A 72,089-nucleotide genomic window follows, 5' to 3' on the forward strand; every position below is an offset into this window, starting at 1 on the left:
TATGGATTGTTATTGTTTTCATCCAATAAGAAAACATACATACAATTATGGAAATAAGACATGGATGTTGGGATAAAACTTTATTATTATTGGTGAGAAATTGGACTTCCATTTAGAGAAAATGGAAGAATACAACAAGGATATACAAAAGCACAGCCACCAAAATCAATTAGATCAACTATACAAAAGTGGCTTTCAATTCATTGAGATAGAGTTGTAGTAGGATTTTTAGGAAATGTCTTCAAATATATAAAATGTAGTCATCCATCCAACTCTTCAAGTCTTCTATCTAGCGATCTTCTAGACATAATTTCTTAGCATTTGTACAGTTGGAAGTTTGTCTCCTTTTCAACTCAAAGGTACCCCATTTTGGATTACTTTTTGTTGTTTAATGGTTCATTCATTCTTCCTTGGACCCTCTTGAAATCCTCTCTCGTAAAAAAATTGTAGCCTAGAAAGTTTCCCTAATTTACATTGAGCTTTATCTAATAGATGAAATTTTGATTTTTGAATATATTAAGATATTATCCGTAACCAAACTACAAGATAAAGTGATAAACCAAACCATGTAATTTGAGGTACTTTGACCATTTTAATCTTAAGAGCATTCCCAAGCTGTAAAACACTCACCAAAATATTGGTTATCTTCCTTTTTATGCTTGTCTCTATTTATAACTGAACTTCATAACCAACTCCCTTAACTAATTACTAATACACTATACCCTTAATATTCCTCTAATATCGTATTCCTATAAGTATGGTTGTTGGATTATGGTCGAAAGGTTCAGTGGCAAAGGAGTTTAGAGCTTGTCTTTGCGAGTGAGTGACCTGAGCAGGCAAGCTTGTAATGACACAAGTTGATGAAATTAGACACGAGAATATTGTAGAAGATGTGGAAGGAATTTTTTAATTTTAAATTTCATTGTTGCTCGTAATATGTGGTTCCTAATAGTCAAAACAAGAAAGTTTGAAGACTGGTCCAATGAATTGATTTTTAACAACAAATCTAAAACAAAATTTGAAAAAGATAACACTAAAAGAGTTGAATAAAGTACAAACTTTTTAATATTGATATTCTATCTTTTCAAAAGCATTACAAACCATTTTATAGGTTAAATAGTCATGCATGGGATGAAAGCCCAGTAGTCATACAATTGAATGCTAATAAAAGAAAATACATGCATGGAGTGCAAGCCTAATAGCCATTCAAATAGGCAAATTTGAATAAATATTGTAGTTTTTGAAAATAATTATTGATATATTGCCGTTGTGAAAATATTTAGAAGAATGTGGTAGTTTTAGTTTCTCTCTCTTGAACCCAAGACATTCTCTCTCCAATGTGTTGGGTTGAATCCAAGACATTGCTAATACTTTTTTTTAATTTAAATTTCATGTCTCCATTTGTATTCATTTTAATAGTTTTGTAAAAAAAATTAAATTATGTTATTTTTTTCAATATTAAAATTTATTTGGATATTTCTAAGTAATTAAATAATTAGATGAATCGTTTTTAATAATGATGCATAATTGAAAAATTAAATGTAAATTAAAATAATTTTTAATAACCAAATTACATTTATTTAATTGATAAAAGAAAATCAATATGTTCCATAACCCGAATGTCGTTGATTTCGAGTTGGTTGTCGACGTCGACTCTGAACTCTATGTTGTTCTCGGTTCTCTGGTTCTTGTTGGTACTCTTGTCGATTTGATACCTCTGTAGGTGCTTCATCATACAAATATCCGTGTCCATGCATGTAAGAAGTTAATGGACCAACATCCATGTATGAAGACGATGGACTGACCCCTAAATCATAATACCCTGTACCGACCTCAAAATCACAATATCTGCTCCAAATATTGGCATCATCATCATCGGACTACCATAACTAGTTTGGCTCTGTGTTTGTGTCATAGGAGGCACTTCTTCCACATTATGGTAAACTTCATTGAGTTCATCTTCTTCCACTCGAACACGTCCCCTATGAATTGGTGGAGATACAATAGGTAGATCGTACATATTATGTATCTCCTCTATGTACCTCTCATAAATTGTAAAAAAAAATAGAAATGTTTAATTGAATAAATAATTTAAGTAATTATACAACATTTAAATATGTACCAGATGACCCACGGCTGCTCCTGGTCGAGTGATGTGTAGAGCCTTGTAATATTATTATACCAATGGATGTATTCTTGAGTCACATTCATATCAAATTGCTAAATCGAAACTCCTATTGCCATAAATCTTCTACGAGATCGCATCGCACTACTACATGTGCAACCCTGTTAGACCAATTTGTAACTCTCAAGTCAATGTTATGTAGAAGTGGCTCAATATTGCATACTGATGGGATATTTTGTTTAAGGCCGAACTGTCTGAGCACCTTATCGAGATGATGTCACTTACCAATATGTAAACATACGAGAGGATTGATGGTCCACCATATATCTTGATCGTTCTTACAAAAATTTAGCAAATTATCAATCACATTTTTATAAGGCTCCCAAATAATCTGAAACATCACACATTACATTAAAAATAAATAAATATATGTTTACTAATGATAAATAAATTAAAATTTCAGTATCGTCATACATGATCACGCTGAAGAAGGTCAAACATGTACCTATACTGACTAACTACATGAGTAGCTGATCTAATTACACAAAATTGGTCTCTCCAACTGTATCAATAAAGTAAATTTTAGATTTTTATTTAATTATACCACTCATCTAGTATTAAACTATTGTTTGTTAAAATAAAATAGCATACTGTGAACCAAGTGCTCGTCTAGGTAGTAGATGATCATTTCCATGTGTAAGCTGTAAAGCTATTATGGGAAATTGTTCCCAAGCCCGTATTTAAAGAAGTATCAACGGACCAGCAATGTCACAAACACCTCGCTTTGATGCTTCACATAGTTGTCTATACAATCATGCCAAGCACACTCCACCCCACGAGTATCGATCCATCTTATGTAAATCACCCAATAGTGCTAGGAACATCAGATGTACAAAACTACCTGATTTATCAGAAAATATACTTCCACCCATTAATTGTAAAACGTATGCCCTTGCATATCTTATCACGATTTCCTCTTCTGCATCATCAACAAGTTCTGGAAATTGTGACGCTAACCATGTGAGATTTAATCTTGATCCCTTTATTTTATTAGCAAGTGGGACCACACCAAGTAACATCTGACATAAATTTATCCAGTCTTCATGCACTTGACTGATAACAGGTTCTCCAACAACAGGTATCTTTAACAATACTTCTAAGTCCTGTAAGGTGATAGTGCACTCTCCAGTAGGCATATGAAATGTATGTGTCTCCGATTTCCATCTCACAACGAGTGTAGTAATAAGGTGTCAATCTAATTGGATGTAACCGAATCTAGCCACCTCATAAGATTCAAATACTTGGAGTAGAGGCAATATGTTACGGTGAAGTGGGATATTGCGTTGGACTACTGTCTCTCTACGTATACAACCTAACTCACCTATCATTCTATCGTTCTACATAATTGAAGATCAATAAAAAGATTGATCATACAGAACATTAGAATCAATCGGTCATGGGTTTAAAGTCATAATCTACACAGAAAATATTAATTAAAAAGTAAATAAGTATGTATAACAAAAAATGCTGCATAGTGGATTATATAAAATAAGTTTATCGAACCAGTTGGTACACATAGAAAAAAAATTAAGTACACAATTTCTTAATTATTAGGTGCTCGTCTCTGTAGCAAATGATATTTCCTTCGATTATGACCTTGTTGACCACAAAATCCACATTGTACTTGAGAACTTTGTTTACTCCAATCCACCTTATTATGATATCGTGAACTCTTCGGTCGACCGAGTTTTCTCAACAATTATGGGTCAAGATGTAAGACAGGCATAATAGGTGTGATCCAAGAATCTTTATGTGGTACAGGCTGAAGCTGAGAATAGTAACATGAAGCATACGTTGAAAGTTTGTAGTAGCCCTCAATGAAATCTTCGTAGTTCATGTTAAATCGCGAACAAACCGCCATAAAATGCGAATATGGTATGTCAAAAGCTTGCCATTTGTTACATGAACAGTATCATTCTGAAGCATTCAACCTTAATATTTGAATATTTTCTCCTTTTATATTAAGGTTATGGCATTCGGTTTTCACATGAAACACGCCTAATGTCAATCATATGATTGCACCTCATGTTTACTAGATCTTGCAGCCCATTTCAAGATTTTATCAAGTGCGTACCTACTAAATGACTTCACTTAGTATCGTAGACTTATTTAAAACTAATTACATGTTATAAATTATTATCGGGTGTATTTATCTCGATGTTTCAATGAAACTCTAATTTCTTCTCTTCTTTTCTCAAAATAATTGACGCATTTATAGAATGTTGCTTGAGCAAAAGCATTTATCGGCAACATTTGAGCTCCTTTTAAGACTCCAATCATGCACTTTGATAAATTTGTCGTCATCCATCCATACCTAAATTCGCCACCATGTGCTTGAGTTCATTGCTCAATATCAATATCGTCGAAAAAGCTCAAACAGTTTCTATTAATTTGTCTGATGTCTTCAATTGCTTTATTAAATTTTCAAATTTGAAATTGACATCCGACACGATATACATAATTTTTCAATGTATTAAACTTAAACTTTTTATTAAAGTTGCTAACAATATGACGAGAACAAAACCTATGGTGACACTAAGGTTCTGTCCATCCGTTTGTTGGATAACACAGTCGATATAATGCCAGCATGTCGATCTAAAACGAAACGTACATCATCATGGAATATAACTTTTTTGAGGTGCTGCAAAAATCACCCCAAAAAATTTGCAGACTCCTCATTTACAATGGCAAACACAAGTGGAAGAAGATATCCGTTTGAGTCGACGGATGTGGCTATTAGCAACTTGCCTCGATATTTACCATATAAGTGAGTGTTATCTATCTAAATTATGTTTAACAAAATTATGCTTAGTAATTAAACATAAATTTAAATCCCTTAAATTTAACGAAATCTAACAAAAATTAAAACAATCATAACAAAATTATGTTTAATTGAACATAAATCTAGAACACTTCCATTTAACAAAATCTAACAATAATTAAAATAATAATGATAATAAAATTAAAGAAAAACATACTCTATCATCGATCAGGGAGATCTACTTCGCTGGAAAGAAGAAAAAGAATAAATTTTGTAAAAAAGAAGAAGAAAATATGTGGGAAAGAAGAAGATTGGAAGGAGATTTAAAGAGAGGAAAAAATGTTCACAGGGAGTTATTTTTTATGGAATGGTCGTGAAAGACCATTCATGCAAGGTAGAGGAAGCATTCACGCAAGACATATGCGTCAAATTCGAATTCTTTATATGTTTGGTCTCCAGATCTTTATTTTATTTTATTTTGTCTTTTTAAATATAAGTAGGTCTAGTCTTCAAGACCCGACCTTTGTTTTCTTTTTTTTTTAAATAAAGGTCGGGTGTTCAACACCCGATCTATTAAAAACTACAATGATCTAATAAATATTTTCAAAACTACCATATATATCAAAATATTTTTCTCATTTATTATATTTAAATAAAAGGTCAATTTAAATACACTTAAATGCCTTTTGAAAAAACAAGGCCTACGAACTTAAAACAAGATTGAAAAAAAAAAGTATATAAAGTCTTTACAATATCTTAAATAACTTTTCTAAAACTTTTTCCATACCATCTTTGATCTCATCTTAACTCATTGAACTAACATTGTACATAATTTTTTGCTCAAAATTATTTGTTGCTTTATTTGAATCTGCTAGCTTTTGAAGGTCTAGGGTAAAAATCTTTTGAACCTTCTTTGCTTTGCTTTTTGTAATTGGTATCTGGCACATGCAAATATTCTATTTTAAATTCACATTAGATGGTTTTGTAACGACAAAAAAATTAATTTTTTAAAAGAATGGATGAAATTTAGAAAGCTAAAATAATTTTGGAATTAAAAAGAATAAAGTGTAATTAATATCTATAAGGAAAGAACATACGGTGGTAATTTGTTAATTTGTAATTAACATTTAGATATTAATTTTTAACTAGTTTAACCAATCATGTGACTTTACAATTTTTTTTTTTTTTTGAATTTCTATTTGCTAAGTATTAAAATTGAAAAAATTATCACTAATGTTACATTTAGAATTACAAAAATAAAATTGGCAAAATGAAGAGAAAAAGTTTCTCCTTATAGGCCTTTTTACATATAGTATGTATAGCATATATGTAGTATATATCGTGTATATATATGGATATAAATATAGATATAAATATAGGTAGATATAATTATTGATAGATTAAAGACTATAAATTAAAATTGAGTCAAAGGATAAATTCATTCTTTGAGTGTCCTTTTAGCAAAATCATCCAGGGAGATGCGTTTACGTAGAAGGTGCTCCTATAGGATATCAAATTGAAATGCGAAGCTCCATTAGATGCTGTTATTTTTGTGTAGGTGGTTGAGTTGCTTAATATACTCTTATTTTCATATTTAGTGCAAGGGTAAGTTACGTGTCCATGACACTACTTTACGTCTTCCATAATTGATAAGTTTAATTCTTCAAATTGAGCTTTTTCTTTATTGTTATAACTGACTTGGAGCTTCTATTGAGAGAATATAAAGATGTGTTCTTTGTGAAACTTTTGTTCGAGTTGTATTTGCTTTATTTTTCTGTGTATGACATATTTTTATTATTGCTCATTTTTTTTCATGGTACTTTTTTCCTACATTGACATCTATCTACGAAGTCAATTTATTCTTATAACAATACAACATCTTCAAGTACACTAAAAAAGGAAAAATAAACAAAGAATAAAAATTAGACTAGTGAGATGAGTTAGGTCAATTAGGTCGAGTGGGTGGACAACTAAATGGGCATCGATGTAAAACTTTACGTTACATTTGCCAACTCATTTAAAGCATCATATCGTTTGGTATGGGACAACGATAATAATAATATAACCCAATCGATTAAAGATTCTTTTCTTCTTCTCTATCTCTCTCATCTTTCACACGTTCCATTTACCCTACTCGCTCAAAAACCCTAGCTAACACCTCCCACTTTTCGAACAATTCTCAAACAATCTTTTTCTTGGTTTTTCCGCCTGTTGTTTTGCTCAATTTCGCTCCATCCTTCGATTCTTTCGAGGTTTTATCATTACCTTTTTCCACTTTCTGCTTTTTATTTTGCTCTCATTTTCATCTCTGTCATGATTCTTTGCCAAAAATCATTTTAAGTCATTGGATTCAGTTAACTTTAGCCGCTTTACTCGTTTACGTTTTCTTTAGTGACCACCAATCTCAAGGTAAGGAATTTCCTACTACTGAACTCAATCGAGGTAAGGGATTTTCTACTACTAGACTCAATTTGAGATTATAAACTTAGTGACTGATATAAAAGTTATATTATAGTGACTGTAATGGATTGATTGTTATGTGTTTATATAGAAAGCATTACTTGTATACACTTTTGACTAATTACATACGTTCTGACTGTTATGTATAGTTTATTTTTTAATGAGTTGTGTTGTTGAAGAATTATGGGTTGTTGTATTAATAGTATGTATGACAATATGGTTATACTGTGGTGTTGGCTGAACTTAGATGATGTGACTGTTAGGTGTAGTTATGGTTTACGCGTTTGATTGGATCTTAGGTAGCGTGACTGTAACGTGTGGACTAGATATAAGTATAGTGATGGAGATACTATTTACTGAACTTAGGTTGTCTGACTGACTATGCATAGAGATTGAACTAATAGTTGGGATGTATTTTATATGTCTGTCGTGGAATGTTTAGAATGGACTGCGGGGTAACTGTCAGCTTTATCTATAGGGTAGCGTACCTTGCAGGCACAGTGTCCTACGGGATCACCACATGTTATATATCCTTCAGGATCACTAGACTGATATGTATATCCGATGAGATCACTATATTGATATGTGTATCCGATGGGATCACTAGATTGATACGTGTATCCGACGGGATCACTAGACTGATTGATGTGTGCGTCCTACGAGATCACTAGACTATATCTTGCAAGGTACCCCTTAATAGGAAGTTAACCATTATTACCCCTTACGGTACCAATAGTGGTCTCTTACTAGGTATATCTTATACTCACCCTTTTATGTTTAACTTCTTCAGGTAAAGGTAACGTGCGAGGTAGACCGACGAGGGGCGAGAAGGATTCGTAAATACCATATGGGGACGCCTTTTTCTTTATGCTTTAGCTAAACCTATTGAATTTTAATTGTTTTTAAGGATAGAAAATGAGTCATGTTTAAGATATTTATTCATTTGTTTTGTTTTTGATAATTTCCTAGACGATGTTATGAATGTCTGAATTTATTTTGAAATAGAGCCTGAAGACGATTTTGATATATTTTTTGATGTTTAATGATTTTTAAACAGGTTTTATAAATTTTATGTTTGAATGAAGTGTCTTAGTAGTAAAGTAATGATTTCAGCTTAGTTTGAAAAATTGGAGCTGAAATCATTACAGTTGTTATCAGAACCTAATCAGAACCTAAGTTTTAGGTTCTGCAGATTGACTTATGATGTAAGTCTATGTTTTTGTGTCCTTATGGCTAGAACGATCCTTGGCCACTCGTCAAGTACGTTTTCATGAATTATATATAACGGCCCAAAAATTTAAGGTAATTTATATTGATTATCTTAAGTTAAAATTTTTGAAATCTTTGGCGTTATTTAATTTCTGATATTTAATTGAAATTTATTAGGTATTTTGGAAAAATATCTTATTCCTTGTATTTGAGAGAATGTGATTAATTATATTTGATTGTATAATTAATTGTTAATTGAAGTTAGAATAATTATGAGGTAGATATTATGGTTATGTAAGGATAATTGTTTTAGAGAAAGATATTTTGTGGAGAGAGAGAGAAAGAAATTTAAAATAATTATATAATAGAAAATATAATTATTATTTAGTAAAAGATAATTATGATATTTTATTTGAAGAAAGGTTGATGTGATTGGTGGAATTTTTTGTTTAAAATGAAGATTTTGTCGGTTTTAAATGAAGAGGGAGAAAATTTGTTTCTTTTGGAAAAAAAAAATAAGGAATAGGAAAAGAGGGATATTTGGAAAAGGAAAAGAAAGATGAATAATAATATCTTTTTCATTAAATAGCCTTGGAAAACATGGAAACCCTATTCACCTATCTTCTTCCTCAAGCAACACCAAAGAAAACCCTAATTTTCTTTCACAAACTAAATTCGCCGCTGCCATTCTTTCCACCCGTCGGCTGCTGCAACTCGCAACCCTAGCCGTCATTCAGCTCCGCCGCGTTGTCGCCTTGGTCAGCCGGTTGTCCGAAGCAACCAAGCCAAAGCCTAGTCGCGGATCATTCCTCCTCCGCCGCTCGCGAAGCACCGTCGCTGCCCTCGGTTTGTCCATCGATCGTCGAACAACAGTTGAGCCATGCAAGCCACCGCGTCTGTCAGTCGCGGCGCTTCACCATCCATTCGTCGCCGCCATCAGCCACAAACCAGAGTCAATCCGACAGTAAGCCGTCTTCCAACCACCCGAGCCGCACCCCCAGTCGTCAAGCCGTATGTGCGCAAGCTGCGTCTTCCAACTACCCGAGCCGCCTTTCCCTTCGCATCGAGTTGCCCTCCTGTGTCTGAGCTGCACGCACGTGCTAGTGCCCCAGCCGAGCCGCCTAGCTGTTTCCCTTGTTTTTCAAGCTGTTTGCGCCACCAAGACAATTTTTAGTCCTTTTCACCTGCTTTTGGTAAGTTTTGATTGGGTTTTTGGCATACCCAACAAAGATGTAATTTTAGACCTTAAATAATTTAATTTTTAATTAAATTAAATTATTTTTTTAAAGGGCCGTTTTGCTCGTTTCGAGGTGGAACTAAGGAATTCTCCCAGTTAAGGCTAAGTTGATCTCAACCTTGATCTTGGGTAAGTTACCTCGAAGGGATTTTTGGACCTTTAATTCTTTGAAGGTTAAGTTATTAAATTTGATGTTTTCTAACTATTTAGAACTTCGCTGCTTGGAAAGCGTGATTTTTGCTGTTAGAATTCGATTAAGCTAGTCTCCAGATAAAAGACTCCACTACTAGACTTTCGACTGAAATTAAGAGATCGCATGTGTATATGCATAGACGATAGCTAAATTGCATAACTCGATGTTACTGATAGTGACTGACATTGTAATGATGATTGACGCTGATGACTGATGTTATGATATGACTAGTATGTTGATGAGGACGACTGTGTTATGTTTATGATTAGGGTATCTCGGATGAGTATGTTATGATTGTTATGTTATACCTTGTTTATGATAATATTATGACACTTACATGCTATGATAGGGTTATTGTTAGCTTATTCTATTAGAGTTGTACCTACATGGGTGTCTCTCGGGATCACCACCTTTTTATGACTGCATAGTCTGACGGGATCACCAGTCCAGTATGACATTGACATAGACATGATTATGAGTGATCCGACGGGGTCACTCACAGCCCAATTGTCTTAGTGTTTTCTTCAGGTACACTACAGACCAGTTTGTCCTAGGTGTTCCTTTGGGTCACTGAAGATTAGAGATATCCCTACGGAATCACAGATTGCACGTGTTTGAGAACGTGCCAGTTCAGGGGTACCACTTTACAGGAGTCTAATAGGAAGTTAACAGGCACCCAGCAGGACTAGTAGTGGGTCCCTTATTGAGTATATTTTTATACTCACTCTTTCTTGTTTAATTTTTCTGGCAGAGGTAGAGGTAAAGGCAAAGGCAAGTTGGCGACTGACAAGAAGTGACTGTGGCGAGCCATAGGGATCATTTTTCTTCCGCTTTATGTCATTGTTCGGATTCCAGTATTTGCATTTTTATTTTTTCTTTTATTTTTATTTTATTTCTTTAAAACTAGATAGGGCCCGAGTTAGGATTTTATTTTTAGACTTATTTCTAAATACATTTGTTTATGCTTTTAATGAGAAATTCGAGGTTTTGGTTTATTTTTCTATTTTAAATTTACAAATTTTATTTATTTTTTAAATTAGTAATGACTTCGGCTTAGTATAAGGAGTTGGGTCGTTACATTATATGTATAACTTTACATGTATAACGTTACCTAAGTTAAACTGCGAAGTGACTTATTGTTTAAAACTAAAGGAGTTACTGGTGGTTATTAGGAAAATGCCGCTAAGAAAAGGTGCACGTAGAGATGGTCGAGGAGGTCGAGGAAGAGGAGTAGGACGTGTCCAACCTGAAGGTCAGCCTATAGTTCCAGCTGCCAACCCTGCTGCACCGGTCACTCATGTAGACCTCGGTGCAATGGAGCAAAGGTTCAAAGACTTGTTGATACAGACATGAGCACTATAGCAGCCTGCCCTACTAGCTCTTGTTCAGGGTTCAAATTGAACCTTAGAATGTGCCAGATCAGCTGTTTATAAAGGCTAAACACTTGAGAGACTTTAGGAAGTATAACCCTAAGACATTTGACGGATCCCTAGAAGACCCCACCAAGGCTCAGATGTGGTTAAGTTCTGTAGAGACTATTTTTCAGTATATGAAGTATCCTAACAACTAGAAGGTTTAGTGCACTGTATTCTTTTTTACAGACAGAGGCACCGCCTGGTGGGAGACTACTGAGAGGATGCTAGGTGGCGACGTTAATAAGATAATCCGGGAGCAGTTCAAGGAGAATGTCTATACAAAGTTCTTTACTGCCAGCCTGAGAGATGCTAAACAGCAAAAGTTTCTAAACCTATAGTAAGGTGATGGTCAAACTAAGCGTTTGAACCAAGTTTTAGAGGATATGTTGCGAGTTTGTGCATTAGAGTTTCTAGGTAGTTGGGATTCTCACTTGCATTTGATGGAGTTTGCATATAACAATAGTTTTCAGGCTACCATTGGCATGACATCGTTTAAGGCCCTCTATGGTAGATGTTATAGATCCTCTGTATTGTTGGGATGGGGTAGGTGAACAGAGATTGATGGGTCCTGAGGTAGTTCAATCTACTAATGAGGCGATACAGAAAATTAGAGCATATATGCAAACAGCACATAGTAAACAGAAAAGTTATGTTGATGTGAGACGGAAAAATCTTGAGTTTGATGTTGAAGATAAAGTGTTCTTGAAAGTAGCACCTATGAAAGGTGTTTCACAATTTGAAAAGAAAGGGAAGTTGATTCCTCATTTTGTTTGACCGTTTGGGATTTTGGAGCAAATTGGCCTTGGGGCGTATCGTTTGACATTGCCATCATCACTCTCTGCTGTCCATGATGTAACGAAAGTTCTTTAAGGGGGGAAGAATGTAACGCCTAAGATTTCGAGGTAATGCTCTCAACATAATCATCTTATGTTATTAAGGGGCTGTTTGGGGTTAGGGTTAAGGCTGTGGGCTTAGGTTAGCCTAACCCTAACCCCCGTTTGGGCCCAATGTTAAGGAAACCCTAGTAGGGTTTCCTTAACACGTTTTTCGTCTTCCCCTTCCAACGGCGATACACGTGTTCCCCGTTTTCGTGAATCCGGTTTCGTCCTTCCCCGCAATCCGTGTTCCATTTCTTCCTTCAAACCGATTTCAATCTTTTCCTCAACCCTTCTTCATCGAAATTTTTACCAATTTTCTCTTCTTTCTGTCATCTCCCTCAACGAATCGATGTTTCGTTTCGTCTTCTCCCTCAAAGAATGGATGTTTCGTTTCGTCTTCTCCCTAAACTTTTCTAGGGTTTGTGTTGGTTCTGTATTGTCCGATCGATTTGGTTTTTTTCGTCTTCATCCTTTAATCCATTCCTTCCTTTTCTATCGTTTTGTCCATTTGTTTCATCTCCCTCAACGAATCGAGAGATAGTTGTTTTCTTTCGTCTTCTTCCTCAACGAATCTAGGGTTTGTGTTGGTTCTGTGTTGTCCGGTCGATTTGGTTTTTTTCATCTTCATCCTTTAATCCATTCCTTCCTTTCGTATCGTTTTGTCCATTTGTTTCATCTCCCTCAACGAATCGAGAGATAGTTGTTTTCTTTCGTCTTCTCCCTCAACGAATGTAGGGTTTCGTCTTCATCCTTTAATCCATTCTGCCCTTGCGTTTTCGCGATGAAACCGGATTTCGTTACGCCGAATCTCTCTCTACATCTCTCTCATCCGTCTCTCTCACTCCCGAAAGGAGTTCTGTGTTCGTTGAAGCTGGCGATTTCGTTGGCTCCGAACACGATTTCCTTTTTGGAATTGTGGGTTTTGGCTCCTTCAAACCTCCTTGCCGCCGTGGTTCGATTATGTTGTCCGGTCTTTCGCTTGGCAATAAGATAGATACTTCACTCTGCCATTGAAGCTTGGTAGGGAGGTATTGGAGTTTTCAATCCACTTTTTTTTTTTAAAGCCGATGATGAGTTCGAATTTGTGTAATACTGAATTCTTTTGTAATGTATGTAGCTGTGTTCTGTATTCTTTACCTATGTGTTCTGTGTTCTGTATTCTTTACCTATGTGTTCTTTTGTAATGAATGTATGTAGTTCCGGCCATGTCGTTGCTTTACCTATGTGGTCTGTGTTATTGGTTATATTTATCCGGCCATGTCTTCTGTATTCTTCCACCTATGTGTTCTGTGTTATTGGTTAAATATATCCGGCCATGTCTTCTGTATTCTTGCACCTATTTGTTCTCTGTTATTGGTTCAATTTCTCCGGCCATGTTACAATTCTGTTAGAATTGTGTTATGTCTTCTCTGTATTCTTACCAATTTTCTTACAATTGTTGTATTTTTTACAATTGTTCTATTCTTAGCTCTCTGTATTCTTTTGTTACATATTATTTCCTTAAAAAATTTGTTACATTTTTTTACAATTCTTGTATTCTTCTCTGTATTCTTTTGTCATGTCTTTATTGCTTTAACCTTCCAGTGTTGTCTCTTCCATGTCTTTTTAGTGTATGGTTTTGACTTCACATTTGCTTACAAAATTTATTACAATCCTTCTATTCTGTATTGTTACATTGTTCATTTACTTTCAATTGGTCTTGGTTTCTGTCCAGTGTTGTCTCTTCTTCCTTTCTGTCCAGTGTTGTCTCTTCTTCCTTTCTGTCCAGTGTTGTCTCTTCCATGTTTTTGTAGTATATGGTTTTGGTATAGGTTTCAGTATATAGCCTTTGACTCTTTGAACTTTGCTATGCTTTATGTCAGTTGTAGCAGAGAGATAGGGCCTGTCTTTTATTGATAGATATGTTGCAGTTGGCTGTACTTTGGTCTTTATATTTTGGTTTACCTCCCTCCAAGTCCTCTCAACTTGCCCCATCTTTCCCCTATATATTACCACATTTCCTCTTTTGATTCACTGCATTCTTCTCCCTCTTTTTGTATCCTCTCTGTGGTTCTAACTTATATTTTGTAAGTCCTCTTCTTCTTTACTGTTACCATGTATCTTTTGTACCCTCTCTGTGCCTGTAACTTATCTTTTGTATTCATTACCGTTACCATGTATGTTGTCTCTTCCATGTCTTTTTAGTGTGTGGTTTTTGTGATATGTTTTGTATACCTTTCTGTCATTTTTTTTTTCTATAACCATGATGGAATTCTATTCATTATTTTGAATGGAATCAAAACTCTGAGGCTACTAAATTAAAATTAATCTTATTCTTTCGGTTTCCCGATTCAATCTTCATTTGGAGTAACATTTTTCGTCATAAAAGGTATGTATATTTATTTTTTTTTCATACGTTTTTTATTGTGTTTTAATTACAAATAATAATCATCTTCTTGTCTTATGTAGGACGTTGCGACGAACGAGTTCGAAAATATTTGAAAAGGTACTCTTGTAATAGCCGTTTGTAGGCTTTCGATAATGTATTTTATTTTTATTTATTTTTTTTCGGTTTTGTATAATTTTATAATTAACATTTTGTTTCGTTTATAATATGTATATAGAACATTCGGTTTAATTTTGTTACATATTGTATCCTATTAATTTTCTGTTTTTTAACAATTTTTTTCTATATAGTAATATTTTTTTTTTCTATTCGGTTTAATTTTTTTCTATGTAGTAAGAACATTTTTTTTTTCTATTAGGTTTAATTTTTTTCAACACACAATCCAAATACAAATTATATTTTAACCACAAACTTATTAAGATGTTTTAGCCAACCATAGATAACAATAATTTTTTTAAAAAAAGTTTCTTAAAGAAAAATGTATATCGGAAGAGAAAGAGTATTGATATTAATTTTCTGTTTTGTAACAATTTTTTTTCTATATACTAAGAACAAATTTTTTTCTATTGGGTTTAGGGTTTAGTTCTATATAGTAATAACAATTTTTTTTATATTAGGTTTAATTTTTTTCAACATACAATTCAAATACAAATTATATTTTACCCAAAAATTTATTAAGATGTTTTAGTCAACCATAGATAACAATAATTTTTTTAAAAAAGTGAATTAAAAAAATTAAATTGCGGAAGAGAAAGAGGATAGATAATTAATTAGTTGCATATATTTCTTTGAACACCGCTCAATTATATATTATTAAATGAAAATGATATCAATTTATCAAAAATATTGAAAAAAAATAAATTTATTTCCATTATAAATTTTCTTTGGTTTTTTAAAAAAAGAAACTTCTTCAAACGTCTTCTATAAATATTTGTTCAAACTTATTCAAAGTTCTTCATAAACTTCTTCATAAACTTTATTTTCCTTTTTTCTTATATTTTTCTTTTCTTTTAACCTTTTTTATGTTTTGTTTAAATTCTTTTTTCTATTTTCAACCAATTTTATTTCTATTTTTAAAATACTTATTTTAGAACTAAAATACATTGTAAAATTTGTTGAAAATAAAATAAAATTATAAGTCATAATTCCAAATTACAAATTCCAAACTATTGTTCGATTTTCAAAAAAATTAGGCTTAAAAATTAGGGGTGTTTTAAGAAAAACAAAACACAAAGGAAAATTAGTTAAAAGGAATTGAGTTGAAAAATATTAGGAAAATAGGATAAACTTCCATTTGCAACTTATTTAAATTTATGTATAATTTTCAATGTTCTCGTCACTCATAATCTATTTTTTTTGTTCTATGTTTATGGTTTTACTAAATACGGATATTACTAAGTTTACATATCTTTTCACAATATATCGATATTGTACTAATTTAATTAGTACATGTTTTTTAGGGAACTTTACATACATTGTAATGGATGAACAAACACTTATTGGAGTCCTAACTGCATTCACGTTGGCCCAACGTCAGATTTTACTAACGTTGGAGCTATGTGGATAGGCGAACATTCGCAATTCTATGCCATTTACTTAGAAATGTGGCTGGTCTTTCTTCAACTGAAATTGTCGATGTTGAGGAAATGGTAGCAATGTTCTTGCACGTCCTCGCTCATGACGTGAAGAACCGCGTCATACAACGAGAATTTGTACGATCCGGTGAGACAGTATCTCGACATTTCAACATCGTATTGTTGGCTGTTCTTCGACTGTATGAGGAGTTGATAAAGAGACCTGTTCCGGTAACAAGTAACTGCGCAGTTGGTACGCATGATGGCGGAGAAACTACCTGGATGTCAGGTACGAGCAACAACTGTAATTGATTGTAGGATCAAGACACTGAAGCGAACGTTCCAGGCCATTGCCGAAATGCGGGGCCCATCGTGCAGTGGCTTTGGGTTGAACGATGAAGAGAAATGTATCGTTGCGGAGAAGGAATTATTTGATAATTGGGTTAGGGTATGGAATATAATTTAAACGTGATACAACGTTCACAATGTACATTTAGTTAACAATTTTTCAATTAGTACTCATACGTGATTTTTTTTGTGCCCGCAGTCGCATCCTGCAGCGAAGGAACTCCTGAACAAACCATTCCCGTATTACGACGAACTTACATATGTCTTCGGTCGCGATAGGGCGACCGGTCGATTCGCTGAGACATTCGCGGACGTGGGGTCTAATGAGTCTGGTGGCGGATATGACAGATTTGATATGGGGGATGGAAACGAGGACTTTCCGCCCGTGTACAGCTAGGGAATTGACCTCTCGCAGGACGATGTACGTGCATCCCGACCTTCTCGCGCTTCAGAGGGTAGGACTGGATCGAGTGGATCGAAGAGGAAGAGGGGAAGTCAGCGAGACTTCGATGTTGAAGCGATACATCTGGCGCTCGACCAAACAAACGAGCAACTCAGGCAGATTGCGGAGTGGCCAGCACGCAACCTTGCAAATGACAATCATGTGCGCACGGAATTTTTCCGCATATTGCGTGAGATGTCAGAACTTACAAGTTTACATAGGGCGTTATTGCAAAGGCATCTTTTGTCTCGTATGGACGACCTTCGGGGTTTCGTACTCATGCCTGAGGATGAGAGTGAGGGATTTTGTAGAGTCTTCCTACGAGACATAGAGAGATAGTTTATGTTTCTATTGACCTGGGTTGCTTATTATTTCCTTACGTTTTTTTGTCTATGATGTTGACTATTTATGCATTTCCTATTGTGAAGAACTTATTTTCATCCTTCGTAATGTTTATTTTAAATTAAGGAAAATAGTCACAATTTCCCAAAAGCGTTATAACGGCTATTTATATAGATTTAAAATTGGATGACTTCGCTATTGCCGATTAGAAATATTCAATAATTTTTTTGTTTTTTTAAAAAATTAATTGTAATAAATTTCTCACAATATGTTCAGAAATAAATTTTAATTTGGACAACTGTATGTACTAATTTAATAACATTACACACACAACAAATAAAATAGGAGAATAAGACGGATTCGAGGGTTTCGTAAAAAAGTATGCAATAATTTTTTCATGATATTTACAATTTAATTTAAAAAATATTATACCACATAAAAAAAATTATTAACCCAACCCATTTAACAATTTTTCCAAATAAAATTTATCACAAAATCCACATAAACCTACCCACCTAACCCTTCCCCCAAACGCACCTAAGATTTTTTATTCGATTGAGTGTTATGTTTTTGTTTTTGGTGAGAAAGAGAAAAGAAGAAGGAAAAGATAATAATAATATTTTATTATTATTATTATTATTATTATTATATGTTTTTTTTTAAGGGAGAACCCTCACGCGTGACCCAATCTTATTCTTCTTCTTCTTCACCCTTCAGCCGCCCGCCGCCCCTACCTCTCTTCTCTCCACCGAGCTCCCCGCCGCGCCGTACTCTGTCCACGAATCCCATCACCGTCAAGTTCCTCGTCCGACCGTCCGCCCAAGCCCAGTCGCCGCCGTCTCGTTCCCGTTCGCGTGAAGGTTGTTTCGCCGCCCGCCTCATCCTCATTTTCGTCTTCCGTTCAGTTCCGCCGCCGCAGCCCTGAACCGTCGCCGTCCATCCCTCTGTCGCATTCCCATAGCCGAGCCGACGCGTCTCGGGTGGTCGACGCGCCGTTGAGCAAGTTTCCGCCGGCCAGATCTGTCTCCGTTCGCGAAGCCCGGCTGCAGCGTTCTTCGTCCACCGTCCACGAAAGCTACCCAAGTCCAGCCGGTTTCGTCTCGCGCTGTCTCTGCACTTTTTGCCTCGCTGTGAATCTTTGGTAAGAGTAAAGCGGTGGGTTTCATAGGGTTTTCCATAGCTGATTTAAGTATAAACGTTGGAATAAAATGTTTGATTAATCGGGTTCATTACTATTAAATTCTTGAAGGATTATACAACGAGTTTGGTTGGAGTTCGATTCTCCTTTTTGCTGGGTAAGTTGTAGAAATTGGAATTGGGTTTAGAAATTGGAATTGGGTTTTGTTTGGGTAACTTTACTCATTATAGTACTTGAACCCTTATAGGATTCATTGGACTTCAATTTAAGTAAGGATTTAGCTATCTCTAGGTAAGGAATTTCCTACTACGAGACTCAATCGAGGTAAGAGATTTCCTGCTACTTGACTCAATTTGAGATTAGAAACCTAGTGACTGATATGAAAGTTATGTTATAGTGACTGTACTGAATTGATTATGTGTTTATATAGAAAGCATTACTTGTATACATTTTGACTGTATTTTTTATTTTTCTTCACTATTTCTTCAGGCTCTGTTAGAAGTATCAGAAAACGAGTTTATATTATTTTTTACTCTCTGAATTTGAAATGTAGTTGTATGTTCTCATCCCCGTAGGTAGATGTCTGGTTGATAACCCATAAATGGAGATAAAGACTTGCGGGAAGCCAATTGATTCTTTGCTGGAGAAGGTTCTATGTATGAATATTCTGTCTTCTGATTACTTTAAGGAGCTATATCGTTTGAAAACATACCATGAAGTCGTTGATGAGATTTATAACCAAGTTGATCACGTGGAGCCATGGATGACTGGTAACTGCCGTGGCCCTTCAACAGCATTCTGCCTTCTGTACAAGTTTTTCACCATGAAGCTGACTGTTAAGCAAATGCATGGGCTGTTAAAGCATGAGGATTCTCCTTACATCAGAGCGGTAGGTGAAATCCTTTTTGACCTTTAATAATCATGTTTATAGTAAAGACGTATTATATTGTTATTTAGTATTTATATCATGGTTGATTTAGTTATTCATTTTTTGGAAATGTAATGTGGTGCAAACCAATGTGGAGTGGAGTCAAATTATTCTGATTTTATATTAAGAAAATATAGAGATAGTACTTGTACTTGTGTTCACGGTCAACCAACAAAGTTACTGCAGGCTACTTGAGAAACTTAACAGTAATTTTGTAAAACAGAGATCAATCTCCAATGTAAACAAAAACAAATCACATCATGATCGACATGAAGACTGGATAGCATGCAATGTATCCATTTTCTAAGAGTTAATTTTCTCCTATGTTGCATGAACTTTTACAATCTTTACTGTGCCCTGGGAAAATATTAATGTATTATCTAGTTTGAAACATGGATTAGTAACAAACAAGTTGGACCAAATATAGCTGTTGTAAATGGTATACTAGGGTAATTAATTAACTTGCAGTAATTTGGACAGCCAGCGGTAGATTTTGAAGTGTATTCTTAAGGTCTGATTCCTGTAGATTGTAGATAGTAGTTGTCTTGAGGACATTCATGAGCTTGATTAAATTCTTTATCTTTTCAACATAAACTTACATTATAATGCATTTTTTCCAGCTTTATTTATGTTGTGGTAGGTCTATTCATGGATCTTTGGAGAATCTGGATTGCTTTGTTTTTGCTTTTGTGTTGTTATTTTCTTTGCAAGTTTCCGTTTCATTTTAGGATTGCTAGTTGATTAATCAGTTTCTATCTATACTTCGAAATTTTAGTTCTCTCTCAACTTTAAGATGTTTAATGAAAAAACTTGTTCTTTTGGAGGATCTTAGTCAATGCGATCTAGAACAACTACTAATCCAAACTAGTCTGCTGGTTGAAAATATGTTGGAGACTATTCTTTCCCAGTCTTTCTTTGTTCTATCACTTCCATTATGTCCTGACTCATGTATAGTGTGGTCTGATGGTTCTGTCGTACTAGAAATAGTATCATTGGTACTGGGCATAAGCATTTCTCTTCATCCTCTCCCTTAACACAAGGGAAAAGGATTCACTTTGTGAGCAGAAAAGGTTTCTTCTGCCATTAACAATTCCTGAATTCCCTGCCAAGAAGATTACTGGAGAAGTTTTCCAACTATCCTTATTGACAATAAAACTGAATAATTGCAAGAAGATCTGGGCCGAAAAGCTCGATCCTGATGTATGAATTAGATTAGGTAGAAGTTGTCATGAGGTTTTCTACATTTTGAAACAGTTGTAGGTTTTCTTGAAGAAGTGCCACCAACTGTCTAGTAAAAAAGCTTAGTGTTGAATTTTATTGTGATGGGTCTTATTACAAAAATATTTTTCCTTCAAATCAAAGTGTTTTTTCCGTAAGCATCTAAATACAATAAAAATTTATCATTCAAAAGAACGGCATGAGTCATAAAACCTTAATTGTTTTGAAGCAATAAGAATGAAAATAGTATTCGTGGAATAACTTACTGTGATCAGAGTTAGCCGTAAGTTTGGAAAGTGATCAAGGATCACTTTTTGGAAGATCTCAAAATCACCAATGAATATGTCTTGAGAGCTGTTGGTTATTATGGATTTTAGAATGGTAAGATGCCGTGTGCAATTGCAGAACGTTTGATTTGTTTTAAATGTCCACTTGAAAAGTTTCAACTTTTTCTATGAAAATAAACAACTCCTCTTTTAGGCTTGTGATCATACTGTAGTTGGGTTCTCTTTCTCATTCAAATACCCCATTTTAACAAGTCTTCTATTAGGAGTACAGGTTTCCTCTCTCTTTATCTCTCTTGAATTTATTGTTATGAGTTGATAATGTTTGTGATTTTATTTGGATTGAAATTTTGAATGGACTTTATGTTAGAAATTCTTTTTGAGATCTTTGTTGTTTGTCTTTTGTCCTTTATGCTAGTTCCTGCATTACTCTATTTCTTTAGTTTATAAAACTGTCTGATACATGCATATGCTCGGTAACATTCTTGCCTTGCTCACCAGATGTTATGAACAAAGGATGAGCCTTGTCACTTTGGGTTGCTGTGCCCTTTCTCACACTATAAATTAATAGTGCCTTTGCTTTGCTTTGCAGTTATCTAAGGTTTGAGGTGACCTTTTTTCATTTTTATTTTTTAAAGACACTGAGATTATTTCAATCCCTTGGATTTATTTCTGTAAATTGATATTCTTTGATGAGTGCACCATGTTTTCTGTATGGAAATGGCATCCTTTTATTTTATGCTATTAATAAGGTCAGAATACATGAAAGGAATTTAATGTGGTTACTTATATTCTTGCATGCCTTTTTTCTGCATAATTTGTTTTCTTATCCGATAATTATGATGCCCTTAGCTGTCCGATGTTTAAGAAGTTATGGTTCTAACTCTATTATACACTTTGTTCTTCTACCTTTTGATGTCATCTCTTCAATTAATTTTTTCAGATTGGATTTCTCTACTTAAGATATGTTGCAGATCCAAAGACTCTCTGGAATTGGTTTGAACCGTATGTTAAAGATGATGAGGTATGTGATGCATATAGGACCTTGATTAGCATTAATATTACTATTATTTATATTGTTAATTTAATTTCGTCGATGGTACTAAGCATTATGGTTAGGATGCATGTAAGATGCTTTCTGGTTTCTGATACCTTCAATATATATACATTGATAATTGAATAAGTGGAGCTGGGAGTTTGGGAATTAGAATTACGTAATGGGGCCTTGGGCTGGAATGATTGAGGGTTTCTCTTGTAAATTGCCTTTCCACATTTTATGCTACCTTTTAATTTCTTTGCTTGGCCTGGGTTGTCAAGATATCCATAGAAGTCTAAGTTCTTTGCGTGACAATTTTGCATGGGAGAGTATACATCCAAGACCATCTCAAGAGACTTTTCGTTTGTGATGCACCCGCAATGCACATTCTCTAGAGGCGGTTCGAGGATTTTGAACGTTTCTATGAGGTTGCTAGTCTGCTTATTCCCTTAGCAGTCGATTGGGATTGGTTTTGCTTTTAGCAGAAATTGCAGATTTATGCTTGAGGAGGCTCTCTTGAACTTTTTGTTTTAGAATAAGTGTAGTGTACCGTTCTGTAACATGGATGTTTCTATTTTTGCTATATTTCACGAATTTGGCTAGCGAGAAAGAGCAGGATTTATTGAGAGGTGAATAGATCTTGGGAGGAGGTTGCTAGCCGCTAGGTTTAATGTATTTTAATGGGCATTCGTTACTTAAGCTTTTGTAATCACTACCTTGGTCTTATTCTTTCGGATAGGAGTTTCTTCTTGTAATCATTGTTTTATGCTTTTTGGGACCTGTTTTATGTTTTTTTTTTCCTTGTACTTCTTTCATTTTTATAGAATGAAAGTTTAGTTTCTTATTAAGAAAAATTCTTAGGCAGTTTTTCTCGGAATAGTTTGGGGTAAGTTTGGAAGTGCCTAAATTCTCTTGTCTCCTTTGGTCCTTTCAAGTAAACACTCATTGCCATCCTTCTATAGCTCTTATTGTCTATCATCTCTTTTGACCAATTGGAGATTTATTTTTTACTCTTTTGGTTTCAGTATCGTGCCTTTTTTAGTAAATTCTACACTAGTGAAATTTGTTTCCTATAATGAAAAAGGGGAAGCGAACGCCCTTATCAGTCTATGTTCACTTATTCCAACAATTTGGGGATTTTACTTGTAACTTCCATGTTTAAGCTTTTTTCAGAGGGTTACTGGTTCTTCAGTTGTTGTTTGTAGTCATTTTCCCTTTCCTACAAATAACAGAAAATAAAATTCTTCCTCACAAGTTTATGGCATTTTGGATGTTTTTCTTTTTAATGGATTTAATAAAAATCTTAAGCTATAAAAGGTGGAAAAGAAATGACTGACTTGATGTGTTTCAGGAATTTTCACCCGGATCCCATGGACGGATGACTACAATGGGTGTTTATGTGCGTGATTTGCTCCTTGGACAGGTCAGGTTATATACCAACATTTCCCCTTAAATATCACGTATCTTGATTATATCTTTCTCTTTTCCTTTTTTTAACTTCCTTGCGTCACAGACATGATAAATTGTGTGTATATACAGTTGCTGTTGGCATTTCTCTAGTGTTTAACCATGGGAATGCTGCATTGTCCATTCATGGTTGGAAGATATTATTAAGAGTTATATATTGACTATAATAGAGTTAGAGATTTTCACCAAGAGGAGGAGATGCAAAAAAGTTCAGGAAAAGAAGAACTACAGCATAACAGTAACCCCTTCCCTCCCAATTGAAGTTATTAGATCCTTTTCATTTCCGTTAAAACGTCTCATATTTCGTTGGCTTATCATGGTGATTCAAAGTCATGTTCTCTGACTTGAGCTGGTGAAGTTGACTTCATAATGAGCTCTTTGGTGTCTTGTCCACTTTGACCTTGTTTTCATTTTATTGTTATTTGTTTTTTCTAATGTATCCAATAGTTTCTTGACTTCTTTATATAACATTTTCTTGTAGTTCTATTTCCCACTATGCTCCTTGTAGATTGATGGAGTATGGGTGTTTTGACTTTAACCTGAGACACCTTCTAGAGCTCTGCCCTTTCATGAACTTTCATAATGGGATGTGGAAAGGAAGTTTTGGCCTTGAGATTATAACTAATTATTTTCCTCACATGTTCAGATCATGAATAAAGTGTTTTTTTTTCTTGAATGCATCAAATTATGAAAAGAGACTAACGCTAAAAATTACAATGAAACAAAAATAAAAGAAACAAATAATAGCATCGAAGCTTCCACAATCTGGTTACAAACAGAAGAAAGACCATGAAAGATAAAGGAAACCATTACAAACAAAAGACTTGAAAAGAAAAAATATGGAAGACTTGGGAAGATAACACCACATATACTTCCAAACCAAAAATCCGGCTGGAGATACTTTGACATTAACCCCACAACCGATGAAACATAGCCTTAAAGAATCTCCAAACCATGATGTTTTAAGGAATGTTATTGCTCTGTTGTAGTATGTGGTCAAAAGAGATGAATCAAGTGTATTAGATGAAAAAATAAAATATGAGTCCAAGGTTTTACTTTTTATTTTATCACATTTTGTAATTTGAAAAGTGTGGTTATTGACTTCGCTGAATTGAATAATGGAGGAGATAAATGGAGACTAAATATGGGTTTGCATTTGGCCAACTGAATGGAATGATCGTTAAGCTATTTTATTTGTCTTTCTATCTATTGAACGGAAAAATTTGTGTTTTTCTCTCTGGTGGTATTAATGATTCTATTGTGTTGGCCGACGAGCGAGCGGAATGATCATTATTTAACATGTTTGAACTGGAACATATGAACCACATATGCCTTTAGACATATTGCTATTTTTAATCTTCTGACTTTGTAGCTAAACAGGTACTCACATTTTGTTTGCCAATTGCAGTATTACTTTGACACCCTTTTCCCACGTATTCCGGTTCCTGTCTTGCGGCAAGTTGTATCTAATCTCGAAAAGTTGAAGCTTCCAAGCAAGCACTCGGGCGTGACAGGGGAAACACATCGAATAGGGTCTGAAGACACTGCACGGCGGCCCCCTTCTGTTAAAGCTTCACTTTCAGTTTCCTTTGGACAACGAGCTCCACATCGTGCCTCAACTAGGGATTCATCTCCTGTTCGTCGTACGCTGCCATCATCTGTAAATGATAGAGATATCAACGACGATCTACGAAGATCTCCAAGCAATCGCCGTAGTCAAAGTCGTGAACATCCAGATAGTAGGGAGAGGAGCAGGGATAGAGAATATGACAGGGAGAGGAGCAGGGATAGAGAATACGACAGGGAGAGGAGCAGGGATAGAGATTACGACAGGGAGAGGAGCAGGGATAGAGATTACGACAGGGAGAGGAGCAGGGATAGAGATTACGACAGGGAGAGGAGCAGGGATAGAGATTACGACAGGGAGAGGAGCAGGGATAGAGATTATGACAGGGACAGAGATAGAGGAAGGGATAGGGACCGAGATCGGGAACTTGATCGGGACAGAGAGAAGTATAGAGATCGGGAAAGGGACCGAGACAGAGAAAGAGAGAAAGCCAGGGATAGGGAAAGGGACAGAGAGCGGGACAGAGAACGAAGTTATGATTATGATCGAAGGACTCATTACAGTGACAGAGAGAGTAGAAGGGACTTTGAAAGGAGTAGCCGTGATGGTGGCACCAGGCATTATCGAAGGAGTCGTAGCCGAAGTAGGAGCCGCAGCAGAGGTCGAAGTCTACAAACACATCACGAGAGAGAGCAAAGTCCTGCAAGGGGCGGAACTACGGAGAAGGCATCTGTGATATCGAGCAATCTGGCAAAACTAAAAGATATATATGGTGATGTGAGCGAGCAGAAAGGGGATTCGAGCAAAATTAATAGAAGAGATAGTAGTGGTGAAGAAGTGATTAGATTGGGTGGTTCCTGGAAATAGTGAATGATGAATGGTCTCAAATACAAGGAACCTCCACTCCACTGTATTCAATCACATGTTATCTTCACTTAGAAAACAGATCTTAGTCTTTTATTGGAAAAGGGAAGAAAAATCAATGTATTTGCCACTTTGAGTTTATAGTATTTATTCATCATCTCACCTCTCCCGATCAAATCTATTTTATCTTATCAGTTGAATGCCTTGAAGACTTCAGGCAAAATGTAATTCATGCAACCATTGTGGCTGTGTATTAGGTTAAGTTTGACTTCATTACTGCTTCTGTGTGGACAATAATTTCTATTCTCTCAAAAGAATCATATACTTTCATCTGTAAATTATAAATTATTTTGCATTCTTTGTTTAAATTCAGTCGATGAAATGTTGTGATGTGTCAAGGAAGTCAATACGAAGTTCAGCTTTGACATAGTCTTATTAATATCTAATAATTTATTAATATCAGTATTGCCTTTTACGTTCTCTGGGTCTTTGTACTTTTAATTTGCATTTTTGAACTTCAAGAAAATTATCATTTTTCTCTCGATTATGCTCATATTTTCTAGAAAACATAGACCAAAATAAAAGTAGGGGCATTTGTAAATATAATAATCAATATTGATATGACAGGATAAAATTAAAATTTAAATCCAATTCTTAAAGGTTAAAATTAGTATTGTTAACAAGAGTATCTATAATAGACCATATAACTGATGAAAATTTATCTACCATAGAGTTAACCACTGAAATAGGTTTGCAGACTAAAAAAATCTGTGTAGCAATTAATTTTTCCATTTTGTAGGTAAAAAACAGAAAAAAAAAGGAGTTTAAGGTGTGTGAAATAGATAGAAATGAAAAGTATGAGAACGTAAGCAAAGGGTGCATGAACATATAAAGAAATAATATAAACCTGAGAAAAAGATAAAAGAGAAGAAAAGAACAAATATTCCTGAGTTGGGTTGTGGAATATTGTCCTGAAAAAAGAAACTAGCACCTTCAAGAACCTTCTACCATTCCTATAAAATCCATCATCTTCCTAAAACAAAACACTCTAAAAACATAATCAAAATACAACAGATAACATGGAGAATAGTGAAAATAGAAGAGTTGGGGTAGCCATGGATTATTCTTCAACAAGCAAATCAGCTTTGAAATGGACTGCTAATAATCTTCTTAAGGATGGAGATCACTTAGTTTTAATACATGTTCAGCCTCCTAATTCTGATACTCCCACAAAGCTCCTTTTCCAAGACACTGGCTCACGTATACCCCTTTTTTCTTTTCTTTTCTTTTTCTGTTTCACTCAAATTTCCTTCTTTTACATGCTTGTTTTTACAATGACTCATTTGGTTGGATTTATTTAATTTCTTAGCTTTGATTCCTCTCGAGGAATTTGGAGAGATTAAGTTGGAGAAGCAGTATGGATTGAGTAATGATGCTGAGGTCCTTGATATTCTTCACAATTTGGCTACAACTAAAGGGGTTTGTTTCTCTTTCTCTCTGTTATTTTATTTTATTTAGTTTTTTTTTATTTATTATTTATTTATTTTTTTGTTATTTTGTTGATGAAATAAACAATGAGAGATTTGAGTTATATGATTACAGGTAAAAGTCATGGCTAAGGTTTATTGGGGTGATCCAAGAGAGAAGTTATGTGAGGCTGTTGATGATCTTAATCTGCACTCACTTGTTCTTGGAAGCAGAGGTTTAGGCTCTATTAAAAAGTAATCATCCGTTTCTTCTTTTTCTATCCAATCAAATATATATATAATTGCCTAGTGATTTGATCTTATGGAACTTGCAACCAAGTGTTAAATGCAACTCTATGAAAGTGATTTCTTCTTTAATGGCAGGGTATTGCTTGGGAGTGTGAGCAACTATGTGGTGAAAAATGCTTCATGTCCAGTAACAGTGGTGAAAGGGAAGCCATTGGCATTGTCAAACTCCAAAGCCTAATTGTTAAATCCTCTATTTTCCCTTTTCTTTTTCATTTGTTCAAAGTTTACTGTACATAGCCAGAGCAATCATCGGGTGTTCTTTTTGTTCTTTTCGGTTGAATGGACAATGAATTTGTGTTCTTTTAGCATTTGTTGTGAATTAAATTAAATAAAATATATTGTGATTGTGAGTTGTAATTAGTGGCTCCCTGGCTTTTCATAGCAAATGCATCACATGTAAATCATTCAACCAAAAAAAAAAAAAAGGAAAAGAAAGATTAAACATAGATTCGTAAATGGTTTAGCAGGTTGATAGTAGCGATAGTAGAAAGAGAATTCCAATGAACCAAAAAGTTCAAGATCCCAACCTTAAAATGTCAAAGGTCCCTCGAGATCTATTTAGAAGATCGGAATGTAATTCGATACAATAAAAATATTAAAACTGGTGTTAATTGTGTGAAAAACTGAAATGAGGGTTGAGTTGGAAATGAAGGAAAAAAATATAATGGAGGTTCAAAGTTTTCGATTTGTCATGATAACTAATTGCAAGACTTATGCACAAATAGGAGATAAAAGACATATAATACTAACTGAATAAGTATCAAATGAAGATAAAGATGAAATCCCAGGCCAAAAAACCAAGTTAACTAAAATCAAACATTAACAACTATGATGTAATTTAGTAGAGAAGGCATAAATTACAGTGTTACCATCCTAAATGTAAACTATTTAATCTTTTGGAGAAAAGAAAAGAAAGGAAAAGTTTTGGCTTATCTCATAGTGGGGATAATCTCAGCACTCTCTCATGTTTGGCTTCTACTTCCTCTTGTCTAATCATTTCTCTTACCAGCTCTGTTTTCTCTCTTATCTCTATCTTGTCATTAATCCACTCTCTTGATTTGGGTTGAAATGCATGCTGATTGGGTTTATTATACTTTCAACTCAATTCTAAATTAACTGAGTTAGAAACTATCTTGGTAACTCGATTCAATTCAAACTAATCGAAACTTGAGAAGATTTTGAGGAACAATATTTTTCTAATTATTAGAGATAGGAAAAAAGAGATATTTTTCAAGAAATATGATAGAAATAGAGACAATTGTTCCCTTAACTACGACAATAAAAGGGAAAAAACTAGTTTTCAATCACTAGTATAAATATTTAACTTTTAGCATTCAAATTTTGTTGATATTGAAACACTATACTTTCTATAATATAACTTAAATTTTGTAAGGGTATAAAAATGAAATCAGAAATAAATATTAAAATGAAATGACAGTTGGAACACATGGGTGAGCAACAATTAGGCTGGTATTGTTCAAAATATTAGTTAAACTTGGAAAACAAGGATGACAAGTTTGCACTTGAATTGTAATGTGAAGGTATTCAACTTTAACCATGAAAAATACACAAAAAAAGAACTCTAAACAAACAAACAAACAAACAGACAGACACTCTCATTCCCAAATACAATCTTCATCCATTCGCAATTGACACATACATATATCAATAGTAGATATAATCCTTTCCTTTCCATCTCTAACAAACTCCATTCGTCTTCTTCTTTTCCATCACAAACTTCCTCCAAGCAGTTGTGATCTCCCTCTGTGTCTCAAGAGCACTCTTCTTCGCCACCACAACATTGTTCTTCTGCGTCTCTTCTCCAGCCACCGTTGTCTTCATATCAGCCTTCGATGGGAGGCTATCGAGTTCGTGCAATGTTTTCTCAATATCATTCACAAGACGCTCAGCAAGCGTGCGAGAAAAATCTTCTCGGATCACGACTCTAAGGACAGTTATGTGTTGTGCATCCGGAGGCATGGTGTAAGCTGGTACAATCCACCCGAATCTCCTCAGCATTTCTGATACCTCAAACTCCGTATGGCGTGTGTTGTCTTTCAAGGAGAAGGCCACAAGTGGAACTCCATTGTCCTTCGACACGATGTTGAACCGCCCTGTTCTCTCGAGTCCTTCCTTTAGGACAATCATGTTTTCTCTGCAGTTTTCCATCACGTTTTGGTATCCCTGGTGAACAAAAATGGTTTTACTATGTTAGATTAAATGGTGATTCTGTTTCTCTTGATGAAGTTCTGCTTTCAAATCACCACATTGGTTGTAGGATCCTATTTTGGTCTATAAATGTTTAAGACTATTCCGTCAAGTTTTCAAGTATGTATGGTTCTGGTACATGTTTGGGTTACAAACGGTGAGTGAGAGTGAGGCTCGAGTGTGTGAAGAATTTTGTGGGATTTTCTTAATAATTTGAAATGCTAGGTTATCTTGTTACTTTTCTTATGATATTATATATTTTGAATGTTTTTCAATTTTCTGTGTATAAGAGTATTCGGCGGTGTTCTATTTGTCTCATCAAACGGACATGAAACTAATATACATGTAGTAGGTCATAACTGTCATGTTACCGGATGTCCTTCATATGCTAAGGATGACCAACGTAAAGTTCAGGAGCTAAAACGTATTATTTAAAAAAACACAAAGCATTAATACGAATTCAATAGTTAAACAAATAAATAAAAAGATTGTTTACAGGAGAATCTCACCTCATAACCCAAACGGATCAATTGGTAATACTGAGCAATGACTTGACTAGATCCTACAGTTAAAAACACAACTTCAGCTTCAAAATCATCAAGCAAAACAAAAATTAGGCTCTAATGAGCATAGATTAAGGTATATATTATATACCTTTGGAGAAATTGAGGGTGAAAGTGGGTTGGTCAGCTCCAAGATAGTTGATATGAAAGATAAGTTCTTCAGGCAAATCTTCTTTGTTCCTCCAGATAACCCAACCAATTCCAGCATACACAAGCCCATACTTATGGCCACTCACATTAATACTCTTTACAAGTGGCAACCTAAAGTCCCATTCTAGCTCAGGGTAAATGAATGGAGCAATAAACCCTCCACTCGCAGCATCAACATGAATAGGAGTATCCCATCTGTTTAAAATTTATGCTCAATTTCAGATTTGATTTCATTTGAACATCCCATTTAAAAAGAAAAAGAGCAGAGATGGAGAGAAGAAATTGTACCCAGTTTCTTTGTTCTTCTCGACTAAGAGATCGTTTAAGAGTTTTACATCTTCGAATTCTCCATTGAGAGTGGAACCCAAGATGGCTGCAACACAGATTGTGTTCTCATCAACCATCTCTACAGCTTTCTCTGGATCCATCACATAGTAACCTTCCCTCAATTTCACCTCCTTGAGTTCTACTTCGAAGTATCTTGCAAATTTCTCCCAGCATACCTTCATATTTAATTTTTTTGTTTAGGACAGCAATATGTTAGCAAATCATTGCTGATTATGCATAAAACAAAGGGTTAACTGTTGGCATATAGGCTTCAGATGTTTAGAAATATCCTCTCTAAGATGGGTTTTAAGTCCCTGATCAAAATTTAGAGCTTGTTTGCTAATATTTCAATAGCTTATTTCTTTGTTTTAAAATAAAATCTAAGATTTTCATGGTTGATTAGTCGTTTATTGTTTCTGCTTCTCTGAATCTTTAAATTAAAATGGTAAAAATTTTACTTGGAAATAAGTTTTTAAAATAAAATTTGATAAAGATTCGTGTTACATCTACGTTTATGCATTTTAGAAGTAAAAGGTCTTCAAATAATAATAATTTAGAAAAAAGAAACCATTGCCAAACAATTCTATTTTTCAAAAACCGAAAACAAGACACGTTGTTATTGACAGAAAACATATATCTTTTTGGGTTAGTCTAGGGTGGACAGAACTTATTAGAGGAGGTAATTCAAAGAATTGGAGCTCTGTAGTACAAAGTTTTTTTTTTTTTAAAACAAAAAAATGAAGAAAAAAAGAGAGAAAAAAAAAAAAGCAACGTTGTTATTTAGAGGATGAATTAGTGAATTGAATGTTAATGATTAAATACAAACCTGGACATTAGCACCAGTGACAATGTTGGGCTTGTCATAGGGCTTGCCTTCAGCCTTCCTTCTGTTCTGCCATTTTCTCTTGAAAGCCAAACCAGCCAACATTATGGCCTCTGACGATCCCACTGTTCCAACTCCCACTGCCGTTTCAGAATCACCCAATGGGGCATTGAACAAATGTGCTATCATATTCACACATCGGTTCTGCATTTTACATTTAACACAACACAAATAGTTACAATATTAATTATTACTAATCTTACTCCTAAAACTCATCATTTGTAATCACATAGAAAAAACTACTTTCAATCCTTGGACTTATTTAGTATAGGTTATACAGGAATATGGACATAAAAGTTCAAGCAAGAAAATGTCACAAAATCATAAGTAAACATTTTAACTTGGTTAAAATATAAAATGTCTACATCCATTTAAGTGATAATAAAATTTATGATATTTCTTTATTGAAGTAAATATAAGAATATTGAAAAAGGAGGTGGTTGAAAGCAAATACTCAAAATACATTTTAAGAAGATAATAGAATAGATAATAAGATGGTTCATTTGACCATAATCTAGATGAAATGACTTTTAAATTGCTCAAAACATATATTTTTAAGTATTTAGTAAGTTAATTCAAATGAATCAAAAAAGAAATGGCATAGTTACAATACAGTTGATTTAGAAGTTTTTTTTTCCCTCTAAAAATCATTTTTCAATATTGCATTTGTTTTTAAAGATACTTTTACTTTTTCAAAAGTTAGCAAACAACAAAACTACAGATAGTATGATAGTGATTTACAACCGAAATTGAAACTTGAATACGACCTGTTTACGTCACAGGTAGGTACACATTTTCATTTAAAATTTTAACAAATATCTCTTTCAAATGGTTAAAGAAGTATTATTTAGATAAGGTATGAAATATGTTTTTTTTTTTTGAAACAAAAGAAAAAGTATATAGATTATTATTTTTTTAATTTCTTTTATTTTCCTATATGTGATAGAGGGTTTTCATTTTTTTTAAGGTTATATTTTAATCTATAAATCAGTTCCCCACACAGGCATTGCACTTGAGAACCGGAAAAAAAAAAGATTTAAAGGAGGAAAGAAAAATCCTTATCATTTAAAAAAAAAAAAATTGAGAAGGGAAATGTCAAAATTGTTCAATGAAAAGAAAAAACATTACTTAGTTCCCTCACCACTAAACATTTATATTTTAATTTCATAAAGTAAAAGAAAAGTAAAACAGTAATAATAAAGAAAAGAAAAAAGAATATGATGAAAGGGAAAACAGAAAAAGAAAATAGGGGTGTGTAGTGGTGTGTAATGGGTCATGGTTGATGGGATTAGTTAGGTAAGGTCAAAAGTTGGATATACAATATATTATCCATCCTTCCATTTTAAAGGTTTCTTTTAAATTAAAGAGAAAATTTACGGTTTTTACTTTTTTAAAATGTTAATTATAAGGACAAGATTGTAATTTTGGATTCCCTCAGAAGTCAGAAGGAGTATAGGAAAAGAGAGACAATGGGTTGGAATTCCATACTTCACTTAAATCTCGGCAATTATTGAGGAGAGCCTAAACACTTCACAAACTTCACAACTCATTGGTTAAACTTCAAACCTATAAATTATTACATACCACAATATGCTTAAACTCAAAATTCTAGTTATGCCCTTCATTTTTCTTACACACGCTTCTTCTTCTTCTTCTTCTTTTTTAAATATGAGAAATACTCTTTTTTAAAAAGTATTTATCATGATTTTTATCTTTTCTAACCGAGCAATTAAAATTTTATTAAAAAAAATCATAATGTTTTGAAAGTTTTTCTTTTTTAAAAACAAAGTTTTTAAAACTTACATTGATTTTTGAAAAATTCATATAAAATTAAATAACAAAACAAAGAAATCAATAGATATAAGCCATGTTTATAAATTAGAAACCTAAAAATCAAACTAGTTATTTGCTATTTATTTTCATGAACAACTCTGTTTCTTTTTTAAAACTAAATTATAAATTTAGTATTTAAAATTTGAAAAAAGAAAAAAAAAAGGGTTAAAATGTAACTCGTAAAAAGTTAAAATATAATCTTTATAATTATATACAATAAATATCGTTTATTGTTTGATAAAAATCCCAGACATTAGAGAAACTATTTATGAAGCTTATTAAATTGTAGGTATTACTATTGGTTTTAAATTAGGAATTATAAAGATTAAATTGGGGCGATAATTACCCTTTAATTTTATTTTTCAACTTGAGAATTACTTTTTAAAAACAGAATTGAAATGAGCTTAATATGTACTTTAAAATAAATATTGAAGAATATAATTTTTTTTTAAAAAAAAATTGGAAACCGCGTCTTGAGTTGAGAAGGGCCGACAAAGTGAATAGAAAAGAAAAGAAAATTACTTATTGAAACAAGAAATTAGACAAAGCAAACAATGGAATTGTGACGGAATGAGACGTGACGTGCAACGAGGAGTGCACGCTACTCCTTCACTACAATAGTGTGTGACACTTTATTTATTTATTTATTTTTCTTCTGTTTCCCAAAAATTTGTTTCATAATCTCACACTCATCTCTTTTTACTACTCTTCAATAACCCTCAGGTCAACTTTTTTTTTTTTTTTTTTAATCCACTCTATCAGTAAATATTATTTAAATATTATAATAATTACTTTTTTTTTATTACTAAACTAAATACTATTTTAAATCTTTATTAGTTACACTCAAACCTATTTCAAATTCTCTCATTTACAATAATTATTCCATTTACTATTTTTTTACCATTTCTATTATTTTATATTTATTATTTTTATTTTTTTACTATATTGTTTACTATAATGTTTAATATTTTTTTTATCAAATTAAAATAATTTACACCAATTTTTTTTTTAAAAATCTGTACATCATCCATAAGTTATTATATCAGTCTAAGATTATAATAATTCACTAATTATCTCAAATGATCAATGTCAGAAACTTGCATATCTAATATTCTTAATTAAATTTGTATGTTTTATGTTAATCAAACTATTTTGATAGTGGAAAAAAAATTAAAAACTTAATGTTTTGGATCGATTAGGATAGTTGGTCAATGGCTGAAGTTTAGGATAAAAAAAAATAAAAAAGTTTAACCATGGTGGATGAAAAGTATGTAATTAAAAGAGGTTGATAAGACATTGAAAATTTTAAGCATTTAATCGATAGAGGTTAAAAGGAAAAACAAACACCCCTTTTATTCGAAGAATTGTCATAAATAACAAGAAATTGAAACTAAAAACATGGTAAAAAAATCTTAAATGAGTTTTGCTATTTTGTAAATAGTTTTAATTTATATATTATATTTCAAAATACTCTTTATAATATTATAATTTTTCACGATGGAATTAAGTCAATCAAATGGTTCATTTTTTATGAAAAGAAAAGAAAAAAAAAACTTCGTAGTTATCTCAAGTTTTCCTTAAATTTTATCTATTTTCTAAATAACAAAATATCATAAGTAAGATTCTTAGAATTTTAAATTTAGTTTTAATTTAGGTCATAAATATCGAAACTTTAGAATTTTTCTATAGATATTTGAAATTTATTTCAATTTAGTAAGATTTACAATTTTATAACTTCAAATTTATTAAGAAGTATACTTTTTTTTTTGTTAGGAAAGGAGATTGACTTTTGGGTGTCGGAGACACTCATTCGTTATTATTAATTTATTGTTATTATTATATTTATTTATAGAAGACATGTCGCGGACAGCAGGATTCTATTTAAAAATAAAATTAATAATATTATTTTCTTAAATAAAATAAATAGTTACATCCAATCATTTCTCTTATTTTTCTTTAACCTCCCACCCATACATTCACATCAACTTAAAAAAATTTAATACATGTATGTCCACCTCAAAATTAATATTTTCAAGGAAACAATAACCCTAATTCTTTTATTTATTTATTTATTTATTTAAATAAACCAGTTTTCTATTGAAAATTATTTATTTCATTAACTTCTGCAAATTTATTCTAAGATAAATATTGTCCAGGTAAAACCTTCAGAATACAAATCATCCCTCCACTCCATATGGGGTTAAAAAAAATATATATATATATATATCTATAGTCTAAGACTTTTTTTTAAAAAATTAATCTGGTCAAAATATTGAATCTAAATTTAGAAACTAAATGACGTGTCATGAGCCAAACTATAACAAATCATATAAAAACACATTTAACTTCTTAATTGAACAGAAAAGAAAAAAAAAAGAAAAACTCAAATTTCCAATATTTAAATTGATTGATTATAAAACTATTATTTTACAAACATTTAATTGGATATCTTTTTTTGACAAAAAACAAAGCCATTTATAAAAATCCAACTACAATTATTTTTCATAATTATTTAATATGGACCCAAAATTTCCGCCAGGATCGAACGCTGGAATTCGCAATTGAGGAGAATATCCAAAGGAAAAAAGCGTCGACGGAGAGAAACGAAAAATCGATGGAATTAAATGCTTTGATCAAAGGTAAGAAGAGAGAGATAAAGAAACGTACCTGAAGCTCTGTGGTGACAGGATATTCATCCATATCAACGTAATTCTTGTTGATGGCAGACATGATGAGTTTATCACACTCAGGCTCCATCCAGGTAGTAACAAAGGACGCCAAATTTAACCTAGGGTTTCCATCGAGCATGAGTTCATCATTAATGATCTGAAACGCAGCCTCCTTGGGGATCGAATTTTCCGGCATTTTGAATCTAACAACAAAATTACAGAAAAGAACATTGGATCCAGAAACAGAATGAATCACAGGAAAAGGATTATTAAGTAAAATGAAGATCTAGAAAGGAAAAGGATGAAGGGATCTAAGAGTGATGGGGGGATGAAAGAAATATTACCTTGGGAGAGAGGTTCGGACATATCTGGAAGCGAAGGTGGAATGGACGGAGACATCGGTCTGAGAAGCGGTTTTGGAGAGAACCATGGCGGATGGAGATGGAAGAAATAGTAAGTTGAAGAAGAGAGAAGAATGAAGATGAATGGAGATGAATGAAGAAGAAGAAGAAGAGAGGGGGGGAATAAATAGATAATTGGTCAGCTTTGGAAGGCTGAAACCTTACAAAATGGAAATTCCTGTTTACTTCCTCCTTGTAGGAGTGGCAATTTGTGTGTGGTCCCTTTTTCTTTTTTATTTTATTTTTATTTTTTTATCTGTCCTTTTCTTTTCATTTTTTTTTTAAATTTAAAAACAATTTCTAAAAATCAGAATGGTAATTATCAGTCTCATCCCTCCATTTTCATTGTTTTCAATTTTCAATTTATTTTAATTGGTTTTTGAACTTTTTATATGTATATTTTTTCCAAAATTACAACATTATTTGGAAAAATTTTAGGTCTCATTACAAAGCTCATGTGCCCCTTCATAGATACGCCCTCTCTTATGACATACAAAATTTATATATAAAAAACCCTAAATTTTTAAGATAGAAATGTGTCAATAACCTCAAATATAAAATTAAAAAAAAATGTTCATTCAATTATAGATATAAATTTGAAAGTTATAATTTAGTTTTCTTAAAAAAAAAAAAAAGAAAAAAGCAAAAATCGACAAAAGCTTAACTCAAAATTGATAAATGTATATACTTGAGGAGTCTGAGTTCAAGGGAAAACACAAACTTTTCATTCTTGAAGCCGCTATGACTCGGATTGATTGACCTGATAGGTTGTAGAAGAAAGTAGCTCGAGCAGAAGAGAGAGGAGCTCAGCAAGACCTGATAGGATGCAACTTGACCAAGTAGGATTATTCGGTATGAGAATGCATTGGTAGTTTTGTTAGAGACTGAAAGCTAGAAAAGAAGACGAATGAATCTCGTCACTCTGATTCTAAATAGGGGAAATACTGGTGAAGAAAGAAGTACGAAGAATTTCAGTGTCTCTAAGACTAGGATTTCCCTAAGGAAAGGGGAGATTTGAAATAAAGCAAGGAGATCAAAGAGGAGCGAGATAGACAAACCAAGGGTCGGCATAGAGAATTGCTACGTAGGCTCGTCCTAGGTGGACGACCAAGCTCGCTTGAGCCTTTCTTCATTCGTATCCCCTCTTCTTGCTTCTTCCCTTTTCCATTTTAGTCTATCCTCTAGAAAGTACTAGAATGGATTGTAGTACGATGAAGCTTAACTCTTTCTCTGGGATTGGCTTTGGGCCTTTCTAGAAGATCAATAACCCATAGGTATCCTGAGTCAAACTTATTGACTTTGAGACTTAGAAGTCCTAGTTTCGACAGACGAATAGCTCTTCAACATCCCTTCTACCCCTTGAACATTAAAAAAGGGAGGGGGGGGGGGTGAGTCGGATTATGACTTTTATAAGTCACTCAAGAAGACTAAGAAGTATTGACGGAAAATGGGATAGGTTAGTAGCTAACTCTTTCCTTTCCTTTCCTTTCTATTCCATAATCAGAGTAATTTGTCTCCACTGGAAAGATGTGAAACGACCTTAAGCTTCACACTTTTCATGAGACCTAGTTTAGTCTAGTGTAGGAGATGAGTGAAGTGCTTTTATCACTATATAAATAGAGTCAGTTTCGGAATAGAAAAAATATGGTTGCAGACAAAAGGTAAGATGAAGTTGAATCTGAAAAGGTATGAATTAATATGCGAGACTGTAAGAAGATGAGGGAAGTCTACATAATCAAACTGCGATTTCATTCTTGTATTATCTTCTTATTTGTTTAGAGGTGTGAAGCGAAAGTCATGCAAGATGGGTGAGACCAAGGGGAGAGGATACTTCATCTCTTCTTCCATTAGATTTGTAGGGGGAATCATCATTCTCACTCCAGAGGAACTATTGTAGCAGGTTCAAATCCTGTAATTTGTATTAAAACGAGAAAACAAAGAGGTTTTCTATTGGCAGCAATCTTACATATAAAATATCTTCTCAAATTAATTATATGCTATATTTGGAATTTCTTTTATGATGATCCTCCCAAATTCTACTCTTGTTAGTTTCTTTTCTATGTGTGGATTTTTTAGTACATACGTTTTGTTTTGTTATTTTCTTTCATTTTGTTCTTTTAGGAATTTAAACTATATACATCTGTTAATATATTTTGATACTTATTATGGGTGATTTTTGGGCTAAAGGGTAAAACTGGATAACGAACAAGAGGAAGCTACCGAGCCAGAAAGAATAGTAGTAAATAGACAAGCAACTAAGCCGAGAAGCTAAAATAACCTTAAGAAAAATGGCTAGTTGGCTTTAAGCAAAAGTAGCTTGATTGACTTCGGCCTTGACCAACCTTCTTTCTTTGGTGAAGGAAGTGTGTATTAGAGTCTATTTGGATCATAAAAAGAAGACCATTTAATTTGGATCAAAAGCCTAAACTAGCGTCCTTGCTTTAGGCCTTGGGCAAGAATGAGCCTAGGGTCGACCTTCTCAGTATAAAGAGTATTATGTCCAAATTGGGCCTTGAGAAGTGGATGGTTTGTGTCAAAAACCTAAAACAACCTCTTTGACGTCGACCAAGGATGAGGGCAATACTAAGCCTTAAAATTTGATGAACAAGGCATGTCAAAGGTATGCTATAGTGCATTTAGCATGCTTAAGAGGTAACCAAACTTCTCTTGGATTTCCTAACTTAGACTTGAGATTATCAATGTCAAACATAAGAATTAATATATTTTGATGCAATCAAACGTTATCTTTAACCGGATAATTATAAAAGTTGTACTCGAATACGTCATGAATTATGTAGTTGACAATGATTAATCTAGATGGAATTTATCCCTCTTGTTATGGAGAGATATCTCTGGGTTCCTCGATTAAGTGTGAATGTAAAAATGCATGGTCGTGCTATAAATGAATTAATAAAGGTATTAATCTCATTTATTATTTCAGTATGCTTATTGATCGAGAAAGCAATTGAATTAGAGAAGGTGACTTTGTTCATACATTATATTCAATTATAGATATCGCGTGATAAAAGGATTAAAACAATAATTATATTAGGTTTTGTTGGATCCCCAACTTAATTTAATATGGGTAGTAGGGGTGAGCATGGTGGGCCGAAAAACCGAAACGAACGATCGAAACCGAACGAACCGATGTCGGGCGGGCGGGAAATAGTATGGGCGGTCGGGTTTCGGGTTTTATATTTTGAAAACCGAGTTGAAATGGTCGGTTCAAGCTATGAGGTCGGTCGGTCTGGTAAACCGATCGAACCGACTCCCTCTTTAAATAAAAAATATATATTATATAATTTTGTAAATTTAGGTTTCTTTCTTCATCAGTTCCTCGCGGCTCACGCTCGAAGTCGAAGTCCAGACCCATTCCACATCCACACGCACAGATCATCTTTCATTTTCTCCCTCAGTTGGCCGTCGCAATCGCTGCTGTCGGTGACTCCTTTCCCCCTCAGTCGTTCGTCGTCACGCACAGATCTGTCTTTTTCCTCAGCTGTTTACCGTCAATCGCACGCCTAACCCGTTCGCCATCAGCCGCAGTGCTGCACGTCCAACCCGTTCGCCATCAGTCGTAGTCTGCACGCCCAACCCGACACTCGTTCGCTCAGCCGCACGCCCAACCCGTTGTGTTAGGTATTTTTTTTCTTTTCTTTCTGAATATATGTGTATACGAAAATGTAAAGAGAAATTTCCTTTTCTCATTTCTCTAAAGTTTGCAATCTATCGATTAACTGAGCAAGGTTGTAATGTTTTTTGCACAGCTCTTTACTTCACCATTGTGGCCGCTGTAGCTGCATTTGTTGGACAGCACGTCATCAGAAAACTGATCAACTTGATTGGAAGAGCATCTTTAATTATCTTCATTTTGTCCTTCTCGATATTCGTCAGTGCACTTGTAACGACCCAACTTTCCGGACTAAGCTTAGGTCACTACCAAATACCAAAACTCGACCATTCAACATAAAATTTGAAACGGACCAGTTACGATTCATTAAAACATTAGAAACCTTACAAAAGACAGTTTCGGGCCCTATTTTAAATCAATCAAAAAGTCACAAATAAAGACTCAAGTCACCAGTTCAAAATCACACGTCAAAATATTCTGACAAAATACATAGCGGAAGCGATAAGAAAACCAGACGCGTCCATATGGCCTTCACGCATCCTTCCTGCCTCTCGTTGGTCTGCCCCTCGCTGTGCCCCTACCTGAAAAGTTAAAGAAGAGAAAGGGTGAGTATAAACATACCCAGTAAGGGACCCACTACTGGGCCCGTTAGGGGACAACAGTTAACTTCCTATTCGGGGGTACCCTACATAACAGTCTAGTGGTTCCGTAGAACGCACATATCAGTCTAGTGCTCCCGAAGGATGCATACATCAGTCTAGTGCTCCCGAAGGATGCACGTATCAGTCTAGTGCTCCCCAAAGGATGCACACATCAGTCTAGTGCTCCCGAAGGATGCACCTATCAGTCTAGTGCTCCCGAAGGATGCACTTATCCGTAAGGCACACTACCCCATAGATGAAGCTAACCGTTACCCCTCGGTCCATGCTAAACCGTCTACATCAGTCACACCCCAACGACATTCATATTACAGTTCCGCCATAGGCTTTGTCAGTCAGATAGTATAGGTTTAAACATCTACACCCTCAGTTGCTATACGCATCACCAATTCGCACACCATTAGGGAAAACCCTAGATCCAATCAACTAACCAACCAAAAACCGGACTCACTGTTCTTCCCCGTCCAAACTCCATGAACAACATCCAGATCAATGTTTTACTACATACTGAACCGTAACTTTAAGGTCCATCAACATAAAATCTCAATCCACAATTAGCAGTCACAGTATCTTTACATCAGACTAAATATAATATCAGTACTTAACAGTCAACACGCATACAGTTATTCAGTACAGTCACTAACGTGTAATCCCCTGTGGATTACTACGTTTTCAGTCTGGATTCGGGGTCCAGTAGTAGGAAAACCCTTACCTGATACTCGGTTATGCCCCTCGATCGAATCCACGCTCAACGGATCAACCTGAACGATAACACAAGGGTTTTAGTTGATGACTCTAGTAGAAGTCGCTTTAAAAGGTCCGAAACGACACCCGTTGACTTACCCAAGGAAAGGAGGACTACCTCCAAACAAGCCTGCCGCGGGACCCGAGAACTTAAGCGTCAACTCCTTACTACCTTCAAGGGAGAAAAGTAGGCCCATATCTTATTCCAATATTCAAACTCGAATTGGATGTAGTAACATTAGGGAATTCATCAAAACAATCCTTACCGAAGACTCACCGTGACCCGAAGTGGAGGAAGGAAGGCTTAGGTGGCTCGGCTCGGCTCGGCTTGGACTCGGCTCAGCTCGGCTCGGCTCGGCTCGGCTTGGCTCGGCTTAGTTCGGCTCGCGGCTCGGCTCACTCGGCTCGCGGCTCGGCTCACTCGGCTCGCGGCTCAGCTCACTCGGCTCACTCGGCTCGGCTCACTCGGCTCGCTCGGCTCGGCTCACGCGGCTCGCTCGGCTCGGCTCACGCGGCTCACTCGGCTCGGACTGGAAGCGGTTTCGGGTCGGGTCAGCTTGGAACCGGGTCGGGTTGGACGAAAACGGCAGCCACGGTTTTGATGGTCCTTTCTTCCGGCGAACGACGGCGGTACGATGGCCGAATGGCTTGCCATTACGTCGATGCTGGTATGGCGACAACCGACGCCGCACCACCGAGGCAGAGACGCCCGATGGCTGGCCGTGCACGCGGAACCCGGAAGAAGAACGGTCGGGACGGCTGTCGCTGTGGCTTCCCGTCGGTGAGATGCGGATGGAGAAACACGGGCGGCGCAAGACGGAAAGGAGAAGGAAACAGACGAAGGAGAAACGAAGGAGAAGGAGAAAATGAAAGGGGGGCGGTGGCGTCGGGCGAAGGATGGAGGAAGAAGAGAAAATGGATGGGCGGCGGCGCTGCGGTGGAGAAGAGACCGAAAACGAAAAAAAGGGGGGGGGGGGCGCGCGTCTCTTTAGGGTTTTTTTTTAAAAAAAGTTTTATTATATATATATATATATATATATATATATATATATATATACTTCTAATAATTATATTATAAAATAATAATAATAATTATATAAAGTATTAATAATAATATATAATAATATTAATATTAAATAAATAATAAATTAATATTATGTAATAATAATGTCATTGTTTTAAAATAATAATATTACTATAATATTAAATAATAATAATAATTATAATATTAATATTATAATAAATAAAATAAATATTAATAATAATAATATAATTAATATTATATTATTATTATATCAACTTACACCAACATTTTAGATTTCCGAATAATTTACATAAAACGAGAAAATTTTACCTCGAATTTTCGGGGCGTTACATTCTTCTCTCCTTAGGGAACTTTCGTCCTCGAAAGTTTTATTCCTCGAACAGTTCGGGATAACGGGACCTCATGTCATCTTCACGCTCCCATGTAGCCTCTTTTACCCGGTGATTCCGCCATAAGACTTTAACCAGGGGAATTTCTTTATTCCTCAACGTCTTCACCTCTCTAGCAAGCACCTCAACGGGTTGTTCAACATAGCTCAAGTTTTCATCAATCTCCAGTGGCTCGTAGTCCACTACATGGGATGGATCTGGTACGTACTTCCTCAACATGGAGACATGGAACACATCATGAACTGTCGAGAGTGATGGTGGTAACGCCAAGCGATAAGCTACAGGGCCAATCCGCTCCAGAATCTCAAACGGCCCAACAAAACGGGGACTCAGCTTTCCCCTCCTTTCAAAACGCACGACACCTCTCATAGGTGCTACCTTTAAGAACACCTTGTCCCCTACCTCAAACTCAAGATCCTTCCGCCTCACATCTGCATAACTCTTCTGTCTACCCTGAGCGGTATGCATGCGTGATCTAATCTTCTGAATCGCTTCGTTAGTAGACTGAACTAACTCAGGGCCCATCAATCTCTGCTCACCAACCTCACCCCAGCAAACCGGGGATTTACAACATTTGCCGTACAGGGCCTCAAACGGTGCCATGCCAATAGTAGCCTGATAACTGTTATTATAAGCAAATTCCATCAAATGTAAGTGGGAGTCCCAGCTACCTGGAAATTCCAATGCACACGCTCGCAACATATCTTCTAAAACTTGGTTCAGACGCTCAGTCTGACCGTCAGTCTGTGGATGGAAAGCTGTACTAAAGTCTAACCTCGTGCCCATAGCAGTCTGCAAACCCTTCCAGAATTTGGAGGTGAAACGGGCATCTCTATCAGAAACATTCGACACTGGCACTCCGTGTAATCTCACTATCTCAGACATGTACAACTGTGCCCACTTACTAGCAGTATAGGTGGATTTACCCGGAACGAAGTGCGCTGATTTAGTAAGTCTATCCACCACAACCCAGATCACTGTAAAACCCCTCAGAGTTCTCGGTAGCCCTGTAATGAAATCCATGGACACGTTTTCCCACTTCCATTCCGGTATGCTCAAGGGTTGTAATAAACCCGCTGGTTTCTGCCTTGGTGCCTTAACCTGCTAACACACCAAGCATTTACTAACAAATTCTGCTACTTCCCTCTCCATGTTACGCCACCAATAAACCCGCTTCAGGTCCTGATACATCTTCGTACTACCTGGGTGCATGGAAAATGGGGAACTGTGAGCCTCAGATAATAATTCTGTCTTAACCGCACTATCCGACGGCACACAGAGGCGTCTCTCGAACAAAAGTCCACCATCAGAGGATAATGAGAACTCAACCGCTTGCCCTGCCTCTGCTAGGCCACGTTTCTCAACCAGATAAGGATCGTTACTCTGAGCATCAATGATCCTTTGCCTCAAAGTCGGCTGTACCGTCAACTGGGCTAACTGCATAGTAACTGCCCCTACTGACACTGCAATCTCAGCCCGCTCGAGATCCCGATGCAATGGGGCCTGTCGGGTAATAAGTGCTGCCGAATGTGATACCTTTCTACTAAGAGCATCAGCTACCACATTTGCCTTACCCGGATGATACAGTATCTCACAATCGTAATCCTTCACTAACTCAAGCCACCTTCGCTGTCTCATATTCAATTCTTTCTGAGTAAAGAAGTATTTCAAGCTCTTATGATCCGTGAATATCTGTATCTTTTCACCATATAAATAATGCCTCCATATTTTCAAAGCAAAAACCACTGCTGCCAACTCTAGATCATGTGTAGGGTAGTTCTGCTCATGACTCTTCAACTGACGAGACGCATAAGCGACCACCTTACCCTGCTGCATCAAAACACAACCCAAACCCTTCTTGGAAGCATCACTATAAATCACAAAACTGCCAGAACCATCAGGTACAGTAAGAACCGGTGCGGTAACTAGCTTCTGTTTAAGGTTCTGGAAACTGTCCTCACATGCCTTGCTCCAAACAAAAGGAGTTCCCTTTCTGGTCAACTGAGTAAGAGGAGTAGCTATACGAGAAAAGTTCTCCACAAACCATCGATAATAGCCCGCTAAACCCAGAAAGCTACGAACCTCACTGACTGTGGAAGGTCGGGTCCAACCGGTGACTGCCTCTATCTTAGCTGGATCCACAGAGACCCCAGCCTTAGAAACCACGTGACCCAGAAAAGACACCTGCTTCAGCCAAAACTCGCATTTCGAGAACTTTGCATACAACTTATTATCCCGAAGTGTTTGCAAAACCATACGTAAATGCTCCTCATGTTCGGCCTCCGTCTTGGAGTATATCAAGATATCGTCGATAAACACGATCACAAAAGTATCTAGGAACTCCCTAAACACTCTGTTCATCAAGTCCATAAATACTGCCGGAGCATTCGTCAAACCAAAAGACATCACAATAAACTCGTAGTGTCCATACCTGGAACGAAATGCTGTCTTCGGTACATCCTCATCCTTAATCCTCAGCTGATGGTATCCCGACCGAAGATCAATCTTAGAGAACACTGTGGCTCCCTGTAACTGGTCAAATAGATCGTCAATCCTGGGCAAGGGATATCTGTTCTTTACGGTTACCTTGTTCAACTCCCTATAGTCAATGCATAGACGCATCGATCCATCCTTCTTCTTAACAAATAAAACTGTCGCACCCCAAGGTGACACGCTCGGTCGAATGAATCCCTTATCAAGCAATTCCTGTAACCGTACCTTCAGTTCTTTCAGTTCTGCGGGGGCCATTCTGTAAGGGGCTCTGGATATAGGAACCGTGCCCGGCTCCAACTCTATGGCAAACTCAACCTCTCTGTGAGGAGGTAACCCTGGAAGTTCCTCAGGAAAAACGTCCGGATAGTCCCTCACCACCGGTTCTGACGACAGGGATACATCCGCCTCTCTAGTATCCACCACGCTCGCTAAGATACCCCAAGTACCCTGACTGAGCAGTTTACTGGCCCTGATGGCTGAGATTACCTGAGGCAACGACTTTGACCCTCCTCCCTTAAATTTAAAACTGGCCATCGAGGGAGGGTTAAACGTTACCTCCTTACGTGAACAATCTATGCTGGCGTGGTTAGCGGCCAACCAATCCATACCCAGGATTACATCAAAGTCCAGCATATCCAGGACTATCAGCGTTACTTCAATCACATGGCCTGCTATCTCAATCTGGCATGCTTTCACCTTTTCCTTCGACAACATACATTCCCCGGAAGGAGTAGATACTGATAGAACATGGTGTAAGGGCTTTACCTCTAAGCGGGCATGCAACACAAATGCGGAAGAGATAAAAGAATGTGACGAACCCGAATCAAACAAAACTAAGGCGTAATGCCCCAACACTGGGAGCGTACCTGTCACTACTGTGCCTGCCTTCTCAGCCTCAGTCCTGTTGGTAGCAAAGACTCTACCCTGATGTGGAGCACCTGCCCCTGATTCTGCGTGTTCCCCGTGAGTCTCAACGGGCATCTATCAGCTGTATGACCCTCTTGCCTGCACTTAAAGCAAGTCCTGGTCCCGAATAAGCAACGGCCCAAATGGTGCTTCCCACAAGTGGTACACAACGGCTTCCCTCTGGCCGCCTCCCCTGCCTCAAAAGGTTTCTGCTGGAAGCTGCGAAACTCACCACCTGATCTGAAATTCCGCTGTGGCACTGGAACAGGCTGCTGCTCAGCCTTCCTCTTCTGTCCCGATGTCGAACCTCTACCAGCGGTCTTAGACGAGTTAGCCCTCTCCTGTAAACTGAGATCCACTGCCAGGCGCAGTGCATCGGCATGAGTAGCGGGTCTGAAAGCTCGGACCAAACCCTGAATGTCCAGTCTGAGGCCTCTAACAAACTTATCAGCTCTGGCCGCCTCGGTCGCTATCATCTCGGGAGCGAAGCGGGATAACATGTCAAACTCCGCATCATACTGCTCCACTGTCATGTCACCCTGCTCTAAGTTCAGGAACTCCTGCCGCTTGGCATCTCTCAAACTAGCAGAGAAGAATTTCACATAGAAACTCTCCTTAAACTGCTGCCACGTGATCTGGCTCACATCACCACCTAGCATTCTCTCTGCAGTCTCCCACCATGCAGTACCTCTGTCAGTCAACATAAAAATAGCACACTGAACTTTCTGATCCTCAGGGCATTTCATGTAACGGAATATGGTCTCCAAGGATGATAACCACATCTGAGCCCTGGTGGGGTCCTCCAAAGACCCATCAAACGTCGTTGGATTATACTTCCTGAAATCCCTCAGGTGCTTAGCCTCTGCTGACAACTGATCCGGCACAAACTGGGGCGCAACTGGTACTGGAGCCGGAGCTGGAGCAGGAGCTGGTGCTTGAGCTGGCGCTGGAGCTGGCGCCGGAGTTGGCGAGGCAGGCTTCTGCTGCTCCCGCATCTGCATAATCAAATCTCTAAACCTCTGCTCCATGGCGGCTAGGTCCGCATGAGTAACTGGCGCAGCCGGGTCAGGGGCTTGGGCTACAGGCTGCACCTCAGGCTGAACGCGTCCTGCTCCCCTTCCTCGGCCTCCTCGGCCACCCCTACGTGCACCTCTCCTTGGCGGCATTTCCCTAACAACCACCAACGATCTCTTTAGTCATAAATGGTAATTGAATTTGCAGTTTAACTTAGGTAAGGTAATGCATGTAGAGTTATACATATACTTTCATGGGAGCGTACCTGACGAGCGGCAAGGATCGTTTCAGCCATAAGGACACAAAACACAGACTCACATTATAAGCCAGTCTACAGAACCTAAAACTTATGCTCTGATACCAACTGTAACGACCCAACTTTCCGGACTAAGCTTAGGTCACTACCAAATACCAAAACTCGACCATTCAACATAAAATTTGAAACGGACCAGTTACGATTCATTAAAACATTAGAAACCTTACAAAAGACAGTTTCGGGCCCTATTTTAAATCAATCAAAAAGTCACAAATAAAGACTCAAGTCACCAGTTCAAAATCACACGTCAAAATATTCTGACAAAATACATAGCGGAAGCGATAAGAAAACCAGACGCGTCCATATGGCCTTCACGCATCCTTCCTGCCTCTCGTTGGTCTGCCCCTCGCTGTGCCCCTACCTGAAAAGTTAAAGAAGAGAAAGGGTGAGTATAAACATACCCAGTAAGGGACCCACTACTGGGCCCGTTAGGGGACAACAGTTAACTTCCTATTCGGGGGTACCCTACATAACAGTCTAGTGGTTCCGTAGAACGCACATATCAGTCTAGTGCTCCCGAAGGATGCACGTATCAGTCTAGTGCTCCCCAAAGGATGCACACATCAGTCTAGTGCTCCCGAAGGATGCACCTATCAGTCTAGTGCTCCCGAAGGATGCACTTATCCGTAAGGCACACTACCCCATAGATGAAGCTAACCGTTACCCCTCGGTCCATGCTAAACCGTCTACATCAGTCACACCCCAACGACATTCATATTACAGTTCCGCCATAGGCTTTGTCAGTCAGATAGTATAGGTTTAAACATCTACACCCTCAGTTGCTATACGCATCACCAATTCGCACACCATTAGGGAAAACCCTAGATCCAATCAACTAACCAACCAAAAACCGGACTCACTGTTCTTCCCCGTCCAAACTCCATGAACAACATCCAGATCAATGTTTTACTACATACTGAACCGTAACTTTAAGGTCCATCAACATAATATCTCAATCCACAATTAGCAGTCACAGTATCTTTACATCAGACTAAATATAATATCAGTACTTAACAGTCAACACGCATACAGTTATTCAGTACAGTCACTAACGTGTAATCCCCTGTGGATTACTACGTTTTCAGTCTGGATTCGGGGTCCAGTAGTAGGAAAACCCTTACCTGATACTCGGTTATGCCCCTCGATCGAATCCACGCTCAACGGATCAACCTGAACGATAACACAAGGGTTTTAGTTGATGACTCTAGTAGAAGTCGCTTTAAAAGGTCCGAAACGACACCCGTTGACTTACCCAAGGAAAGGAGGACTACCTCCAAACAAGCCTGCCGCGGGACCCGAGAACTTAAGCGTCAACTCCTTACTACCTTCAAGGGAGAAAAGTAGGCCCATATCTTATTCCAATATTCAAACTCGAATTGGATGTAGTAACATTAGGGAATTCATCAAAACAATCCTTACCGAAGACTCACCGTGACCCGAAGTGGAGGAAGGAAGGCTTAGGTGGCTCGGCTCGGCTCGGCTTGGACTCGGCTCAGCTCGGCTCGGCTCGGCTCGGCTTAACTCGGCTTGGTTCTCGGCTCGGCTCGGCTCGGCTCGGCTTGGTTCTCGGCTCGGCTCGGCTCGGCTTGGCTCGGCTTAGTTCGGCTCGCGGCTCGGCTCACTCGGCTCGCGGCTCGGCTCACTCGGCTCGCGGCTCAGCTCACTCGGCTCACTCGGCTCACTCGGCTCACTCGGCTCGCTCGGCTCGGCTCACGCGGCTCGCTCGGCTCGGCTCACGCGGCTCACTCGGCTCGGACTGGAAGCGGTTTCGGGTCGGGTCAGCTTGGAACCGGGTCGGGTTGGACGAAAACGGCAGCCACGGTTTTGATGGTCCTTTCTTCCGGCGAACGACGGCGGTACGATGGCCGAATGGCTTGCCCTTACGTCGATGCTGGTATGGCGACAGCCGACGCCGCACCACCGAGGCAGAGACGGCCGATGGCTGGCCGTGCACGCGGAACCCGGAAGAAGAACGGTCGGGACGGCAGTCGCTGTGGCTTCCCGTCGGTGAGATGCGGATGGAGAAACACGGGCGGCGCAAGACGGAAAGGAGAAGGAAACGGACGAAGGAGAAACGAAGGAGAAGGAGAAAATGAAAGGGGGCGGCGGCGTCGGGCGAAGGATGGAGGAAGAAGAGAAAATGGATGGGCGGCAGCGCTGCGGTGGAGAAGAGACCGAAAACGAAAAAAAAGGGGGGGGGGCGCGCGTCTCTTTAGGGTTTTTTTTTTAAAAAAAGTTTTATTATATATATATATATATATATATATATATACTTTTAATAATTATATTATAAAATAATAATAATAATTATATAAAGTATTAATAATAATATATAATAATATTAATATTAAATAAATAATAAATTAATATTATGTAATAATAATGTCATTGTTTTAAAATAATAATATTACTATAATATTAAATAATAATAATAATTATAATATTAATATTATAATAAATAAAATAAATATTAATAATAATAATATAATTAATATTATATTATTATTATATCAACTTACACCAACATTTTAGATTTCCGAATAATTTACATAAAACGAGAAAATTTTACCTCGAATTTTCGGGGCGTTACAGCACTCTCTTTAGGTGAACTATCATACAAAAACAAACTGCTTTATGCAATGCTTCTCTGTATGATAATTTAACTAAATCCGAAGATGATAGCAAGGTTGACTAAATTCTTGTGATTAATTGGAACTTTTGTCCCTTAAATTCGATGGCTAAGATGCTAGAATTAATTGATTTACATCATTAGGACAATTTGTTATATGGGCCTCGATTTTTAGTTTGAGATTATGTTTAATAAACATTTTAGTTTATTTTAGCTCGTAATCTTGAAGGTTTGAGATTGCATCAATGAGAAAAAAAATCTATAGTCATAGATACATGTCAATTTTTAATGAAAATGTATAATGCTATAAATTTTCAAATTTATTTGCATTATGTCTCAGTCCATTTAAAGATTCAATTTCACCTCTATATACGATTTCATGAGCTATTGTCTTAGTTGAATTTTATTTTTTTGTGAAATAATTGGAGATATGTATTGGATTTTATATATAATGAAAAAAAAAATGAACAATAGATGGATTTGTTATTTTAAGCTTTGGGTTTCTTTTATTCTTCCCACACACACTAAAATGGAATACATTTTTTTACTCTCATTACAGTTAAATCAAATGGATTCAACGGATATGGAGTTAGAGTGTGATGGGAGTTGTGAAACTTCAAAAATCATAAGGAACGAAGATACGGATGGCAAGCGTAAAACCATTGATGTTGATCTTGATTCATATGGGAGAGAAGATGTTCCAAATCCCCCAAAAATAAGGAAGAATGTCAAACAATCAATGGTTTGAGACCACTTTGAGAGGCTTAAAGGTGATCCTAATGATCCTCGTGCTAAATGTAAATATTGTGGAGTTGTTTATGCATGTTATTCTAAACGTAATGGTACTGAAACTATGAAGCATCATTTAGAAAATTGCAAAAAGTACCCTTACCAAAAAAAGAGAGACCAAACTCAAATGACATTAGCTTTTAAACCTAAAGACAAAGTTGGAGATAATTCTTCACAACTTGTATGTGAATCATTTAGTTTAGATGGTTGTCGGGATGTTTTGGTTGAGATGATAATAGTTGATGAATTGCCCTTTAAGTTTGTGGAGGGTAAGGGATTTAAGAAGTTTGTGGATAAATTAACATGTGGAAATCATACTAGATTTGTTGTTCCATCCCGATTTACTGTGGCTAGAGATGTGCTTAAGTTGTATGTTAATGAGAAGAATCGTGTGAGAGACATGTTTGTAAAAAATAAGTATAGAGTTTCTCTCACCACTGATTGTTGGACATCGGGACAAAATATTAATTACATGGTCCTAACAGCCCATTTCATTGATTTTGATTGGAAATTACATAAGAGAATACTTAGTTTTTCTCCAATTGAGAATCATAAAGGTGATACTATCGGTAAAACCATTGAAAAGAATTTGAAGGATTGGGGCATTGAGAGGGTAATGACTTTGACGGTTGATAATGCAAGTTCGAATGACACTGCTGTTGCTTATCTTTTAAAGAGATTCAGTAAAGGATTATTGTTTGGTGGAGAATTTATGCATGTTCGTTGTTGTGCCCATATATTGAATCTTATAGTAACTGATGCTTTTAAGGAACATAATGATTGTATTGATAGGATTCGATATGCTGTGCGATTTATAAGGTCTTCTCCTGCTCGCTTTTTGAAATTTAAAAAGTGCATTGAACTTGAAAAAATTGCTTGTAAGAGTTATGTGTGTCTTGATGTTCCTACAAGATGGAACTCCACATATATGATGCTTGAAGCTGCTGTTAAGTTTGAAAAAGCTTTTGATAGATTAGAAGATGAAGATGCCTCGTATAGACATGATATGTCACCGAATAAGGAAGATTGGACAAATTCTAGGATGTTAATACGATTTTTAAAAGTATTTTATGATGTCACATTAAAGATTTCGGGTTCTTTGTATACTACTTCGAACTTAGTTTTCCATCAGATTACAGTGGTTCAGAATTGTATACGTTTGAATGCGGGTAGTGCAAATGCATTGTTAGTTGGAATGGCTAATAACATGAAGGCAAAATTTTAGAAATATTGGGGAAACAATGAAAAGAATAATTTGTTGTTGTATGATGCTATTTTGTGTTGGATCCTCGAAAGAAATTAAGATTTGTATCTTTTTGTTTGAAAATTTTTTTTGGTCCCGAGGTTGCTGAATCCATGGGAAATGTAGTGGAACAATGTTGTAGACGTCTCTTTCATGAGTATAGTACTACTCGAAGTGGGAGTAGACAATGATGTAGTAGTACTAGTACAACTAGTACACAAACTGTTTCAGGCTTGGATGCTAATATTGATTTTGATTCAAATGAAAATATGGGTGAAGATTTTGTCTACGACACAATTGTTGAGGAATTTGAAGATGATTCTACTACACCTTTCGAACAGGGATCATCGGAGATTGATATCTATTTGTTGGAAGCCAATGTTAGGACCGAAGGTGATTTTGACATACTACAGTGGTGGAAGATGAACAGTGATCGATTTGAGGTTCTTGGTCATATGGCTAGAGATATTTTGGCTATTTTAGTTTCTACTGTAGCGTCTGAGTCAGCTTTTAGTACTGGAGGACGTGTTGTTGACTCATCACGCTGCTCATTGGCTCCTAAAACAGTGGAGGCTCTCATATGTACTCAAAATTGGCTAAATTCTGATCCAATACATCTTCAATTTCAACATGAATTGGAAGAGGCTTCAAAATTTGAAGAAGGTATTTTCAAATCTTTACATGATATCTTTTGTAGTTGTAATGTGTAACTTTAGTGAAATCTTAAATTATTTAGTAAATTCTTCATATTGATTATGTAGGATTCCGGGTGGTTATGGAGAATGAAAAGGAGCTTCAAGACCTTCCAGATTTTGATAAGTTGTCAATTACCGATTAAGCGATTATTAACTATTCTGATCCAAGATTTGTAATATTTCTATTGACTAGATTATCATAGTGTTTTTGTTTCATACTTTGGTTGTATTTGTGACTCTTAATAGTAATGTGGTGAAGTGAATTGAACTTGGATGTTTCTAACCCTATAATATTTGATATATATTTCATTTTGGTAGTATGTTTATATTCTTATTTTTATGTTGTTTATTTTATTAATTTGTGTAATACCTATGAACTAAGCATTGACATTAATAGAACTTGATTTTATTTTTTAATCACAATTATATGATTTTAAGACAATATAGAATATATATCGTAGACTTTTCTATTGAAATTAAAAAGTGAAATAAAACATAATAACGTCATTCTTAGTTTCTAAAATCGTTTGTTTATCAAAAAGAAAGCAAGAAACATAGAAAAGGAAGGAGGAGGAGGAGAAGAAACAGGAAAGAAAGAAAGAGAGGAAAAAAAAAAGTAGGAAAATCGACCGACCTGATCGTCAGTTGGACCGGCCGGTTTTGTTAGAACCGGTGGTCGAGGCAGGTTTTCCAACTTCTGTGTCGACTTGTAGTCGGTTCGGGACGGTTTGGTCATAAAACCGACCCCGACCGCCCGATGCTCACCCCTAATGGGTAGACATAATGTCTTGCTAGAAATCAATTATGACTTATGAGCTATAAAACAAGTTATGGGCCCATTGCCATATTAAATTAACCTAACGGGTCACACATGAAAGAACTGGGTCGAATTTGTCTTTAGACTGGGTAATTAATAAATCCAATTGGAGAATTGGAATCCTATTTGTAAACGTAATTAATAAGTCCAATTAGAGAATTGGAAACTTATTAAGAGATGCAATTAATAAGCTTAATTAGAGAATTGGAAGCTTATTAGGAATCCTAAGCTTATTAGGAAACCCTAGGAAACCTATAAATAAAACCTTAGTGGTCTTATTTTACATACAAGCAAAGACATAAAATTCGTTCTACACAAAAAGAAAATAGAGTGAGTCGAAATTCTCATTTTGTGAAGTTCTAGCAGACCTGAATTCGAGGAGTCGAATTCTCAGTTCTTGTGTGGATACTGTTAGAGAATGCTTGTGATTTCACAGGGTTTTGGTGATACGAATTTGGAGGATCGTCTTTATCAGAACAAGGCAATTCAAATTTAGAACATCGACACAAAGGTATGTTTAGTCGTGATTTAATTGTTTATGTACGATTTGTTTATGTTATAAGGGTTAGAGAATTTTTTTATGTTAATTCCGCTGCATCTAGTCCTAGTTTGTTTTTCAACACCATTGATCCTCTAATGAACAATTTGTTTATGGTCCAACCTTAAACAAAGTCCCTCTCAAGTCCGTGAGTGGGTGGGCCCTCATTGTTAAAGTTCCATAGTGAACACGAAGGATAACTTATCGACTTTATTCTAAAGACAAGAATAAGTGAATTTCATTTTGTAGCTATGTTTCTATCTCCTTACTCGGTATCGTCCTCAAGAAGGTGGGCATATTAAATCAGCAACTTGAATCACTCTCACCATACAAATCAGAATGACCCTCATGAGCAAAAGTACTCACTCAAGACTCAGATTAAGTTACATGATCATCGTTTGAAATATTAATCTATTTAGTTAACAATGTTACAAAGAGAGATTATATAGTTTATGGCCTAATTTTATACAATTTTATTGTGTAAGAATCTCCCATTTGTATGTCTATACATGAACAATTTGGATCGAATTGTTTGTAAAGTTTACAAAGCGGATTGTATCCATGTGTTACCAAGATAAGATACCCAGCCTTATTCAAATACTATAGACCTTTGAGGTTAACTACTTGAACACGATCCTCTTGTATATCAACCACATACTTGTAGGGATCAATGATTTAAATTGTAAACACGAATTATTTATTTAATAAAATATATTTTATTTGATGTTTAGATTGCATTGACTCAATCTAATAAACTAAAGTCCAGATTATTTTATGTAACTTGAACAGTATGTGGTAGACATACTGATTGACCACATTCAAGTAATAACCTAATTAATCTATAGTATATGGATAAGCTAGATTGGTTTCCTTAACCCAATAATACTACGAATACGGCCCATTTTGTAAATGTTACAAATGTTGCAAGATGTTACAAACAATATGATCCAAATCCTTCATGTGGAGACATATGAGTGGAGACATCTATATAAAGAGTTTGTATACGACCAAATCATAAAATTATTATAGTTTCTCTTTATACTTAACACAATTGACTGAAGTGATTAACATTTCATAAGATGACCGTAAATAACTCGACCTTAATTCTGAGTGACTTATGAACTCTTGTTTATGGACTATGGGACAGTCCTTTAGTTTATATGGAAAGAGTGACATCTGTCACCAAATCAACATGCCCACTATTTTGAGGATTTTTCTGAATGGAGAGTTGGAAACATAACTATACAAGATGGAGTTCACTCCTCCCCGCATATAGGGTAAGTGGATGAATTTCTCCTTTAAGTATTGTTGACTCCAGGTATTGAACAATGAGCTTCTCCCTCTCATTGGACTGAGAGAGATTTGCTATTGGTAGGACCATAAACATGTTGCTTATTAGAGGATCAATGAGAGTTAAGGAGGAAAAAGTAATTATATGGCAAAACAATGATTTGATGACCCAACTGTAATTACAAGCAATTCGTGAAATGTTGATTTACTAGAAATGATTATATCCATGGACACATAAATATTCTACGATACTACGAAGAGCGCAACTGCAAGTTTTTAGTAGAATGACCTACAGTTGATGAATGCTTGATTAATTTAATTGAATAGTTTAATTAATTTAATCTCGTATGACTGAAGCTTATTCTAATCTATATACATGTCCTAAGTCTCCTTACTAGATCATTAAAGGGTAAAACAATGAAATAAGTAAATTAGATAAGATACAATTAATGTAACGTATATAGATACATTATAACATACATTTAATTTAATTTAATGAGGTTCAAATTTAAGCTATATAATAATATAAGAGGGATATATGATTGAATTAGATTCAAATATTAATTATATGAATGAGAATGATATAAAGCTATAGATTAAAGTTAATATAAACAAGATAAGGCGAAAACTATAAATTAAATGCATAAGCAATTAAATATATGATGCTTAATTTTAGAAATGGGATTACGGAGAGGGACGGAGGATTACGCTGATTACGTTTGAAGGAGTGAGAGGTGGAGTAAGAAGGACTAAGAGAAGGATTAAAGTAAGGAGCATGAGAAAAAACAGAAGGGCTTACAAAAAAAAAAAAAAAAAAAAAAAAAAACCCTGGAAATAGCAAATTTAGTAAACTATTAAATTATTTTGATTTATGGCAAAACTAATAATCATAATAATTTTTTCATTTTTTTTTTGCCCGAATTTACCCATTCACGGATGACAATTGTCCATATAAAAATAGATCAAAAAAATCAAGCAAAATATCACATATCACCAATAGAGCGTATTTGTAAACACACTCACTATACTGTTATATTGTTCCTACAATCCCTAAAAATATGTCATTAGATTCAACATTCCCTAATTATTAGGATACAAAATTACGTGTATTTGTTGAGATAAAAAAATCAAACAAAATATCACATATCAGGAATCTAGTGTATCTGTAAACACACTCACTTATGATAATTCTTAAATAAATAAATAAATAAAAATTATATTGTTCCAACAATCCCTAAAGATATGCAATTAGTTTCAACATCCCTAATTATTAGGATACAAAATCAAGTAATTAATGAAAAATAACTTCAAAGATTCAATTTTTTATTTTTCAAATTATTGATGAAAAAATATACATAAAAATATATTATACATATTTGATATTCTAACATTATTTTTAACATTATTTTTCACCCTTAGTTTTAATTCAAAATTATTACATTATTTTAAAGTCCAAATTATACACATTAATTTTAGATTATTAAATTAATTGAATTTCTAAGATTATGCCAAAAAAAAACATACATAAATACATTAATTTTAGATTTTTAAATAGAATTCCTAAAATTATGATAAACATAATGGAGAATCCATTAATTTCACCATTTTTTATTTTTCAAATTATTTACGAAAAAATATACATAAATTAATAAATTTTAGATTCAAAATTGAATTTCTAAAATCATGTAAAAAATAATGGACAATCTATTAATTTTACCAAATTTTATTTTTTAAATTATTTAAAAAAAAACACACATAATACATCAAGTTTAGATTCTTAATTTGAATTCCTAATGTAAAGCCCTAAAATTTTGAGCTAAAATTTTTCAACATTATTATCCTAAGTTATTAAGATTTTATTTTGTTAGGTGTTAAGTTATTTAAGTTTGGATGCCATATGAGCGGATCTCCTAGTTATCTGAGCCGCTCGCGCCATCTGCTTCCTACAGAGCCATCCAAGCTGCTTTCTTTGTTACCAGAGCCATGTAGGCTATTCTCCTTGTAAAGTGAAGAAGGAGATGCTAGGGATTTCAATTGCTAATAATGAATGAGATGCGAAATGGTGGCATGCACAAGATGTGATATGTTGCAGATGATTTGATGGTTTATTAATATTCAAGTGTGGGTGCATAGTTTGTATTAATTATAGGGTATTTGTGGACTCTGTTACAAATGTATTTAGAAATTACATTTGTCAATTAGGGAGAGGCATTTAAGGCATTGTTCTTCCATTTATTATTTAAAAATGTTTTGTTTTTCTATTTTGTCAATTTAAAAATAAAATTGACATTTATACAAAGTAAACTTTTTATTATTTTGCTATTCTTCTTCTCAACTCTTAAGAAAAGCCTAAAAATTCCCTAATCTGGACCCCAAACATGAAGAAGAATGAAATAGCCCACTCCAACTCTCCTAAGTTTGGAGCTCAAACATGATCATAGAAATATAAAATCACTTTCAAAAGTTTGAAAGCAAACAAAAATTTATTTGTTTAAAACATCACTTTTATAAAATCTGATTTTATATATAAATATCCAAAAACCACTCCAAAAAGGTACCCTAAATATAACAATATATATAGTTTCCAAGGATGGCCTTATTATCTAGGAAACATTTAATATTAGAACATTAGGCGTCCATGTCAAGGTAGAGAATAAGATTTCATATGAATTTAATGTTATTGTATAACATTGAGTAATATAAAGTAAATTAGTGACGCAGGTACATGTCATTCTTGATTATGTTACGTTATCCTTCACATAGAAATAACATTTTAATAATAGAAAATAAAATAAGTTTTCAATTAAAATAAATATATTTTAACCTTAAAGTAACTTTTAACCTGTAGTCCAATATCATATTATTATTATTATTATTATTATTATTATTATTATTATTATTTATTATTATTATAAAAAATATCATATTTTTATTAAAACTGGCCCATAGCAGAACCATCCAAATTTATAATTTTAGAAGAGTTTTTATAATTATTATCGATCCTTTACCATCATTTTTCAATACTTTTTCAATATCATTTATAACATCATCTGAACTTATCTTGATTATTTTTTTAAGAGTGAAAGTTGATCATACAAGTTAAGAGGTCATTTCAATATGTTTTGTCCTTACTCATATGTTTCCTAAGAAGTAACCTAACGTAGAATTGCTTCAAGTTAAGAAGGTTTAATTTTGAAGTTCCATTGATTGAGTGACAAGTGCAGGATTCTTTTTACTTTTATTTAGGGTTGGTTTTATTTTATTTTAGTGTGTTTGCTAGTGTTTGTTTGCTAATTTATCACTTGGAAGCAAAACAAAATTGAGTCAATTTGGGGGCAAAAATGAAAAATACATCAAAATTACAAAATTGCGCTTGTAGTAGGACAACATTGCAATATTGCCCACAAAGAAAATGAGTCGGTAAGTTGTCCCATGCACGCGGTTGGTGGCTTTAAAAGGCATCAAAATTGCGACGCCAACCCTCAACGGTCCCGATGCCGTGCAGTAAACATGGTATCATGGGGTGTGACAGACGACTGTACATTAGGACAAGAAGATACTCCTTGGATCAACCCTAAAAAATTGAGCTCCAAAATTCAATTCCAATCCATTTCATCCATTCCCAATCATTCCTATCCGACTCCAATCTATCTCATCTCTATATTTTCTTCCCCTTATGGTACAAAATTAGAGTGTTGGAGAGTTGAAGCGGGTTTTTATTTTGGAGTCCGCTCGAGTTTTCAAGAAAAAAATCGAGGCATTCTAAGGGAGATTTCTAATGACGATGAAGTCTTCAAGTGTTGTTCTTCTTTGATTCTTTCTATTCACTCCATATATGAGAAAATGTTTTTCAAAGCAATGAGCGACTACTTTCTATAGTTTTAGGGTGTTTGATTTATTTATACGTGGATTTAAGGTCGTAATTTGTGTTTTTATGGATATGGTTGAATTCTATGCTTTTTAATCTTATTATACTTATCTAATATTGAATGGCCATTAATATATGTTAAGGTTAAATGTTGATATCAAGAGATAACATATTTAACCGAATTTGTAATATTAAATCAATATTAAATCGTTCATGAAAATAACTAAGTTTGATAATGAAAGTTGTTGATGACAATACTTATTCTTAATTTGGTATCAAGAAATTAGTTATCAAATTAAGTCGCACGAAAATGAGTTATTTTTTAGACAGAAAAAAATTGGTTTAAATCTTTAGACTCAAGCATGCAAAAAGATCAATACTCTATAACATTTCATATCTTGAATTTTCACTTTTCTTCTTGTTTTCATATTCAATATTCATTGAAACAAATCCAATCTCAACTACCATTGTCTTAGATAAAATTAACTCAATTCTAGAATTGCTAAGTTAAAAACCAAAATTTGATCCCTAAGGACGATACTTGGTCTTCCACATTGTTCATTACAACTTGACAACGTGCATTTGCATGTCACCACATCATTGAGCTATCGAAAAAGAAGTTATACTTTTACAGTATAGATAGTAACTTTAAATTCTTTTAAGTATTTGCCAATCATACTTTCATATCATCAAGATATCTTTCATTCGGATGTGATTTTTGTTGATTCAAGTACCCCTCATAAATTTAAAATTACATAGGCCTATTTGCTTCTGGTTGGTTTTTTTCCTGAACCACGTCTCTTATACTAGGAGAGGTTTTTCTTGGATGATTTTTAGAGAAATATCCAAAAATTTCTTATACCACAAATTTTTTTAATGTTTTAATATAATACAAGATATATTCTAACAAAGAAAACAATATATAAAAGGAATGAACATTTGAGGATAATAATAATAACTAAAACAATTATATTAACAAACCTACATGTTATACCATCTACAATGACTCGAGCTCAAAATTTGAAATTCAAAATTGGCATTTGATGGCTGGTTGATTCAGACTCAGCTCGTTTGGTGTTGTGCACATATATATTTAATTCTATGGGTGAGTCATTGATCATGATCATTGCATGTGATATGCGCACTATGTCTCTCTTCATCGCGTACTTACTAAGTCTTCATTAAGTACAAGTTTTCCTATTGCTTGTCCAAGTATAAGCGAAATAATAGGTTCCTGGGTAATCCGAGGTTGGACACATGGAATTGATATCAAAGCTTAGTTCTAAGGCTTACTCTTCATTTATGCGTTGTACATTACTATTTATACAGTACGGTAAAGTGTAAGTTTAAACTATATCTACTATCTACGCTAGAGAATCTGTAAATGGGGGAATAAAAATGGTGGCGAGATGAAAATGTGAACTAACTTGCATTAAAGAAACAGTGAAGGAAAATTTCCGCATTATTAGGCGATTAAACCATGCGACAACCTTGATACGATAGATCTCAGTTAACTAGCTTATGATTAAGGCAAACATCTCTTAATGCCTTAAGTACCACACTTGCTCATCTTTCAGGATGCAAATGATAAAACTTGATTAAGTGAGATCTATCTAGACACCACAAGAAAAGGGACTTATTATGACAGTTCATTCCATCCCAATTAAAAGGAGGGAAGAAAAAAATGTCATGAAAGGTAAAAATGCACGTTTTTTTGTGGGAAAATGTGGAATTTTTTGAATTTGAAATTTTTTTGACAGTTTTTAAGTGTCATAAATCTATGAAAATTTTTAATTGGCATTAAATATAAATAATAAAATAATAAATATTTATTTTAAATTAAATGAAAAGAAAGAAATAAAAGAGGGGGAATTGGAGTTTTGCGTGAATTTCCCTCTTCTCCGAATTTCTCTCCGGCCTTCCCTCACGCCTCTCTATCTCTCTACCGCCAACGCTTGCAATTGAGCACCAACCAGATAGATTTCAAGACCATCGCTTCCGACCCTCGCCGCTTGGGCCCATTTCCAGTCTTCGGTCGTCGTCTACTATTCCCGCCGTCGAGCCTCTTTCGACGACCATCCTGATCAGATCAACGTTCTCGTTGTTGTTGGTGAGTTTCTCATGTATCGCTCTCTCTTCTGCACGATTTTTTAGAGTTGTAAACGATTAACCCAAATTCATTTAGATTTGAGTTCCTCCCCTTGTTCAGCTCAGATTTGGGCTAGACGACCATCATCGACGATTGATGGGTTTAGGTATTGTTTGGGTTTTATGGTTTAGTTACAAGGTTTGTACCTAAACCTTTGGATTTTGTAGATTTTTTATCTTTGTACTATATGATGCTTAGTCATGATTCACTAGAGGTTCTACTTAGCAGTGCACTTTTCGCTTGTTTTTGTATTTTTGTGAGGTTGCATTAGGTAGTTAACACACATCGATTTCTTCACAAATTTGTTAATTGTTTGTCTACCGATTCAATTAGATGTCTTGATTTAGTATCGCAAGGAAGAAGAGTATTTGTTATAATGAACACATTGGTATTCATACTTAAAAAACTATTTGCAGCCTGCATTGTTGTCTGTTTGTATCCTTATAGACGTTGATGTTAGTTTTGTCAATATGCAATATATGTGTTTTATGAGTTATGAGGCCAATTAAAGGGGACTAATAATGTGTATGTTGAAGAGATAGTGCCAATGTTTTTGTATATATACTTGCACACCATGTGAAAAATCGAGTATTTGGCTGTGGTTTCAAATGATTTAGGTGAACTGTTAGTAAATGTTATTCATTAATGTTGATATTCACAGTAAAATGAGAGAAGCCAGTCTGTAATAATCTACATTGTTTGCTCAATGGACCATACAATTTTTCTACAAATTCTAAACTCATTTAAGTTCCATTTTCTCCTCAATTGTTGGTGGATGCTTACTTTACATCAGATAGGTTGGTAAAGACTTTTATCACGCACATGAACAGATTGGTTAATTTTCAACATTTTGATTGCTTTACTACTTGACTTATCTACTTTTTTGCGTCATCTACTTGAAGTAGTGATCTTGATATTTTTGATCTCTGTGATAAGTGCAACGATATTATTTTTGTAATATAATTATTTAATTTCATAATTATTTAATTTCATATATTATGACAGTTGTACCTTAAATCAATTTTTTACTTTTTCTATAAAACTCATTATTTTATAAATGTTTATTACAGGTCTTGATGTGGTTTGGACTGACAAAACATTGGTATTATATGAAAAGCAAGAAAACTTGTCAAAACTTTGGGATATTCTTGCTGTTTATGCCTGGATAGATAAAGACATCGATTACTGTCAAGGTGGGTAATATTGATGAAGTCTTTTTCTCTTTTAAAAAATGAGATTAGTTTTCTCTAGAGTATTGATTATGGTTACCTTCTGATATCTATATGACCGAGAGTGTAGTAGAATTAGAAAGGGACTTAGAGTGTTGGTCCAATGATTTCTTAAAGTTTTAGTTTATGTCAAAAAGTTTCTATTTTTGATCAGTTTATATAACTATACATTTCTTTGAGATATCCTAGATTGGCTAATAAGCGTGCATTAAATTGATTTCAGTATATGAGTATAATATAGTTTTTTTTATCTTTTTGGTCTCTGATTTTCAAACCTCAAATTGTCTGATCTTTCTGATGACATTATTAGATGGTTTGTGTTTTGGGTTTTGTTCAATTCATGAGGGAAAACTCAGAGATTTAACCTCTTTATTAGGATGGGGAAAACTCACTTTCTTGGGGTTAAAATAAGCAAAAAGGAGGTCAAGGAAAACTCAATTTGCTGCCAAGAAGGAGTTTGGTAAAATGCTGCAATGATATATGGATATGTAATGTCTTCAAAACTCATTTGATTACTTCAAGGATCTCTGTTTCTTTTAACAATTTTAGTGAAGAGTAATAATGGAGTTAACTTATTGGTTGAGGTATGTATTTGATGTCTTTAGTAAGATAAAACTCAAACCATAAGTGTTCTTTTTTACCAACAAACTCTAAGTGTTGAAAATTATGAATTGATGTTTATCTAAGACCCTTACAGTAAGTTCTCATTTTTCACACTTATGAATTGATGTTTGTTTCTATCTCTCTCTCCCTGGATGGCTTATACCTTTGTTGGTTTTCCTTCTCATTTTTTCGTTTCTCGATCTCGATTTATTATTTTTATCTTTGTGTTTTTGTTTTTTTGTGCATGAGCCTCATTCCATTTTGCTTATTGAAAAGTTGTGTTTTCTTAAAAAATTAAAAATTTAGGGTACTCAGAGAATTTGAAACAAAAATAAAGATGGGGACTTGAATTACAATGGCCTACTAATGTGTTATGGTTCTCTGTGTTGGTCTGAAAATGGTCTGAAAATTTTGAACAATGTGTGGTGGCAGGGAGAAAGAGTTGCAAAATTTGAATAGAAGTACAAACACAAAGATGACATGGTTGAGTTTGCTCTCTTTTTTTGTTTGCTCATCCGAGGCGAGATTGCAAATATGGCACTTGAAGACATTTTTTGAGAAAAAAAAAAGCTCATTTGGATTTTTCTTTACTCAAAATCAGTAATCTCTTTTTTTCTTGTAAACTATCATAACCAAATGAGCCTTCTTTAGTTTTATTGCCTCATAATGGAAAGGTTGTTGAGAAAGAAAACTTTGAAGAAGCTGCAAAATTAAAACTGTTTGTGTTATAGTTTCAACTTGAAGTGGCTAGTAAGGAATGAATGTCACTTTTGTTTTGACTTTTTAAATTTATTGCTATTCTTAGTTTATTTTTAGGTTTAATCTTGATGATCAAAAAACCCGAGTCTTTGTTGCGTAATACTTTTGTGAAAAATATGGTGTGACACTCAAAATTTCATCTCTACCGGCTATACAAGCTCGTAATTATGCAAAACCCATTTATTTGCCTATGGAGGTATGTACTTGTTCTCATAGAGTTAATATTGGTTTCTATTGTAGTTCAACACCCTCAATGTGAAGTTGTGAATTTTCTTTCACATTTATTGTATGCTATTGTAGTTCAAAACTCTCTATTACAGATTACAGCCGATTGATAGTGTTGATTTAAAGTGTGTAACTTATGTGTTTTTATTAGGTCATGCACGAATCCGATCTACTATAGTGGTAAAGCTACCAAGTAAATGATTTACATTTACACAACAATTATGAGTGTCATTTTACAACAAGTTATTGTTATGTTTAATGTTACTCTTATGAATTTTTTATTTTTTTTATTAGTTTAAATGACTTTAAAGTTTGACTTCGTTGTGGGTGTTTGCGCTATTTCCTGTATTTATAACAAGTCTTATTTTGTGCTACAATCATCATTTTCTTTTCTTAATAGATTTTACAAGAATCTGTTGGAGTAGTGAAGCCATATTTGCGGTAATTGATTGATTTATAGGCCTTTTTGTAGGTTTGGTAGCCAAATTTTGGTTCAAATGTACTTATTTAAATAGCTTGTTCGTACCAAAACATATATGTTCATTGCTTCATTGTACAAACACTTTACGAACAATTGTACATATATTAAAGTATATGTATTAAAGCGTTCACCATTTCTTTTCATATGGGTATGTTGTATAGTACTTTGTGATTGTATTGGCCTGTGTAATGGTAGAGTAGTAAGAAAAATAGGGATTCAATAAAAAATAGGGCAAGAAAAACAAGGTCTGAAAATACAATTATGACATTTGAATCTAAAAAAACTATCATCGAAAATGTTTTCTAGATAGTTAATTAAAGTAATGGTAGGTGAAATGATGACAGTTAATAAGTGTCATAAATGATAAATAATGACATTTAATATCTGTCAAACAAGATTAATAATGACACTTATTCGCTGTCATAAAATATAAACAATGACAGTTATTATTTGTCATAAATATAAGTAATGACAATTATTATCTGTCATCAAATCTAAATAATGACAGTTATAATCTGTCATAAAATAATAAATTCATGACATTTATTCTGTCATGAAAAACACATTTTGTGACAATTTTGTAGAATTGTCATAAAATACTTTCCTTGACTGCCGCATTAATGTCTGCAAATAACTGTCACGAAATCTTTCTATGACAGCATTTAATTGTCATCGTAGGCCCTTTTTCTACTAGTGAGAAGGGTTTACTTACAAGACTTATAGCACTTCTCTTTTAAGGGTGACAACCTCTTGATGCCAAACACCCACACTTGTTCTCCTTTCAAGATACAAATGATGGAAGTTATCTCGCCAAGATGAAGTTTTTCTTCAAATTCCTCATTGCGCGCGTTAGCCATATCCTTACTACTTCTCTCAAGTAGGCGATATACACTGGCCAAGTGATGATTATAGCTCAACTAAAGCGATAAGCTTTATAAGCTAAGCTTCTTATCAAGAACTTATCATAAGATGAAACTACAAGCAACACATTGACAGATAAACAGTATAGAAATGATGGATTGAAAAGATATAAACAAGCAACATATTACAGAATATAGGCCTTAGGCCACTGTACAATATGAGCACATACATTACAAAAAAATATAAAAATGGAAAGTAAAGAGATTGACTTTACAAGTTAGGGGAAAGGGAAGTGATGAAATCTTCTCTACTATGCCCTAAGCTCTCACTCACAGATCGACCAGAGAAGAAGAAGAAAACCTTTATAGACGGCGGAAAGGCTAATCCTTTCTACCACTCCCTAGGGTTTTGGCCAATTTATGCACACTTTGTCTTGGTAGGGATCAAGTCCTATTATTGGCAACTTTCGGTGGGAAACTTCTATTCTTCTGAACATGTCAGCGCCAAATGCAGTCTTTATCAAGTCACATCAACTCCAACTACCATTCTTGTCTTCTAGTGAACCTTCCTCGTGTGTTAATGTAGATCTCGCCTAGAAAATTATACTTGCTAGACAAGGTCTTCTCGATTATCCTTTTTGCGAGTTTCTCTACGATTCACTAGTCTCTTCTTTTATTCATAATCCTGCGTTAAGACATTGAAAACGGTAAAACAAGCATGATGAACTTATGTAGAGTGTATTTCCACATACTTATGAATTTACAACGGAAGCTACGCGTTTTGAGACAATTGCTACACATTTTGGTCTCATTATTCTATCTAAAAGGTTATAATAACTTGTATTCTCTATAAGTTATCAATGACATCGACACTACCCTACATCTCTTGCAAATTGGTAATGTTGTCTTTATTTTTCTTTGATGCTTTTAAGAGTGAAAGTTGTCCCCACAAACCAATACATATTCTTTCAACACACATTATCTCCAGTTACATGCTTCATAACAAATTTTCTAAAAAACCACCTAATTTAGAATTACTCCAAATTTCACACGTTTAACTTCGAAGTTCAATGTGTTATAACCATCTTCATCTAAATAGTTGTGTCCTTTTAGCATCAATTGCACCTTTTTAACCAAAAAGATGCTTTAAAACCATTATGCTTCATCGGTGAATAGAGCAATACAGAAATTTAATAAAAATGTATGGAGAAAATAAAGTTGCAGAGATCTTCTTTTCATAATTAGAATAGAGATTAAATTATAGAAATTTACTATTTTGATCCATTTTAGAGACCATTTGTTTTAAGGCATCCTAGATTCCCATAGAATGGACATCTAGACTATCGAGTTTGATTTATAATATCTAGATAACAACTTCTAAAGATTCTCGGACATTCTAAGATGTCTGGGCAGAGAACATCTCTAGAATGTTGGATGCTCTCCTTAAACAAGGGTTTTCAAATTCCTAGCATCTTATTTTACATTTTTTTTTCATTTTTCATTTTTTATTGTACATATATATATTGATTTTCATTTCATTATACAACTAAAATAAGTAGTCAACTATATATTTGTTAGATTGTAATTCTTATTATTTTTAACAAGATATTCAAATTTAAATTTAAATTAATATTTATTTTAAATTTTTTTTTAAATGAATGTAAATAGTTTACTGAGAAAAATAACATAAATTGTATTAATTTAAAAAGAAACTTAAATCAATTAAAACAAATGTTATATAAGTTCGAACTATCAAACTAAATATAAATTAATAAATAGTAATAAGGACATTCTTGAAAAATGTTCTTGAGTAGATATCATACTAAACAAACACTATAATCAAAATGTTCTTAGATATCTACAAAAGTATTCCAACAAAACAAATACATTAGTCTAAAGATATCGGACATCTATAATTCCGCATATTTATAACTATAGGCATCTAAGATTTCAATTATCTACATTCCCAGAAAACAAACGGCCTCGTAGAGGGCTCGTTTGATAAAGTTCTCTATCCCATTTCTTGTTTTCTATTTCTTGTTCTATGTTTCTTTTTTTTTTCAAAAAAATAAAACTAAAAAATAGATATATGTTTAATAACCGTTTATGTTTCTTATTTCTTTAAAAAAAGAAGAAACAAAAACAAAAACTTGTTTGATAACTATTTCTTGTTTCTAGTTTCTCATATTTTTTTTCTTGTCATTGATCGTAATATCTCATCGTTGCTAGTGACCACCAATCTCCAATCATTGCTTACTATGTAGCCACCACCTCCGACCCCTACCACTAGTGGCCACCTCTAGCCACTGCTAAACCAACCAACTCTAACAGCCATCACCTTTGATCACTACCATCGATGACCAACTCTAGCCACTACCTCTGGTAACCACCACCATGAACTCTGATGGCAACAACCACATACCATCAATTATTGTCCATTGTAGCCGCCACCACCTCTAACCATCGCTATTGATCGGTCACAACTACCAACTAACTCTAACAGTCACCATTACCTTTGCCCACTACCATCCATGACTAACTCAAGCCACTACCTTCGACAACCACCACCATAAAGTCTAAAATGATCAACTTTGGCGAGTAGATCCATCACACCTTACTCGATTTCAAATGTATTAAAAACAAAAATTTATTAAATAATATATAAACATCCATATTTGTAAAATTTGAAAATCTAAAATCTTATAAAATAAAACATACCAATTGAATTAAAATAATATAAATCCAAATATTTAAAAATTTAAGACTAAAAGTTAAGCTAACGTATAAATATATTAAATTAATTAAAAAAATATATAGCAATAGTAATTGAAATAATATATGATTCTAAACAATTTAAACATCTAGAAGAGAGAAAATTTGAATAATGCATGCTTCTCCCAACACGATCAACAACCATTTTGATAAAAACAAAATTAGAAACGTTATAAATAAATAGAGAAACTAAACATAGGAGAAACTAGTTTTGAAAGTTTATCAAATTTGGTCAATTTCAAGGAATGTTTTTCAAAATTTTAAAATGAAAACGGTAGATAAGTCTATTTTTAAAAAAAATAAAAAAACAGAAACAACAATCAAGAAATGAGAATTTTATCAAATATAATTGACCCTTAATATATATGAATCATTCTATTTTTCTTTTTCTTTTCTTCTTTTTCCTCGAGAAGAGGATGAAAAATCAAGCCATCTAACCTATTATAATAAAATAAGTTAATTGATGAAATAAAATTGAATTTAAATTATTTTAAAAATAGGGTTATTATTAAATAAAGAAAAATAAACTAAGATATATACAAAATATAGCATAATATCAAAGTTTAGTTACGAGAGGGATCACAATAATCCAAGATAGGCTACTATATATGTGTATATCTCTATCCTAATAGACGATATAAATAATATTTTACCATAGTCTCTATAAAAAAAAGTAGTGATATTTTATTATATTTTTAAAAGTTTTATTATTTGAAATAAAATTTCCTTAAAACTATTTTAAAAAAAAAAACCAATACATTCTTCAATATTATATTAAGTAACTTCATGAAACAAAAGTTGACAAATTAATGTTTTTCATATTGCGAAACTTATTCAAACTTGGAGAGCGAATCTTTTTTCATTGTTTAAGACAATGGTAGTGGGAAAAGTAGAATGAAAGAAGAAAAATAAATTAGTTCATAATATATTATAACTTTTAAATTGTAAAACCAATTATAGTCTGTTTTTTAAATCATTGAACTTGTTAACATAAATTTGATATATTAACTTCACAAATATGTATTGACCATAAAATGGTCATGTCTTTGTTTATCTATTATTTATTTTGAGTGCATCAAGTCAACACATTATGATTATTAATATATAGACTCCATTTCAATTCCCACTCTCCATTGTTCATGAAATTGATCCAAGCATGGAATTCCAAAATGTGGAGACTTGTAAGGTTTGAAGAATTATGAAGTCACGAGAGCAATCACAATATAAGATTTTTTTAAAGGTCACAACGATTGTCTTTTATGTTTCTCCCTATTTAATATTTTTGTCGTAAGATTGTGATGATGTTTATCTTTGTTTAAAATTTTTACTGGTATTTGGAGTAAGAAGTGTGTTATTATAGTCTTAAGTTATTATAGTTGAGTTATCGTAGTAATTTGTGGTTAGATTATTTTAGTTTGAGAAGAAAACAGTAAAAACTGTAGCAAATAATAAGAGAAACGATGAATGTCCAGTAGTAAAAATTGTAGCAAATAGTAAATAACTGTAGTAAATTGGGATTTTTAAAATAGGGTTTACAGTAACAAATTTAAAACTTTTAAATAGTATTTATGTGGTTTAAATAATATTTTAATAGATATCATAGGCATTTGGTATTTAACATTTAAATTTTATGAGATTTTAATTTTTTTCACGTAACTAATAACTAAAATCTCATAAAAACAGACGACCTAATACAACTCGAAGGAGGTATTATAGTACGATCTTTCAAATAAGGTGTCGAACCCAGGAGTCTCTTTTAACCCAACCAAGCGTAAACACAAATACATAGGTAGATGAGATGATTCTTCATTTTTTATATTTAAACAACTACCAAATACAAAGAAGAAAGAGCTTTAGCTGACAAATTGTTTATTAATATTTGTTTCCTTTGTAAAAAGCAAAGGAAACAGCCTCACATAGACAAAAGTAATATTTTAAAAATGAATAGCATTTGAACACGTTCAAAATCAAGATTGAAATAATAATATTGAATAGTTTCTTCAATAAAGAAATATATATACATATATAATTATATTGAATAAGAAGAATAAAGTAGTAGGGAAAGATGCCTTATTGTGAGGGGGCAGCGCAGTTGCCTTGTCCATAATGCCATGTTTCTAAAAGGGTGAATCTTGTTATTCTTTATTCTCATTTCAAGCGCAGTTTAGTGTATATTATTTCACTGCACGATTGTCTATCCTTTTATTGTGTTCATTATTATCGTTGTTTACATCTTATTCTTTTATTCAATTATTGATGTATATCTATATCTATCTACTTCTTTCTATCACTATTGAATACTTAATTGTATTTTCTTTTTACATAATACAATGTCTATTCCTATTGTTGTTTTTTATGGAGGCCAACGAAATGAATGCAATGTTTATGGGAATTACTCAATTTCTAAAATTTTGGTAGATGTTCGAATATTAGCTTTAGTTGTTTGGTTGGTTTAATATACAAAGAGAGTCAATTGGATGGGTTGTTGGAATCATCTATTTTACTTGATTTTAGTAAAAGCAACGTTTAAATTGTAGTGCCAATAAGAAAAGACAACGACGTTGCTTGGTATTTAGCTTTTGCTAAAGATGCAATTAGTAGACATCTATTAGTTGCTTATGTAAGTGTTAATTCTTTGATAGAGTCTTCTTCTAATAGTGTACGGGATAATGTTGAGATGTCGTTGAATATAGGTTCTTCTTCTATTTCAAATGATGAAGTTACAAGAGAGATTTCTTATCGTGGTGATTTGAAGGAAAATTTTTTTATTTGAAAGTAAAGAACTGCTTTCAAAGTGTTTTTGCATAATAGCAAAAAAGAACAACTTTTAGTTTAGAACTACAATGTCAAATTTCAGGTCTCTTGAATTCAAGTTTTTGCAAGAAGGGTGCAAATGGTATATTAAGGGAGCTCATTATAAGAAAAGTGAGTTGTGGATGGTACAAAAATTCATTTTTGACCATGAATACTCACTGAGTACTACCTAAAGTTGTCACATGCAAGCTTCTTCAGCAGTAATTGGCAGTTGCTTGATAGAAGATGATTTTAGGTTCATGCCTACTATCCGTTCCATTCCAAAAGCGATTATCCATAAGGCTCATATAAATCTTGGAGTTAATATACGTTATCAAAAAACTTGGAGGGCAAAGGAACACATAGTAAAGATATTAAAACATGACGCAGTTGAATAGTACAAGTTGATTC

The 72,089-nt window shown here is 34.6% G+C and overlaps 3 protein-coding genes across 11 annotated transcripts; 2 read left to right on the plus strand and 1 right to left on the minus strand.

The window, feature by feature from the left end:
* Window positions 1-18,079: 18,079 nt before the first annotated feature.
* Window positions 18,080-26,300, plus strand: LOC103501359 (pre-mRNA splicing factor SR-like 1). 9 transcript variants are annotated; one of them, XR_007823712.1, is made up of 8 exons: window positions 18,080-18,571; window positions 18,680-18,725; window positions 18,816-18,892; window positions 19,144-19,457; window positions 21,942-22,022; window positions 23,386-23,457; window positions 23,574-23,739; window positions 24,910-25,059. XR_007823712.1 is itself a non-coding variant. In XM_051090271.1 (7 exons), exons 4-7 carry the CDS (start codon window positions 19,170-19,172, stop codon window positions 24,983-24,985), a joined length of 522 nt encoding a protein of 173 aa, XP_050946228.1. In that variant the 5' UTR covers window positions 18,081-18,571; window positions 18,680-18,725; window positions 18,816-18,892; window positions 19,144-19,169; the 3' UTR covers window positions 24,986-26,300. The 9 variants fall into 9 exon arrangements, 6 of the variants coding, with proteins under 6 accessions (XP_050946228.1, XP_008463145.1, XP_008463144.1 ...); XR_007823713.1 differs by lacking the exons at window positions 23,574-23,739; window positions 24,910-25,059 and adding an exon at window positions 21,500-21,599 and having other exon boundaries at window positions 23,386-23,454; XR_007823714.1 differs by lacking the exons at window positions 23,574-23,739; window positions 24,910-25,059 and adding an exon at window positions 21,500-21,606 and having other exon boundaries at window positions 23,386-23,433.
* Window positions 26,301-26,847: 547 nt separating this feature from the next.
* Window positions 26,848-28,064, plus strand: LOC103501360 (universal stress protein PHOS32). Its single transcript, XM_008464929.3, has 4 exons — window positions 26,848-27,192; window positions 27,302-27,411; window positions 27,535-27,653; window positions 27,783-28,064. Exons 1-4 carry the CDS (start codon window positions 27,012-27,014, stop codon window positions 27,883-27,885), a joined length of 513 nt encoding a protein of 170 aa, XP_008463151.1. The 5' UTR covers window positions 26,848-27,011; the 3' UTR covers window positions 27,886-28,064.
* A 1,095-nt stretch (window positions 28,065-29,159) lies between these two features.
* On the minus strand, window positions 29,160-36,971 carry LOC103501361 (glutamate decarboxylase 1). Its single transcript, XM_008464930.3, has 7 exons — window positions 36,685-36,971; window positions 36,339-36,543; window positions 31,782-31,982; window positions 30,917-31,131; window positions 30,570-30,823; window positions 30,425-30,477; window positions 29,160-29,891 (listed from the first exon to the last, which is right to left on the minus strand). Exons 1-7 carry the CDS (start codon window positions 36,768-36,770, stop codon window positions 29,406-29,408), a joined length of 1,500 nt encoding a protein of 499 aa, XP_008463152.1. The 5' UTR covers window positions 36,771-36,971; the 3' UTR covers window positions 29,160-29,405.
* Between the last annotated feature and the right edge of the window lie 35,118 nt (window positions 36,972-72,089).

The sequence above is a fragment of the Cucumis melo genome, chromosome 9, assembly GCF_025177605.1.
Source record: "Cucumis melo cultivar AY chromosome 9, USDA_Cmelo_AY_1.0, whole genome shotgun sequence".
Taxonomy (NCBI): domain Eukaryota; kingdom Viridiplantae; phylum Streptophyta; class Magnoliopsida; order Cucurbitales; family Cucurbitaceae; genus Cucumis; species Cucumis melo.

Bases quoted from the DNA above. Each gene is read 5' to 3' on its own strand.
- LOC103501359 (XM_008464923.3), top strand. From the start codon at position 19,170: ATGGAGATAAAGACTTGCGGGAAGCCAATTGATTCTTTGCTGGAGAAG. The intron at 22,023-23,385 runs GTATGTGATGCA...GATGTGTTTCAG, and splicing joins CGTATGTTAAAGATGATGAG to GAATTTTCACCCGGATCCCA. The intron at 23,458-24,909 runs GTCAGGTTATAT...TGCCAATTGCAG, and splicing joins GTGATTTGCTCCTTGGACAG to TATTACTTTGACACCCTTTT.
- LOC103501360 (XM_008464929.3), top strand. From the start codon at position 27,012: ATGGAGAATAGTGAAAATAGAAGAGTTGGGGTAGCCATGGATTATTCT. The intron at 27,193-27,301 runs GTATACCCCTTT...TTAATTTCTTAG, and splicing joins TTTCCAAGACACTGGCTCAC to CTTTGATTCCTCTCGAGGAA. The intron at 27,654-27,782 runs GTAATCATCCGT...CTTTAATGGCAG, and splicing joins GGTTTAGGCTCTATTAAAAA to GGTATTGCTTGGGAGTGTGA.
- LOC103501361 (XM_008464930.3), bottom strand. From the start codon at position 36,770: ATGGTTCTCTCCAAAACCGCTTCTCAGACCGATGTCTCCGTCCATTCC. The intron at 30,824-30,916 runs GTACAATTTCTT...AATTTTAAACAG, and splicing joins GAGAAGAACAAAGAAACTGG to ATGGGATACTCCTATTCATG. The intron at 30,478-30,569 runs GTATATAATATA...TTTTAACTGTAG, and splicing joins CACCCTCAATTTCTCCAAAG to GATCTAGTCAAGTCATTGCT.